Source organism: Grampus griseus (assembly GCF_964374135.1).
Source record: "Grampus griseus genome assembly, chromosome: 3".
Taxonomy (NCBI): Eukaryota; Metazoa; Chordata; class Mammalia; order Artiodactyla; family Delphinidae; genus Grampus; species Grampus griseus.
The window spans coordinates 41,428,224-41,500,312 of record NC_139019.1 but is presented as its reverse complement, the minus strand read 5'-3'; the positions used below and the strand labels follow the sequence as shown (position 1 = coordinate 41,500,312).

Below are 72,089 nucleotides of genomic sequence, written 5' to 3'. Positions count from 1 at the left end.
ATGCCCAGTAGTGGGATTGCTGGATCATATGGTAATTCTTTTTTTAGTTTTTTAAGGAACCTCCATACTTTTCTCCATAGTGGCTGTATCAATTTACATTCCCACCAACAGTGCAAGAGGGTTCCCTCTTCTCCACACCCTCTCCAGCATTTGTTGTCTGCAGATTTTCTGATGATACCCATTCTAACTGGCGTGAGGTGATACCTTATTGTAGTTTTGATTTGCATTTCTTTAATAATTAGTGATGTTGAGCAGCTTTTCATGTGCTTCTTGGCCATCTGTATGTCTTCTTTGGAGAAATGTCTATTTAGGTCTTCTGCCCACTTTTGGATTGGGTTGTTTGTTTTTTTTAATATTGAGCTGCATGAGCTGTTTATATATTTTGGAGATTGATCCTTTGTCCATTGATTCATTTACAAATATTTTCTCCCATTCTGAGGGTTGCCTTTTTGTCTTGTTTGTAGTTTCCTTTGCTTTGCAAAAGATTTGAAGTTTCATTAGGTCCCATTTGTTTATTTTTGTTTTTATTTCCATTACTCTAGGAGGTGGATCAAAAAAAATCTTGCTGTGATTTATGTCAAAGAGTGTTCTGCCTATGTTTTCCTCTAAGAGTTTTATAGTGTTCGGTCTTACATTTAGGTCTCTAATCCGTTTTGAGTTTATTTTTGTATATGGGGTTAGGGAGTGTTCTAATTTCATTCTTTTACATGTAGCTGTCCATTTTCCTAGCACCACTTATTGAAGAGACTGTCTTTTCTCCATTGTATACCCTTGCCTCCTTTGTCAATGATTAGTTGACCATAGGTACGTGGATTTATCTCTGCTTTCTATCCTGTTCCATTGATCTATATTTCTGTTTTTGTGCCAGTACCATATTGTCTTGATTATTGTAGCTTTGTAGTATAGTCTGAAGTCAGGGAGTCTGATTCCTACAGCTCTGTTTTCTTTTCCCTCAAGACTGCTTTGGCTATTCGAGGTCTTTTGTGTCAACATACAAATTTTAAGATTTTTTGTTCTAGTTCTGTAAAAAAAATGCCACTGGTAATTTGATAGGGATTGCATTGAATCTGTAGATTGCTTTGGGTAGTATAGTCATTTTCACAATATTGATTCTTCCAAACCAAGAACATGGTGGCTGGCCCATTATTAATCCTTTCAAATAACAAGGCCACAAACCCCTATGGCCAGGCTCCAGCTACACAAAGACTTGATTGAAACTGAAATCATGGCTTTTTTTACCTTAGACCAGATGAAACTTTTAGGTGAGGTATCCTCCTCTCTTAGCTCCATAAGCCATTGGGGGTTATATATGGATTGATTATTCCCCTTGATCCAGAGTAAACTCCAGCAATTAGGGGAAGTTCTATTAAAAAATTGTAACATCAGGAAACCAGAAACAGCCTCCCTCCTAGTTGAGAAGGGAGGACAGCTGCTCTGGATCGCCCAGGTTGCAATGGGTTGCCATCATCATGCTTTGGCAGCAGCATGGCTACAGATGAGGTCATCTGAAGCCTGGAACCCCAGCAAGATGAGTAGATCCAGGGCTAGCCCTTGAGACAAAGTAGGCACTTCTGTATCTCCAGGCTGGTCATTGGAAGTAGGTCCACAGGGAAGGAATAGGAGTATGAACCTTCCTAATCTGGACATGTGGGCCCTCAAGTGGCATATTCAGAGGCAGTGGGTGGAATTGCATTACCTACATACCAACTGGTAAAGTGGGACATATGGTTCTACATAATTTATTTTATTCCTGAAAAAATGTTATGAGGTGGTACTATTTTTATTCCCATTTTATACACAAGGAAAGTACAATTTAAAGTAGCTTGTCCAATGCCACACACCTAATAAGTGAGCAAAATTAGATCTGAGCCTAGGTTGCTGACTGTTCTTAACCAGTATGCCCCCCTGCCGGTCGTGGCTGTCAACAAGGAATGATTGACATCATCATGACCTACCTCCACATGTCCAGCTGGACCACACTGAGCCCGAGCTTCCCCCTGCAGTAAAGGGAAGACCCAGAGCCAGACCTGGCTCCTGAAATGAGCCCCACTTAGATGCTCAATAGTATTTTCTTTCAAAAAGTGCTGATCAAATACACTGAGTGCTGATGCACTCAGGAACTGCCCAGCTTTTAGGAAATAACAGGATCCCTGCTTTCTAAAATACCTTGCCATCTGGTTGGGGGAAACAGGAGCAGCACATATAATGGTAAATGATACAGTTTACAAGGAAGGACTAAATTGTATGGTACTGACCATAATTTTTATAGCTGTTCAGAAAAGAAAGAGGTGAATTTGGCTGTTTTAGAAAAGGCTTTATAAAGAAGAGACTTGAACCAAACTCTCAAGGACAGATGAGATTTGGAAGGATTGGAAACATAAGCACCGTTACTAACCCTCTCTCCTACAACCAGATATCATGGCTGGTTTTTTTCTTTTAAAGCCAGTGATAATAAGTTATGTATTTTGCTTTTCTTTTTTCAACTTCTAAATAGATTCTACATTTAGAACAAAATGATATAAACACAAAATTTTTAAAAAACACGTTACCATTGAAACCATATAACTTTGTGTCCTGAACTTTTCTAGTTAATGCTCACGGGATGTCTTGTGATTTCTGACCCAGTCACAAATAATTTCAATTTAAGACACAGGCAACTGCTGCCTTCTAAGAGATTTTTTAAAACATAATAAATGATACAGGATTAAGGTGTCTAGTTCCAGGGGCCTGTTCACTTTCCTAATTTTTAACAAGAAGACCAGAAGCTTTGAAAGCTTTGAAAGCAGTTTTAGCCATGACCTGAGTTTTACTCCACAAAGCTCTCTACTTCCCATTTCTATGGAGGCCCTGTGCCCAGGCCTCGGCAAACTCTCACAGGCAACCTGAACAATGTGTTGGCTTTCTTGGCTCTCAGATCCCTGAATGATGCCCTACAAAGAGCCGGAAATGGCACTGCCTTGGCAATGGCCCTGAGCTCAGTCTGGTGAGTAAGTGCTGGCTGGAGGTGATTGTGGTGGTGTCTCTGGGTTTGTCTCTTAACACAGCATGCTCTGCATCTTTAGATCCAAACAGGCATTGACAGTTGGATGTTTTGCTATGTTGGCGATAGTAACTGAACAGAGATTGGATTAAATAAAACTACCACCACCCGGGCCTTCCCTGGTGGTGCAGTGGGTAACACTCCATGCTCCCAATGCAGGGGCCCCGGGTTCAATCCCTGGTCAGGGAACTAGATCCCACATGCATGCTGCAGCTAAGAGTCTGCACGCCACAACTAAGAAGCCCACATGCCACAACTAAGACCTGGCGGAGCATAAATAAATAAATGAATATTTTAAAAATAAATAAATAAAACCACCACCACCCGCATGGAGGACTTTGATAGGGAAGATGGACAAGAGATCTGTCTGGACAAGAGATCCCCAAATGGCCAGCTGCCCACAAGTCTTGCTAGCCTTTACCAGACTGGGGATCTTTTTTTGTTGATTGTTGATTGGTGTAAGCAGGAAGCTGCCCATGCACCCCAGTCCCCTGTACAAGGGAGGGAGAAGGGAGCCCTGGGAGCAGGGGGTAAGCCCACAGCGCAGAGGAGAGCCTGGGAAGAAGCAGACGAGACATTCATCCTCATTTACACCCAAGGGGACCCAGGCCAGACCATATTCTTTAAATCTCCCCTTTCAGCATGACGTTGTTTTGGAATCTATAACCCCAGAGTGAGAAAGCAATCCCAGCCAATTTCCTAAAACACTCACTCCTTTCCTAGACAATTGCTCCTAAATGGTCCCCACCGCCCACCTCTAGTGTCTTTCTCATTCTGATCTTCCCTACACAGCGAAACCAGATTCGTCTTCCCAAATATAACTCTATTTATTCAGGGTTTATTCACATTACACCTTGGCACAGAGAGGATATAGAAGAGAACTGAAGTGGACTCTAGGCCATGGAATACAAAGAGATACCACAACCTTCATTGGCCGAACAGGCCGCTCTAATCTGGTCTCCCACAATACTCTTTAAACAACCCTCTGCTTCCTTGGGACTAAGGGGTCAGCTTTTTTGATAGGCCTTTACCCTTTCTCTCTGCTTTCCTAGCTCCAATGCTTCCTCAGCATCCTTTCTGAGTTCCACCTCCTCCATTAAGCCCCCTGCATGGCCCTTTCCTGGGGAACCACTGGCCCCAGCTTCACACCGCTTAGGACAGTCAGTACTCACTTTTGAGTAAAGTTTCCCCCAAAGCAAAAGTCAAAAGTTCTAAGCTATCTTCTACTGTGTCATGGGAAATTGGTTTTTGAATGTCCCCAAGAAACACATCATACTTCTACCTTGTCAGAATGCCCTGCTCATGAGTTCCCTGCAGTCAGAAGTGCTTGGCTCTAGGAGCTTTAAAATCATGAACATGGGGCTTCCCTGGTGGAGCAGTGGTTGAGAGTCCGCCTGCCGATGCAGGGGACGTGGATTCGTGCCCCGGTCCAGGAGGATCCCACGTGCCACGGAGTGGCTGGGCCCGTGAGCCATGGCCGCTGGGCCTGCGTGTCTGGAGCCTGTGTTCTGCAGTGGGAGAGGCTGCAGTGGTGAGAGGCCTGCGTACCACAAAAACAAAACAAAACACACAAAAAAATCATGAACATAAATCATAAATTGTAAAAGTAGGCTCCTAAGAAAAATGAGAGAGCAAGAGAGCAAGTGCAGTCCTGCTGAAAAGCCAATTAGCCCATCACTTTCTTAATCTATAAATTCAGACTTTTTTTATAAGTACCATCAAAAAAAACCCTTTTGAGACCTTCTGCTAAATGTGGCAATCCTTCAAAAATGAATATAAAATTCAAATGTAAGTCCAAGCTTAAGAAGGGGAAATGACAGAGGCTAGCATTTGTTAAAGCTGTACTTTGCAGAGCTGTTCTGTAAATGCTTTTTATTTTATTGACTAGTTTTATAATCCCCATCAGGCAAATGCCTACCTTGGAACTCTGTGTGTGTGTGGTATGTGTGTGTGTGTTTTGTGTGTATGTGTGTTCTAGCCAGTGTAACCTGAGCCAGACTGTATGAACCCGTTAAATAATTAAATGTGTCTACATGTGGACAAACAAATGCATTATTGACAGATGACTATTGAGTCCATCTGACAAATGCAAAATCATATCTTGTTCAGAAGGACAACATATTTCTTTTGTTCAACTCCTATAGTTAGAAACTACTGTTTCTTTGTTTTTCAAGAAAAATAATTTCTTGAAAGGGAGGAAAATGCACTTTGCAATACTCCTAAGGCCAGCCACACATACACCCTAGCTACACCCAGGACCTTACCAGTGAGTCCTCTTGGGAACAATCTAAGATTGTTCCCCATCTTTGATTAATTTCTCTTTCCAATCCAGAGTCCTTCTAGTTTCTCAGTATCGTTGATTTCACTCCTAAAATCCTCACATGGGTACCTTCCTCTGCATCCTACTAACTAGACCCTTATATCACCTTCCATTTGGGGAGTTGCAGGAAGCTTGAATTGGTTTAGCTTCTCCCAAGCTCTCCAACTCCAAGCCACTCAAACCAGATGGATTAAGTGAACCAGTGACTGATAAATGGATGAATGAAGGAGGGAATAAGTGAAATTTGCATTTATTAAATAACTGGATTGGCTCTGGATTCCGTAATCACTTTCTTTGCTATTTAAGCAAAAAAAAAAGTTATTATAATTATTGGCTAAAATATGTCTGATACTGTCCCAGTCACCATTAGGGGGTGGGTGCAAAAATTATATATGACATGGTTTTTGACATCAGGCCATTTTCAGTCCAGTTAGAGAGTAAAGATGAACAAACTTTGAATAATTAGTAAATAATAAACTGGTTAAATGATATTGTAAGTGAAACAGGACGGTAGATAAGTGTGGGTGTACTTATGAAGGAACAAAAGACATGGAGGTTATTTCAAAGGGATCAATTAGCTACCTTATGTTGATCATTCTTTTTTTTTTTTTTTTTTTTTGCGGTACGCGGGCCTCTCACTGTTGTGGGCTCTCCCGTTGTAGAGCACAGGCTCCGGATGCGCAGGCTCAGCAGCCATGACTCACGGGCCCAGCCACTCCGCAGCATGTGGGATCTTCCCGGACCGGGGCACGAACCCATGTCCCCTGCATCGGCAGGCGGACTCTCTTCCCTGCGCCACCAGGGAAGCCCGATGTTGATCATTCTTGACTCTCTCCAGAGAACCTGGAATTGCACACAGTAGGCATCTTAGTAAAGAAAAACATTTGGTTGCAGGAGATAGAAACCTCTCAAGCTCATAGAAATGAGGAGGAAATTATTCTAAGCGTTCAGGGACATCTTGCAGGACCAGAGCAGGAAGTACAGCAAGCCTCACGCAGACAGCAGGGAAGCATCTGCAACCAGGTAACTTCTCTCCATCACCGTCTCTCTCCCTGGGGCAGTAGCACCTCTCGCTGCTGCTGTACAACTGATTCATTCTGGTCTCTCCGGACATCAGTCAAAAATGCAGCTTCAGCTCCTTGGTCTACATGGCTTTCAGCTCACTGCTTATCGCTTCCTATTCCCAAGTACACACACAGCTGGAGAATCGGCTGGGCTCCCCAAGGGCTGACCAGCTGCTGCTTTGGAGGCAGGGTGGTCGGGGCCTTGGGGCCTCTGTTGCAGGTCCTAGGAGCAAAGAAGAAATGATTGGCATCTCCAGCACAGAAGCCAGTCAACACTCTCAGATCCTATCTTCTGTCTCCGGTTTTACAAGGGAGAATGTTTCTGTTTAGAGAAAGGCTTAATTCTCCTTTCTTCTCTGGGCTAACTCCCCTGGCACTTGGGAAGTGGAAATGTTTGTGATGTATCACTTTGCAACGGATGTGTTTGTTCCTAAAGTAAATTAAGTCATCAGACTTGATTAATGGGCTTAGGTTGAAGAGTTGAGAGGCATGGAGCTCACCTGACATCCAGAAATACCGCATTGATTTTCCACCAGCCATAGACCCAGCCCCTCCTGAAGAGCTTTAATTACAGATGGGAAGGAGGTGGGACCCAGCAAGCCTGGGAGCAAAACAGGGCATTTTGTGTAACAACTTGCAGATCTGTGGCATTCTTTCTGCTTTGTGTCAGGCTTGGATCTGACCTAGTTTACTTCACACCATGGGCTCTCAAAATTCATGGGAGTTTCAACAAGCACACGTGGTGTTGTAGCCGCTTGCTCAGTTCCTGCACACAAAACCCAGAAGGAGACGGAAGGAAACAACTATGTGTAACTCCTTCCCCTTCCTCCTAGCCTTTCCAGAACTTCAGCCACCCTGTCTCAGTTTTGCACTTGCCTTCAGGAAGGCCAAGCCCTCAGCTCTTACAGGATCCCACTTCATCCCTACATCTGCTTTAACCTCTTGCATCCCTTCTCCTGAGTTACTTTGTGCAGCTTAATGTGGCTGAAAGAACAACAAGGACTTAAATACAAATCCTAGCCCTCCCATAAATTAGCTGTGTGACTATGGGCAAGTTGCTTAATCTCTCTGGGCTCCAATTTTCTTCTCCATAAAAATGAGGCCCTACCAAAAGCAAAGTCCTAGCCCTAGGATTCTGCTCTGTCTCCCCTGAGCTAGCTTCGATTTGCCCTTTCCAGAATACATTGCCTCTTAAGTTTTCTCCTGCCATTGCTAGAGCAGTAGGAGGTGGGAGAGGGGCAGAGTCTATTTTAATATGGATTCACGAAACATCTAAATGTTCCTCATCCTCATACTAATTCTGTGCACAGGTTTTCTCATCTCCCTTCTTACAGATGGGAAACACTTTCTGAGAAGATGAATGACTTGCCAAGGTGTCCTGGCTTAGCCTTGATGGAGTTAGAGGACTGAGGTTTAAAATCAAGCTCAGAATCGAATCCTCATTTAGAACAACACAGCTATTTGCTCCACACCAAATAAACACCAGGCTCCAGGGCTGCTGTGGCCCCATTAGGAGGAAGGGGAATGATCCTTGCGTCGTTCGGCCATGGTTTGAAGTTCATGCTGCTACTCTGATGAATTAGATGCTACTCTGAGGATCAGAAAGGGAGGATGGTGCTGAAGCAGCCAAAAGTCGTCAACAAACTGTTCTGTCCTTGGTCCTCACCAGTACCATCAGGGCAAAGGCTAATGATCCCAGCGGGCTGAGGTCTGTTCTGATTGAACCCAGCCACCTAGTCCAGATGGGGAATCAGAGGCTGTGAAACTCTCCAGGGATTTCATTCCCACTGGCCACTCTGCTGAGAGGAGTCCAAACCACTACATCCCGAGGACTCCAAGCCTCAGGGATACCTGCAACCCACAGCTGCCTTGTGTTCCAGTCACTATGGTTCCATAACCCATCCCCACAAAACTTAGTTGCACGGATCAACCACTCATGAGGCCCATGGAGTCCATGGGTCAGGACTATACACGTGGGGAGGTGGCTTGTCTCTGACGTACCTTGTCTACAGCCTCGACTGGCAGACTCGAAGCAGGGGGGTGGGTGGCTGGAATCATCCTAGGACTCGTCCACTCAGACATTCAGCACCAGGACTAGGGAGACTCAGACAGCTGGGTTCACTGGGCACCCCGCTCTTTCCCCCCAGCACAGCGGCTGCAGGGTGGTTGGACCACTCACAGGACACCTCGGGACTCCAAAGGCATGTGTCCCAGGAGAACCAGAGCCAGGTGGCAGCCAGAGCACCTCTCATGACCCTGCTCCAGGAGTCACACAGGATCACGTCCACCACATTCAGTTCATCGAGCAGTGACAAAGTTGGAGGGGCGGGGGCGGTGCGGGGCTTGAGGAGCAGATAGGGCTGAAAGTCTTGCTGAGACCAGTCTTATAAACTACAACCTGCTATCCTTAAGATCAAGATTCTTCTGAACAGTTACATGGCCACCTCTACAGGAGGCTGGCAACATGAATAAATCAATCACCTAGCGCTGAACAGGTTGTCATCTCCATCCGCCCACACACACACAAATTAGGGCTCTATTAGCAAAGAAAGGAGACTAGATCTTGGGGAGGCACTTAGTGACTTCCCGCCAGCCGGCTTGGTTATCCGTTTGATCCTAGGGCGTGATACAGAGTAGGGGCCCAACAAACACTCAGCTATCATTTGCAGGGGAGTAGAAAGGGCAAGTGTGCAGCACCCAGTCTCCCTCCTCACCCTCCCACCCCACCCAAACACAGCCTCACAAGGAGGGACTTCCGGCCTGCTGGGAGCCAGCACAGTGGTGAGCCACAGGGGAGGCTCTGCCCATCCAGACACAGAACTCAGCCTCCGGGAGTAGCAAAAAGAACTCTCCATCCAGGTAGCAGATACATTTCCATTTGCCCCGAGGGAAATGGGGAGGTCTCTCTGGGGGCATTTCCTGAGGACACCACCTCCCAGATATTCAGAAAATGTGAACATTTCAACCCATTCCAATCAGGTAGCCCTCAATGAGCACCTACGTGTGCAGCACGATTTTCTTTGGATTTCCATACTGAGCTAAGGATTCGGGGCAGTTTTTGTTGCGCTCCAAACAGTTGTCCAGACCGTTGTGTTCAGAGAAGCTAAAGACTTTTGGAAAACAGCAAAAGCACTGCCAAGCATCTTAGAGTTAAAACAGGCTTTATTTTTTTTCCCTACAGGCACTTTTGGAGAAGACTCGTGGTCTATGGAAGAAAAGAAAAGAGGAGCTTGGAAGGGCATGCAGCCTCGTAATTTACAGAAATAAGCACTCCACCTGCTGCTCTGACTTGACACCGTGAGGGACAAGGAGGGTCACCGTGGTTCCCTTCCAGGTTTGCCCCGTGCCCGCCCTTCTGCGTAGAGGAAGTCACAAATGGAGCTAAGAAACAAACAGAGAACTGAACTCGAGAAGGAAAACACAGGAGGCCTCATCCAACCCAGAAGTCATAAAGAAGCAGCAGAAAAGGTCTAGAACGCACAGGGTACCTTTCTTTAGTCGCCTGCCAGGATTACATTTGAGTCATTTCTTAACACTTGGCAAAGAGGCTTAGATGTTTAAAACTCCTTTTGTGGCTGGGGAACTGGAAGGATCACATCAGTAAAGAGCAATGGGATTTAACCTTTTCGTACTACAATCACTTTCACTTCAAAATATTTGATGTTTTATAGGAGTGCTCTGTTAGGTTGAAGCTTTAACCTGTTCCTCCAGTCACCTAACCGAGCAGTTTTCCAGAAGGGACAGGACTTTCCTGAAATCCTTAATATCCTTAATATTTGGAATCCTTTAATATAATACTTGTAGGTGATCAAACTTTGTATTTTCTGGTACTCTCTTGCTGGTGATTACAAATTAATTGATATGTATTGAATGCTAGGTCCCTGTGGAGGAAACAAAGTAAGTCTGTGAGAGAGATTATGTCACCCACTTATTTGCATAGACTATAATCTCATGCTAATTATTATTATTATTTTTTAACTTCATCTTTTTTTTTTTTTTCTATTTTTATTTATTTTTGGCTGCGTTGGGTCTTTGTTGCTGCAGGCGGGCTTTCTCTAGTTGCGGCAAGCAGGGGCTACTCTTCATTGCGGTGGCTTCTCTTGTTGCAGAGCACAGGCTCCAGAGCACAGGCTCAGTAGTTGTGGCGCACGGGCTTAGTTGCTCCGCAGCATGTGGGACCTTCCCAGACCAGGGCTCAAACCTGTGTCCCCTGTACTGGCAGGCAGATTCTTAACCGCTGCGCCACCAGGGAAGCCCCATGCTAATTATTGAACGAAATTTCTTAGACCTATCAAAGATTGATTAAGTAAATGATGATTAAGCGTTCTATGGTTACTGTGCAACTATGAAATTATGATGCAGATTTATGTCGATATGGGTAACTGCGTTTTCTTCCTAGGGTTGTTGTAACAAAGTACTTGTCATAAACTTTGGTGGCTTAAAACAACAGACATTTATCCTCTTACAGCTCTAGAGGACAGAAATCCAAAATCAAGGGGTCAGCAGGAGCTTGTTCTCTCTGAAGGTTCTAGGGGACGGTCCTTCCTGGGCTCTTTCCAGCTTTGGGTGGTTGCTGGCAATCCCTGATATTCCTTGGCTAATAGATATATCACCCCCATCTTTGCCTCCATCTTAACATGGCATACTCCCCCTGTGGCTGTGTGCCTGGGTCCAAATTTCTCTCTTCTCATAAGGACATCAATCATTAGATTAGTCATTCGCTTCAACTACCCTGCATCTATCATGTTGTGAGGAAGCGCAAGCCATATGGAAAAGTCACATGCATGTACTTTTGTCAACAATTGCAGCTGAGTTCAAAATCTCACTGAGCCCAAACCAGGTGCTAGCTCTGTGAGCGAAGAAAGAAGCCTCTAGGTATTTCCAGACCCCAGATGTTCCAGTTACGCCCAGCCATTTGAGTTTTCCCAGCTGATGCCCTGGACTTCATGGAGCAGAGGCAAGATATCCCAGCTATGTCCACTCCAAACTCCTCACCTAGAGAATTCATGAGCTGTAATAAAATGGTTGCTCTTTTATACCTCTAAGTTTTAGGTTGGTTTTGTGTGGCAATAGATCAGATGGTTTACAAAACATCATGAATGGTACAGTCACATTTTTTTTTAAGTATGAATGTATGTGCATGCATAGGAAAAGCCTAGAAAGTTTGACCCCCAAACTGTTAACCAAGATTATTTGAGGGCAGGGGTGGGGATGGATACCCTCTTCTTTACACCCTTCTGTATTTTCTCAATTCTTTCTACGATGAGTTCATATTACTTAGACAATCAGGAAAAAAGAAGACACTTTTTGTTTAGAAAAAATGTACCACTTAAATATGGGGGTTGTGTTTCCAGCCACAAGTAATGAAGGTGGAGGCCTCTCTGTACCATAACCATAATCAACACCCAAATTATTTTGCAACCAAAGCTCGTTTTAGCTAAGTCACTTGGCACTCCCACGGCTAAGTCTAGTCTCTTCAGGGCTGGGTTATACGGAAGTAGCAGGAACTAAAAAAGAGGTTTGGGCACTTTCGTGGGCACTGTCCTCCTTCAGACCCACAGCTCCCCCTCCTTTGGGAATGGGGAGGGCAGTGGTTGTGCAGAAGTTTGGGGTGGAGAGAAGGTGGAAAGGACAACAAGAGAAGTGGGAGTGTCCACTGAGGGCCTGCCGATGGAGACCAGGTGATGTGGCAAGGGCACAGCTCATGCATCTCCATGGCTCGGCATGGGGTTGCCCACACATGCCACGGAACCGGGCCTGTGTACTGCTGTTATTTCTACCACCGCCAACAAAGTCTCTAACATAAAGTGTGTCACTAGAGCACATCCATTTCCTTCAGAGATGTAGTATTGAAAGGTTAACAACAAGTCCTGCCAAGAGCACAGACACAAATCTTGGCTTGACAAATGAGGCCTTGGCCCTCTTGAATGGTCACACTTTGGAGACCGAGGGAATGCGGGGAGAAGCAAAAGGCCACAATTAAAAAGAAGAGTTCTTGTGACTTCCACAAAAAATGTGTCAGGATGGGGCCAAGGGTGAGTTCAGTATTATATGCATGGTTTCTAAGGAAACTTTAAAAGCAAATAGTACATTAGGGAGGAAGGCACTCATTACACACAGGAGAAGTTCCCAAACCCAGGGACCAACATTCCCGTCTAGCAGCAACTCCCCACTTCCACAGAATATTCCACGCAGAGATCCCAGGCATAACTGGCACCCAGCGGCCTCCACAGACGTGGAGGGAGCCCCAAGACACCAGGCAAGAAGTGGGTGCCAAGGTGCTCTGAGAGGCTGGGCCAGCATGGGATACTTCCCGAGTATCCTCCAGGGTGCCACCACTCTGTTTACAGCCAATAGCCGCTTCTGCTAAATCTGTGATCTTGTCTGTACTCACTTGCCTATTAGCAGATACTCTGGTGGTTTAGAGTGAACTACTTAAGTGGCTCTGGTTTCTATAAAGAGAGTAGGACATGCAGTGCAAAGCAAAACACATCCTCCCAGCACCTTCCTTTTGTTCTTCCCTGCCTTTCCTTTTGTTCATCACATTGCCCTGACGTTTTCATAAGAACAAAGGGAAACATCCTCGTCTCCCAGCCAAGGCAGTTTAGGGCTGGGGAAAGCCCTAAATCTGCCTACTTCAAAATTTATATGATACTCTCTGCCTGCTTCAGGTCTCCCTCTGTTTGGCCTTCACTGTACATACAGCTCCGACAGGATCCTTCACACTCTACTCTTCCCCAACCTTTCCTGGGCCAGAAAAACCTCACTCTAGTTCATTTCCCAGTGACCTTTGTCCTCACACACAATTCCTGAGGACCAAAGCACACCATACACACACACACACACACACACACACACAATAAAATCCATGCTTCTGCTTAAAAAAGGCTAAGTCACCTTTGTTCCCAAGTCAGCAAAATTTGATTGTACTTGCCCAAGTTTGACAAATCTAAAGAAAGAGTGTGGGGTGGAACGGAATGTTTTGTCAAATCCTAGAGAAGAAAACTAGAGAAGCAAAATTATTTCTTTTCCCAAGAGTATAACAACATTCCAATAAATGTTCATCTTAAATGTTGATGGTTTATGTTTTGTAAATAAATCTGATCGTAAGGATTTATAATTTTTTAAGGATTATAATTTGTTTTTTTTCAAATAGGAAGCAAATTGGTCCCAATTTATTTATGAATAATGATATCTTTTCTGCAATGTTTTGAGGACCTTCTTTTGCATCTACATGTTTCCTTTAAAATTAAAATCTATTTCTAGACTTCATATTCTGTTCCATTGATCTGTTTAGTTCTGTCTCCATATCATACTATTGTAATTAGTGTAATTTTATAATAAGGCTCGATATCTAGAAGTCGAAGAAATTTCTTTTGTACTCCTCTAGGATAGCACACTTTAATTACTAGATAAAGTTTAGCATCACTTTAATAATTTTCTTCAAAAATTTACTGGAGTTTTGATTGTGTTTATATTGAATGTAGAGACCAGAGGAAAGTTGTATTATTTTTAAGAGTCTATACTTTAAAAAAAATTATATCTCTCCATTTATTCACCCTCTGTAATAGTCTCATAAAACTTCATAGCTTATTTTTATGTGTTTAATGTTTTTTCCTATGTGTTCAATTTTTGCTACTATTGTGAATGCTGTATTTTTTCTCTCTGTTTTATAACTGATTATTATTTGAATATAAGGAAGCTGTGTTGAATTTCTTTGATAATAGGTTTTTTTCCATCACAACTGTTATCTTCCAAACCACAGTTGGGGAATGCTACAGAGAGTTTCAGAAAGAGATTATTAGATGTGGTGACAGTATAATTCTTTATAAAAATATGAATTCATAGTAGAAAAATCTGCTTTATTACACATTTTGATACATTACACTATAAGTTTCTCTGAGCTTGAAACAGCTACTGTTTTCTTATTACAGAACACACCATCCATTTTCATAGTGTAAACACAACATTAAGATCTAATAATGGAGTTGCATATCTCTTTAGAGACTGAACTTCTTTCAGTATGCCTTTGCACCTACAAAAAACGGAATCCTAATGCACTCATGCTTATAAGTAAAAAAAGAGAGGGTCTCTATACGGTCCATCATTCACTAAAATAAAATAAATCTTAATTGTGGCTATTTTAGAACATATAGAACTTCTAGATCAGAGATAGTATATTTATTTACCCACACCAATCCTATTTCAAAAACCTATGAGGAGATCAGAAGAACGTGCATAGTATACTACCATTTATGTAAAAAGGAGGGACACATCTACACATGTGCTTATAAATGTATGGAATATCTCTACAATGATATATAAAAACCTGGCATCAGTGGTTGCCTCTGGAGGATACAGGTAAGCAGGAGACTTACTCTGCACTGTGTACTCTTTTGTAGCGTTTGAATTTTCTATCACATGCGGGTGTTGTATTTATTAATCTCCGATGTTGGAAAGACGTTGAGGAACAGTAATACTCCATGCTAGCAATACTGTGGTGAGAATGAGATAGGAATTTTTTAAATTTGTAAATGGGATATAAGTTGGTACAATTATATTCGACATGTCAGAAGCTTTAACATTTTCCTTTATCTGCATCTCTGCTTCTTTCTGCTGGATGGACTCCTCAAGGCAGAATTACTGCATGTGGTAGGCGGAATCATGTTTCTCCCAAATGGTCCCCGCACATCCTAATTCCTAGAACCTGTGAATATGTTATGTTACATGGCAGGGAGTCAGGCTGCAGGTGGAACTGAGGTTGCTGATCAGATGACTTGGAGACAGAGAGATTATCAAAGATTACCTAGGTAGACCCGGTGTGATCACTAGGGTCTTGTAAGTGAAAGAAGGGGACAGGAGAGTCAGTGTCAGAGTTATGCAGTGTAAGAAGGATTCAACCAGCCATTGCTGTCTTTGAAGATGGAAGGGTCCAGGAGCCAATGAATGTGGGCAGCCTCAAGAAGCTGGAAAAGGCAAAGAAGTAGATCCTCCCCTAGAACCTCCAGCATGAATGCAGTCCTGCCAACACCTAGAATTCAGCCCAGTGAGGGTCATTTTGGACTTCTGGCTTCCCAGACTTCAAGGTAAGTTTGTGTTGTGTTAAGCCATCAGGTCTATAGCCATCTGTTACACCAGCAATAGAAAACTAATGCACTATGTCAAAAAAAGTACTCATTTATAAGTGTAAAAATATGAAAAGAATCTAAATGTCCATTAATAAAGGAATAGAAGATAAATGATGCTACATTTATATGAAGGAATATCATACAACTAGTAAACACTTAATTGTAAAATTTGTTAAGAGTTATGAGAAAACAGTAAGTTGAAAAAAGCAATTTGTAAACCTGTATCTGCTTTCAAGTATAAAAATTATATATGCATATGATATGTCACATAAGTCCAGGCTTCAGCTCCAGAAAAGAGAAATTATTCAAGCTATTTCAAACAGAAAGGGAAATATAAAGAATCAGACCCATACAAAATCATGGGGGAAACTGTAGGAGTGGACTTGCAAGGGGTCTCCTAAAAGGTCAAACCAGCCCTGCCAGGGTTAGAGCTACCTCGACATGGATCACAAAGGGGGAGCGTCAGGTGGAGTCCTAGCCTGAGATCATGCAGCCAAAAGGCAGGGGAGGGACTTCCCTGGTGGTCCAGGGGTTAAGAATCTGCCTTCCAATGCAGGAGACATGAGTTCAATCCCTGGTCAGGGAACTAAGATCCCACATGCCGCGGGGCAACTAGGCCCACGTGCCACAACTAGAGAGAAGCCCACACGCCACAACTAGAGAGGAGCCCATGCACCACAACGAAAGATCCCACGTGCCACAACTAAGACCTCCTGACACAGCCAAAAATAAATAAATAAATAAATATTTTTTAAAAAGGCAGGGGAGAGGAGATGGTCCCTTTTCTTATCACTCCCTTTCTCATGACCATTCTACTCAAATGGTATAAAGAATATTTAAATCTAACGCAAAATTTTTCTGCCTTTATAATATTTTTAGAAGACAAGCCAGAAAGAAACACCAGAGACTCTATTATCATTAAGCACACAGGTTCTGGAGTTAGATGACCTGGATTTAAATCCCTCTGGCCAGTTACCTCACTCATGGTGCCTGAGCACCTTTGCCAGTAAATGGAGTAACATTAGTGCCTACCCCGCAGGGCCGTCAGGATGGAATGAGCTCATTGTTGCCAAGCACTTAGCAGGGAGCTTCATCCGTAAAGGAAAACTGCTCAATAAATGGGAGCGATTGTCTTTATAATACTTATACTTATCAGGTATTACTTATCATGTATTAATTTTATCATCAGAAAAACAAAAATCTCATTTCAGAAAAATCCAAGCTGGATGTTAAGCTTCCCCAAATAATCATGGTCTGATGAAAAAAATATATAAATTTTAAAACTTGTTGCCTTGTATCAGTTTCTTTCCTTTGTATATCTGCTTCCTGTTGATAAGGGGAATAATAAAGGCACACAAGGTCTATTTAAAAGTCAAGATTCAAAAGACCCTGAGTAATTTCATTCTCAAGGCCATTAATTCTATCCAACAAATGTCACTCTCTGTTTGTTGCATTAAAAGCAGCCTATTTCAGCATTTGACAATGAATGAATAAGTTTTGGGGGACAAAGGGAAAAGTTCTGATAATCAAAGGGGGTAAAGGAGATGATCGGTTTTCAGTGAAGGTTGATTTACTAGTTTGACTCTTGATCATAGAGCCATCTAACTACGGACATTTATAACTGATTGAATGTAAACTTCTTAGAGGCCACCCTCTTGGTAGTGGCTACTGAATAAGCAGCCTGGTCTCCTAATGAAGAGCACAAATTCGGGCACCACTACCCCTCCTTATGGGACAGGGACCCTGAAGGAAGATGCTTGATGGTTTATACTTTCACACAGAGATTTGTCACTCGGTGCCAAGGCCTCCCTTTGGGAGAGGCAGCTCCAGATTCATGAGTAAGGAATCCATGATTCTCACTGAATTTCAGCATGTCATGTTTAATGGCTTGTTCTTTTTCTACATCACACAATCTCATGGTCCCCAGGGACAAAAAAAGCATCCAAGTACATGAACTTTAAGGGACCTAAGTGTAAACTCCAATAGGAAGTGATTTTACTTTTATTCCTAAATTCCATTACACACAAGTAAAGGAAGTAAGGCTAATAATTTAGTCAGAATTAGAGATAAGGACCAAGCAGGAAATGACTTTTTATGTGATGTCATCCAGGGCCCACATTAGGGGAGGAATGGGCAGGGCAAGCCCTTTGTCCCTTACAGATCTTTCCAGCCCTCTCTGAATGAAAGAATGGTACGGGCAGGGGCAACTTTAATGATAAGTTACCTCAACATAGGTTGTACTGCTCTGTGTGACCGTGATGTAGACATTACTCTAATACTGAAACAAAAAAAGAATGAAAAGAGGGAAGGAGGGAAGAAAGGAAGGGAATTAAAATCCTAATTGTTTAGTAAGATAAACCTCAGCTGGGGAAGCCAGTGAATGTTTCTAGGAATTTTATATTCCAGTTAAGTAATTGTGTCCTTGTGTCACTTTTAATATGGGCATGTCTACCTTAGAGGATATTTGGGATGGTGTTCAGAGTGCAAAACACTTTCATCTCACTCACGCATCTTTAATTATTGGGCATGAGGGCGCAGGAGAAAGATAAATCTGGCTCAAATCCCAGCTTGTGTGACTTTGGGCAAGTTACTTAGTCTTTTCACCTATGAAATAGATCAATTAATACCTACCACAGAGGGCTGTTGGGAGGATTAAACAAGGTGATGCATGGAAGTGCCCAACAGAGTTGGCACTCAATAAATGTTTGCAGTAAATTTCTCCTATGACTGCTTAGTAGATAACTATTTTTTAGATTTTTTAAAGTTGTGGTAAAATACACATAACATAAAATTTACTGTCTCGGTAATTTTTGAGCGTACAGTTTAGTAGTATTTAGTACCTTCCCCTTGTTCTACAGCTGTTCTCCAGAACTCTATTCATCTAGCAAAACTGAAACTCTATAACCATTAAACAAGTCCTATTTCCCGCTCTCCCCAGCCCAGCAACCACCATTCTACTTTCTGTCTCTATGAATCTGACTACTCTAGGTACCTCCTATAATTTGGAATTTGTCTTTTTGTGACCGGCTTATATTAGAAAATCAAGTTTTTAGATTATTTTTTGAGACAACAAATTTTTAAGAAACAAAAGTTTTGGCAACTGCATGTAATATTGATATATTGCCTGAATATCTAACTATTTAGGTAAAATTATAAAGTTTTCCAAAATAAAGGTGATCTATTATAATGTTAAATCATATAAATTGCAATGGATGAATTTTACACAAGTACAGTCAATTCTCAAATCTCCTACCATGTACTGGCACTTGTGTCTTATCCTTTTTACTGTTTTGGAAATTCTTGGAAGTCAGGTAGTACCTGGCATGCATTAAGAGTATATTAAATACTAATGGACTAATTAATAAATTAATAAACCAATGGCTTCAGATCCTATTTTATGAATTGCTAGCAAGAAAATGTCCATCATAGGGTATTTCCCTTCCCATTGATTCTGTGCCACATCTTTACTCACTGACTGATGGTACTTAGAGAATGCAAAATTATTTAAATATTAACCTAAGCAAAACAGTTTCAAAGATGAAGTAGATGAAAAACACCTGCATTAGTCCTTTGAAATGCAAACTCAATCAACTTTTGGATCAAAAACACTTTTGTGTCGCATCAGCTTCTTTTCATTAAAAAAATTTTTTTTATTTGTTGGCTGTGTTGGGTCTTCGTTGCTGCATACAGGCTTTCTCTAGTTGCGGCGAGCAGGGGCTACTGTTCACGCAGTGCACAGGCTTCTCACTGCAGTGGCTTCTCTTGTTGCAGAGCACACGCTCTAGGTGTGCGGGCTTCAGTAGTTGTGGCATACAGGCTCAGTAGTTGTGGCTCACAGGCTCTAGAGCGCAGGCTCAGTAGTTGTGGCGCACAGGCTTAGTTGCTCAGTGGCATGTGGGATCTTCCCAGACCAGGGCTCGAACCTGTGTCCCCTGCATTGGCAGGTGGATTCTTAACCACTGCACCACCAGGGAACTCCCCATCAGCTTCTTAATGTCAATGCACATGCCAGATTTGCTCAGTTTTCAAATTCTGGAGTACTAATTGATTTTTAACAGTAGGATTGGCAAATATTTAAAACAAAATATTCAGGCCTTGGGAATTCCCTGGCGGTCCAGTGGTTAGGACTCCAGGCTTTCACTACCAAGAGCCCAGATTCAACCCCGGTCAGGGAACTAAGATCCCACAAGCCACATGGCACACAGTCAAAAAAAAAAAAAAAACCCAGTACTGGTTAAGGTGAGGGAAATAAGGGCATGCTAGGGGAAATCTAAACCTTTAAGAAGGCAATTAAAAATTTTTGTGCATTCTCCCCCCACCCTGCTCCCCCCAGCCCTGCAAGTTCATTTCTAGTTAATTTATTCCACAAAGACAGTCATACAAATGTTCAAAGATATGTAGCTGTAGTAAGGTAAACAATGGTCACCCAAAGATGCCTACAATTTAATCCCCAGAACCTGAGTACCTGTGAATAGCTCATGTTCACGGCAGGAGGTGATAAAGGCTGCACATGGAATGAAGGTTGCTAATCAGCTGACCTTAATATGATGCTCCTGGATGATACCAGACGGGCCCAATGAAATCCCAGAGGTCATTTAAATGTGGACGAGCGGCAGCAGCACAGTCAGTGTAGGAGTGATTCGATGCTGGTGTGGGAAAGACTCAATCAACATTTGCTGGTTTTGAAGAATGGAAGGGAGTCGGGAGCCAAGGAAGGAAGCAAATTTTAGAAGCTGGAAAAGGCAAGAGAAAGGATTCTCCCCTAGAGTCTCCACAGAAAAATGCAGCCCAGCTGATACCTTAATTTTAGCTCAATGAAATCTGTTTTGGGTTTCTGATCCCCAGAACTGTAAGGTAATATATTTATGTTTCAAGCCACCAAGTTTGCGATAAATTTGTTACAGCAACAATAGGAAACTAATGCAATGACTAAAGAAGCTCACTGCAGCATCATTTGTGACTACCCCCCCCCCAAATTGTAAACCACCTAAACACCCATTAATAAAAGCCTGACAAAATATTGCATCATTACCACGGATGTTGAAGACTTTAGGCTTTCCTCAAAGAGAGAGCTGCGGGAGATAACCTCTCTTTCTGCTTTCGTGAGGGCTTGCCAATCAATTTAAAGTAAAAGGGAGGGAAAATATAGCAAAGAGATTCCAGTCAATAAATTATAAATGCATAGCAAATAGAACACAACACTGAGATTATAGTACTTTGGGGTCACCCAGTCTTATTTCCTTCTCACCATCAACCTATAAATATGCCAAGCACTGTGCTAAACATTGGAAAATATAGAGAAAAGCAGCTCACTGACTAGAGAAGAAGCAGCAAGAGAAGTATACCAAGTGCAAGACATGGCAAAGCAGAGGAAAGCATGGGTACCTCGCACAGGGAGCTTCTCATGCGGGAAGTCAGGGTGGGAAGGCGGGACAGGACAGCTGCCAGGAGGAAATGCCTGAACCCGGTCTCAGGGGAGAAGCGGGATATTCAGCCAGACAAAGAAGACTTGGAAGGCCGTCCGGGGGGAGGAAACAGCGTACACAAGGCTAGTTGGTATGATGTCCAATGTGGGTGGGGTAGCATCTGAAAAAACCAGAAAACTTTAAAACCCTACACAAGGACTTTTACGTAATTAGCTTTTTTACATTCTCTGAACCTCAGTTTCCCCACCTTCATCATAGAATCATAACATCTTCTTTTCAGGAGAGAATGAAGGGATCAGCGTCTCAGGGCCAGAAAAGGAAGACCTGGCTCCTGGAAGTCCCTGCCCTGTCCTCTTCCCTCCAGGCCGAAGCCCCTCAGCCCCAGGTAGGCTGGGGCCACTTCTGGTTCTTTAAAGCCCTGATGCATTAAAGAAGGAAAACCATTTTGTGGTATATTTTAATCATTTATATTTAACAGATCGTTCCTTTTAACACATACAAAATACAATGAAATAAAATTATGTATTCATTCAAAGTTCAGGACAGAGCATGTGTTCTGGAACTGAAACAGAGATTTGAATTTATATAATGAAGGTTTTCTTCCTTCAATCCCTTCCCTGGTTATGACTCTGTAAGACCTCATGTAGAGGGAAACTTTGAGTGCCTTGGTGAATGAGAAGCTGCAACAGCCTGCCGGTGCCAGGCCCTGTTTATGTTGACGGGAAGAAAGAAAGTCAAGTTGTGCATCAAAATCATCTGGGGAGCTTTTAAAACAGGCTGAAGCCTGTGCCCCACTCTCTAGATTCTGATTCATTTGGTCTAGAGTGGGGTCCAGGCTTCTTAACACTTTTTAAAGTTCCTCAAGTGATGATAATGTAAAACCAGGGTCAAAAAATACCATAAATGAAAGTAGGAGAGACTGAGACAGGAATCCCTTCAAGTTTTATCAACTCATGTACAGATATTTATTAAAAGACAAACAATGGTAAAAAACGAAAACAAAAGACAAAGGAACAAATGGGAGCCAAAGGAAGCTTCAGTAAAAAGGCTCACCAAGGACAGACAGTGGTACTGCAGGGGCACCCTGGGCACCCGGTGGGCAGAGCACAGAGCACGGTGCAGGCCCAACCATGAAGAGCAATGCACGCAGTGTTTGCACATAGTTGCGTAGTGGGAAGGAATCCAAAAGAATTGTGAACAGTCTGTTAAAGTTTGTCAATTCAGTTTGCAAATATCACGTGACAGCATCCTGACCAGGCAGTTAGGAGGTCCCCAGGGTGGATGGAGAGGCAAGCGCTGGGTCCTCAACCCCTATGTTGGAGACACCAGCACTGGTCAGAGGTAGCCACCATGGTGACCAGGCAGACATCACGGTACCAAGAGAGAGACAAGATTCTCAGGCCGTGACCAGGATAGCCAACCTACTGCTGTAATACAGATGCATGCACCCAGAATCATGGAAGTCAATTTTCTGTGTCAGACCTCTAGTCAGGCTCTTATACCTGGAGACAGTGATGGAGGGGCCCCTAGGGACTTAAATAAGAGTGTTCTCTGAGAGCTGAGTTACAAAATCAATGCTTAATAGACGAGCCATGCTAAGGAGGATGAACGGTTCTGAAATCAGAGCAAGGCAGATGGTGAAATTATAGAGTAAGCAGTTATCTAATTAGAAGGGGTGGTCATCCGCCATATGGGGGCATAGGAAACAAGGAAGACACTGTTCCTGGGCTTGCTAAGCTCTGTACTGGGGATGTGGCGCCCTGGTCAGGAGACTCAACCCAACTGTCCTCAGCCTCCGCTGCCTCCATTTTACTGTGGCCCCCAGTGTGTCTGGATTATCACAAAGCCTCCTAACTGGCCTCTCTGCTTCTGCCTTTGCTGGCCCCAGCGAGCAGCTAAGTTACCCTGTCAAAACATGAGGCGGATCATGCTCTTTTCCCCTCAAACCCTTCATTGGCTCCCATCTCACTCAGAGTAAAAGCCAAAGTCCTCCCAACAGGGCTTCCCTGGTGGCGCAGTGGTTGGGAGTCCGCCTGCTGATGCGGGGGACGCGGGTTCGTGCCCCGGTCCGGGAAGATCCCACATGCCGCGGAGCGGCTGGGCCCGTGAGCCATGGCCGCTGAGCCTGCGCGTCCGGAGCCTGTGCTCCGCAACGGGAGAGGCCACAACAGTGAGAGGCCCTGTTGATGCTCTGGAATGTTCTTCCCCTGCGTATCCACAGGGCTCACTCTCAAGTCCTTCAGGTCTTTGCTTCAGGTTGGGAGGTCTGTCCTGACCACCCATATTTAAAATAACTAATTCTCCCACCTCTCACGACTCATTCCCAACCCCACTTTTTCTTTCTCCATGCCACTTATAATCATCTAAATATCCTATATTTCACTAATACATTTGATTATTATGTCTCCCCCACTAGAATGTAAATTCATGAGGGCAGGGATTTTGGATGGTTTTTGTTAACTGCTGTATTCCCAGTGCCTAGAACAGTGCCTGGAAAATAGGCATTCAGTAAATATTTGTTCAAACAAATGAATAAGCATCCAGGATATCTCTATTGTACCAATGGCTTCATCAAGTTTTCGAAGGTAAGTGACTCAAAGGTGTGTTGATGTTGGGGTAACTACCTTTTTCACAGCAACCTTTTGATGATGATTTGGTTTCCCACAGAGTAAAGGAGTGAGGATGTGCTGGTCAGAAGGCATGTGGTCTGGTTCCATTCAAAGTTTTCGTATTGAAGGAGTGGAAGAACCAGCATGGCAACTGGTGACTTGTTCATCTTATTTAGGGCTTCAGACTCCCAACAGCTTCCATGATGGTGAGTTCCTGGTCTTGACCTGTGAGACCCCCTTGGCCATCCACTCGGAGGCCAGCTTTCCTCTTGATTCCTGGAGCTCAGCTTGTGCCTTTCAAACTCTGCCAGTTGTGTTGAGGGAGAACACACAGCAGCAACCTGGCATATGTGGATCTGACAGTCAAAACGATGGCTGATCACAAAGGGCTGGGTAGGGAGTGACGTGCGACCGTGGGTCCTGCTGCCCAGGTGCTGATTCGAATTGGACGGGCTGCGTGGAAGCAGGCCCGCGGCTGAGCAGAGCCGGTCCTCCTGCGGCCGACACCTCTGTTCTCCTGGAACCAGAACACAGGTCTGTCTTTGTGGAAAACAGCCCTCACAAGAAGGCCCACTGCTTGTGCTGGTGGTGCGAACGCAGAGTTTTGGCCTTTCCTTTCTTTCATAAGATGCAATTTAGTGTGATTCACAAACCTGGCGAGTCCCAGAGGTCCTGTTCTCCAAGCACAGTCCTCCTGCACTTAACTTCCCAGGCCTCGATCACGGCCGGGTCCCGACGCAGTGAGGACAGGGGACAGGGCTGGTCCTCAGAAGGAATATCACCGCCACCTCCTCCTCGGCTCAAGCACTTGTGCCTCTGTTCTCAAATAGGAGTAACCCAAGCTGTGGGGTTAGTTGACCTGGGTTCAAATCCCAACTCTGCCTCTTTCTGGCTGTTGCGACCGTCACGGAATGTCTGGAAGCCTCAGTTTCCTTGTTTGTAAAATGGTTTTGTAATTGAGTTCTGTAGATAAAATAATGTACGTAACGGCCAGTTATAGTACCATACCTAGAGCAGAATACACACTTGAAATCTAAGTGGTAGGAAAAAGAAATCCATCTCAGCCCAGGATCCATGCGTGCTTAGTTGCTAAATGTCATCACAGAAGTGACAGGGGTGCAGAGAAGGGACCAGACACAGGGATCAGAGCATTGTGGAAGGTTTCACAGGGCAGGGAGGAAGACAAAAAGAGTAACCTGTACCACAGAAAACAAGATTATGGTTTGGTCATACATTTCTCAACAGTCAACTTTACCCATTCTGGTAACAGTACACTTCCTAATAATGCTGTTGGATTTCAACAAGGAATAACACAATGAAGATTGATTTGCTCACTACTGTGAGTCCACTGTTTACATGAGATCGTTCGTTCTACGTTTGGATAACCTGCTTCCGGGTCTCAGAGGCGCTGGCACAGAGCTATGGCTCTATCCTCCTTTGTATATCTTTTTTTTTTTTTTTTTTTTGGCTAGTCCGTCAATTTTAAAATTTATCCTTATTTTTAAAACAAAAAATACATTCAATCATTCAAATTCAAACATATACAAAGGCATGTAAATAAAAATCTCCCTCCCACCCCTAACCCCTTGCTGCCCAGTTCCCAGAACCCAAAGCAAACAATGTTACCTTGTTACTAATTGTTTGTCTCTACTTTTAGAAATAATCCAGGCATATATAAGCAAACATAATTGTTTTCTCTTTTATTCAAAGGGTAGCATATAAAATATGATTCTGCCCTTTTCTTTTTGTCATGTAATTTTTCTTGGGAAAATTCTATATTGGTATCTGAAGATCTTTGGGTTTTTTTTAGATGATTGACACCTACAGTTTTTAATCCTTCAGATAACTGCAATTTATCATGGGATCACCTGTCAGCATGGGTACCTAAAAAGTCAAATTTTCTTCCCATGGATTCTAGAATAGGAGCTATTACAAAGCACCACATGTTAAGAAAACTGCCTATTTCCCCAGGATTACAGGTTTCGCTTTCCTCATGGGTATTTTTGTTCAAATACAGGACAGCAGACGTCAATAAAATCATTATTAATTTGGTAAGCAAAAACAGAATTCCAAGCTGTCTTCAGATATTCTGGTAGAAAACAACTTCCTGAACATACTGGTATTTAAACTCTTTAAGAGCAAGTTGGGAGCCTTATGGAAAAGGGCTGATCTCTGGAGAGCTGAGCCCCTGCCCACCCCAGCAGGAGAAACTTGGTTGGTCTGAGCAGCAGTGAATTAGGCTTCGAGTCAGAATATGCAAGGATGCTGTGCCAGGGTTCTGGAACCAGGATGGGGGTTTGGACCTGAGGCCGGGCTGGATGGGGAGAGCTGGCCAAGACAGGTGCCAAGGTGAGAGCGCCGTGGCTGACAGTGGGACCTCCCGCCTGACGGGGACTGGAGCGTGGATTCCTTACAGCTGATGTGAAGTTCTTATTATTTAAACCCTTCATCTCATCCCTTCTCACGTAATCACAGGGGATCTTTATTGTTCTTACTCTTGCCATGCATTGGGCTCAGGGCGTTTCATATGTCATTCAATTCTTGCAGTATTTCTGAGAAGCAGATACTCTATCCCACTATGGATAGAAAACTGGCTCAGAGAGATTAAGTGACTAGCTCAAGATCACACAACGCTTGGGAACATTGCTATCATTTATTAAGTACCTACTTCTGGAATTTTTATCACTTCCTATGGTTATTCAGAGAGGGAGTACTGCCAAATAGTTAAGGACTGTACATACTAGTTAATCTAATACTCTCTAATAAAACCTAAGTAGGCCTATCATACAAATGAGGAAACTGAGGCTCAGAGATGGGTTGGTGAGTTGCCTGAGGTCATTCAGAGAGTAGACAAGCTAGAATATGACCCCTGGCTCCAATGTGTTGCCTTTCTCACTGATATGCTGGGTCAGCTTCCCCACTATGCTCACAGAGAAGTCCAGCAACTCAGCAGTTAGTTAGGTCCTGAAAGCCATTTCCTCGAGTGACTGAAAATTTAAACCACTAGAAAAATAAGATCTGATGCGTCTGACCATTTCAAACTTAGAAATCATTTCCAGATAGGCTGATGGGACCCACAGCAAAGGAATACCATACACACACCTTGTGTGTTTCTAAGCCTCTTAGAAGTTGAACTGCCTTTAATAAAAGAGGCCACTTTTGGAAGCTCCATCTCTGCCACTGGAATGATGGGATTGGGACATCCTAGGGTCAGGACCAAGTAGGAGGAACACTGATGATCCCTAGAAAGGCTTTAGCTATGATCCAATCCTAGATTAACTGCCCACCAACTCAGAGGCCTGGGATAGACGTGAATCCTCAGCTGGGTTTTTCCATGTTCCTGCCCCCAGACCCCTAGCATAGCACCCTTCTGTACTCTGCCTAGAAATCTACTCCACCCGCCTCAGACTCACCAGAGCCTATCGTGTGGAGCATTGTTAGAATTCTAACAATGCTCCACGCGGTAGGTAGAAGCAACCTGTGACCAAGGGGAACTTGTCACGGCTGATTCTGACCCTGACCAAGTGGAATTAAACCTTTGACTTGACATTAGCTCCTGTCCTGTTTCCTTTCTTCCCTCAAACACCCTCTAAGAGAACCTCTCCTTCTCATGCCCCACCCCCTAATCCCAGGCCACAGCTGATTTGTCCAGCTTGGGTCAGGTGTCCGCCACTGGCCCAAGGAAACTTATGAACTGCAAGATGGCTTGGCCGTTTTAGATGTATTAGAAGGTGCTGAGAAAGCCTAGCTACAGGAAAAGAATAAAATAGACCCATAAAGAAAAGAAATTGACAAATTAAAAAGCCCCACATAGAGGGCAAGCTTAGTTCTTGTTCTTAGTACTTAGTCCCAAAAGATGGGACTTTTGGCCCCGTGTGGGGTTCGCCAGGTTCCGGTACCCACCCGTGACCCTTTACATTCTGGATCAGGCTGGTTTGAGCTGGCAGCCAACAGCATCAGTTTCCAACGGAGACAGCGTGTGAAGTGCTTTCCTTAAGTACCTACTATGCGTCAGGTGCTGGGCTCACGACAACTATTATTTCAAAACATCTCACTCACAATTTATTGCTATAAGCTCAATAGTTACTGAAGTTACTAACATAAGCAGATACTCAGTGGGACCACCCAAATGGCTTACAGATTTAAATTAATCAAATTTACTACAGAATTTCATGAACAATTTATATGGCAACTGCAGATGGAAGCTTAAGACAGTGAACTCACTCTTCTATCTTTCTGTTTAAGTCTTTCACATTAAATAAATGCCTCCTTGACTACTGGAGAAAAAATAATTATAATATTCCATTGAAGCTGAGAAATAAAGCAACCTTTGTTTATTTTTAAAAGATAAACATGGCTGATCTGCACTAATCGTAACATTTTGAAGGAAAAAAACAATATTCAAGATTTTTAGCCTGTAAATAAATAGTATCCTGTTTTACTTGTTCTGTTAGCCAAAGATAAGGTTGGAAATGAGAAAACTGGATAATGCTTATGGATTTAAAAGTATCAGACATGGTATTCGATTCTGAGGAAATAAAGGCATAAATGGAAAAAATGGCTTAGTAAATGAATAGAAAAAATGAACTTAGGAAAGAATGACATTTAAAAGTTTATACAATAAACTTTACATGCTTGACTTGAGAGACTAAAACATTTTTTCAAGTCCTTAATGATGAGAACAGCAGCAAAATTCAAGACAATTAAAAATCGGCATTTAAGAATCTGCTGTATTGTCATGAATAAATCTAAGACAACTGTATCAGTGAAGCCTAAGAAAATCCCAATTATGACTCTATTCAAGCCAAGGAGCACCGACTTTCCGTTTCATTTTCAAATGTGTTCCCTTATTCCAGCTTTACACTGTACCTTCAGATACAAAAGCCTAGAAGAGAAACAGGGTTCCAATGCACGGCTCTAGAACCAGTCTTGCTGCATTAGACTTGCAGCATATAAACGACTCTGTCTCTAATTAAAATAGCAAAGCCAAGCTCAAGTGCATGCCCTCCTGTTCTAAATACATCATATATCTGAAGTATAAATTATAGAAATAAAGACAAATAATGGCATGAAGGGCATGATAGTTTATTTTAAAAAACTGTACCACACTGATCATAATGACCAGCATACACATTATGATGGCTTTTCTCTTGGGTATTAACATTGCAGTATTTTTGTATACTGAAATGTTTCAATAGGACCAAGAACGTTAGAGATATAAAGATCTTAGATGAAAATGAACACTAATAATTCCGGTGTCCTACCCCACAGAATTAATTTAAACCCCTTATGAATCAGTGGCATTATAATGTTATATAGTTATGAAGGATGAAAGTTCTCTTCTAAATAGGCAGCATGAACTTATACTTCCTTTTTCTTTAATCTTTAGTTTTTATAATTTAAGCTATGTCCACCCTGGCCAAAGCACAATCATACAAGACACCTCAGATAATTTCAATGCTACCATTGCAAAGTTTAGTGATTTTTACTTAAACAAACAAACAAAATCAAACCACTGCCAAAAAAGGAGGCAAGTAAAACTGATTTTCCAATCATTTGAAAAGCATAGTGCTTATTTGTCCAATACAGACTCAAACTTAAATTAAATGCTATCATTATAATCTCCAAACTTCTGCAATAAAATTAACATTTATATATATATATATATATACACACACATATATATATATATATATATACACACACATATATATATACACACACATATATATATATGGGTTTTGTTTATAGAACTGTATTTTGCAATCAACAAGAGAAAGTTATTTTTTAAAGAACAATATATTTGGTTACAGTTCCACATGTTGGTAGTAGAGACGAAGCCACATGATGTTAAATCTGGCTCTAAGTTACCTAAGGTATAAAATTTTGATCAAAATTATGATACTCTGATCTTAAAAATTCAACCCATGTGAGATTACTTTTTAGAGTAAATGTGCTGTTGAGTAATCATTTCAATAACCTTCTCTTTGTATGACTATCTGCAAATTGACCCTTTTCTTTAATCAATGTGACTCACCAGCATTTCAAACTGACCTCTTTACTTCTATGTTACCATTTTTATACCCAGGGATTTCTGAGGCAGCATAAGTTTGACTTCATTAAAAACAGTAAATACTTTAACCTTTCAGTGACAGTTTTTAAATCTGTAAACTCAAGAATCACATTATTGAGCTCAGCAACTAGAAAAACATTGAGATTTTGGCATTTCTAACCAGAATCTCTTTGTGCTTTTTAAATTAAGCTGCTTTTGAATCGTTTTGGTATTTATCAGCCATCGTATTTCCCTTATAATAATAAAAGAATATACTTAAGGTAATTTTTAAGGTTAAATGTTCTGGGGGCTTATCAATACTTAAAAACAGAAACAAAAACAAATACTTTTTTCCGTCAGCATTTGGAATAGTAGAAATTATTTCTGGTCCCTCCTTAGATCAACCAACACTACTTTTCATCACGTATAACACTGAATTTTACAGACATCCCTGAAAAGTTTTTGATAAGTAAACGAGTGAATCACAGTGGAGTCTCCATCAGTTAACAGTGTAGATCCAGTAACAAAACAAAACAAAACAAAAATTACACTGAATGTTAAAAGAAAATCTTCAAGCTAAAAAAAAGAAAAGAAAAGAAAAGAAAACCCTCCTTAGAATTAAAACCGAGTGTGTGTTGTCACTGATTCTGTGCTCGTGTCTCCAATTGATTAGACTCCTTCTCTGGGTTATAAGACATGTTCGATGAAATCTCCACACCAAGTTTCCAGGACACTTGAGTGAAGAGGCTATGCTACTGTAGCATCTAAGGGAACAGAGTGGCACCGTTTTCTTCCCTAACAGACACCACATCCAAAGATGAGCATGCGTGTCCCTCCACTGTGCTCACCAGCATGTATCAGGAGACAAAACTTGCTGGGCAAACTGATGACAGCTGATCCTCCCACCCCACCCCCAGCATCAACAGGAGGTTCCCAGCAGTTTGTCATTATGTGCACTGGCCTTTCACTCTTTCAGTCAGAAAAGTTGTGGTTACTTTAAAAAGGGGGTGGGGGGGTGGAGAAATGAAAAAACCAAGAGTCTAAAGGCACAAAGTCGCATAGCTGCTCTAGTTGGAGTTTGTAAACAGAGAATAAGTTGAATTTAGGTAATCCCAATCTGTGAGAGTAAAAAGGCATCCGCAGCAGGCTTTTATCCAGCCAGCTTCTTTGAGACCCTTCATGGGTTTTGAGGTCTACAAAGTATGCACTAAAATACCCATACTTCAAAAAGCAATAAGGCAAATAGTATAATCATTATTCCAAAAGTTACAATGGTAGTGTAGGCATACATAGTATAATTTAGTTACAATGTGTGGTACTGTTTCTATTATATAACCATATTAACTGCTTCTTTCCTACATAATTATATATTCAGCCGAGTTTCAGTTGAACACAAAACCATCCTTGTACCACTGCTGACAGTTGGCAATAGCTCTTTGATAGCAGTTTTTATTCTGCTGTAGAAATTATCCTTGAACTGAAAAAAAGTCCATAATCCAACCTCCAGTCATTAAACACTATCATATTTGTGAAGAGCCTCTTCCAACTTCTGCGTCACTTTTTGGAAAAATATTATTTGTTGTTGTAAGAAATGCTGCATCTGTGATTTAAAGTCTCTTACTCGAATTTGATGGAAGTGGTGAATTTCTGCCAAAGTGGCAAAAGAAATAGTGTTACAGCGATCCTGAATGCCATCAGCCTTTTGGATCTCCATCTTCCCTTCTTCCACGTGTCGCCTACTCTCCTTTACTTTGGTAAGAGCTCCTGTAGTTAAGACAAAAATTAATTAAAAAATATGTATGTATCCCAGTGGTTCAGCTACATAGTAAACAGAATGCTGGGCATTATAAATACTTGCCTGAACTATTTTAAAGTCCTTTGGCGTTTAAAGGGTTGGCCATGATCACTTATTAAAAAAGAAGAAATCTGGAAAAGTTCCTGAAAACACCTCCATTGCTGCAACTTCAGTTATCAAAACCAGCTTTTGCCACTGACCAAGTAGCTATAGCATGTTTCATCTCTTGCAGGCAGAGAAACTATAAATGACAGATATCAAACTCCAAGGAATTGTCCCTAAAAAGACAAACTAAGCAACTTTGCAGTTTTAACATTCTTAAGAGAAAAGGTGTGACACCATTATATATGCATATATTAAGAGAGACATTTATAAAGGGGAGAATACTGCATGCATGCCTGGTTTTGACTCCACATTCTATCAGGAGACCCGTACCTGCAGCATAATGGCCCTGTGAAGTAAAAATTTGCCTCCTTTTCTTTCTTTTCTTTTTTCTTTTTTTGGCCACGTGGCATGTGGGATCTTAGTTCTCCAACCAGGGATCAAACCTGTGCTCTGAGCTTCATTAGAAGCTCAGAGTCCTAACCACTGGACCGCCAGGGAAGTCCCTCGCCTCCTTTTCTTTAGGAGCTGTAAAGATCAGTGAGTTTTGAGTCTGCCCTAGTGATGATCTGGGAATGAAGCCAGAAGGTGTCATAGCCTCCAGTCAAGAAATGTCTCACCAGAGGGTGTGTGCAAGGAGGAGGGAAAAGCACGGTCTCTGTGGCAGGTGCCACATGAGGGCAGACCCTCCCCTAGAAGCATAGTCATATGAAAACACAAAAGGCTGAGGATGCTTAGGGGGTAGGAAAAATAGACTATTCATGGATTCGTAAAAATGATAAAGCTCAGATCACTTGGGCACAGTCAGCTCAAGAATCCAGAACACCTGACTCCACGTGGCACCCATTCTACTAAACCATGATGAAAGAGAGAAACGTCTAGGACACCTGGCTTGGAGGTCTGCGGACATGGTGATGCTACAGGGGGGGAAAGGTAGCCTGTTTAGAAGGCAGTGGGAAAGCTGAGCAACTTTGTTGTGGAAATGTTCAGTTTTAGCTGATGGTGAAATACACAGGGGAAAAGCCCTATATCTAAATTTCTTCAAATCTACAAAATAATATAGAGTAAACCTAGTATTAAATACAGCGCTTAGAGCCTAAACAGCGTCTTTTTTTTTTGGCACAGCTCAAAGACCCGAGAAATTAAAACCCACTGACAACAAATGTTATAGCTACGTATGTATGTATGTATATTTTCATTTATTTATTCTAAAGAAGATCTTTACCTGAAAAGCAGGTGAGCCCTGGAGTAGAGAAAATGCCCTGCTTCCCCTGTGACCACACAGCGGAGATGCCGTTCGTGTTAGCAGAGCTACAGGAAGACCCCTGACCCATTCCCCTAAGAAGCCATCGCCCTGAAAATACAGCGCTGTTAACATTTTCCCCATGGCGGACGGGACTCGGGAAGCAGTGAAACCTGCCTGCTTGTGGTCTCAATACTAAACAGAGAAAGGGCGCTCCCCCTCAGAGAGAGAAAATAATTTTTTGTAGCAAACTTATGTTCATTATATTTGTACAAGTGTCCTGTCCCGGTTTATGTGTAAAAATTGAAGTTGAAGAGACCAGGAAAGCATGAGACAGAAAACTAAAAAAGAAAAGAAAAATATTTCAAAAAGATGGCTGAGAATATGAAATTTATGTTTCAAATGGTTGAGAGTGAGAACAAGAAGTCAAGAGAGCCAAGTCTCAGGAGATCTGACTGTTCATGTGATTCGGGGCCGAGGTGCGGGGCCCACCGTGCGAACACAGAGGACAGGCGCCGGCGCCCTGCTCCCGCAGACCCCCGGGCAGCTGTGCAGCAGCTGTGGCCTGTCCTGCGAATATGCTGCAGGTATTACTTGTTCTAGTCACTAGAGTCCAGCACAGAGGAGCTCAGAAACCTGGCCCTGAGCTGTGCCAATGTCAATGAACCTGCAGCTTGTCAGACTCCAGATGAGATCACCATATTCTCAGAAATGACATTCTATTACACAGAACTGCAGACTGCAGACATGCATCCATGAAACCAACTTACAAATGAACAAGACTGAAGTTTTCACAACTTGAATCACATAGGCATACATTTTCAAAACTCCTGGACACGGTACGAGTGTTAAATCTCTGCAAGGTCTGAAGGCCTTTTGGCATTTGACACCTTTAAGCTTTCTGAGTGTACATACTAAAGGAGCCGAGAATTTAAGACTCACTTTTCTCCCAACTATAAGTTTATTTACTAAATAACACAGAGCCCCAAACAGTTGGGCTCTGGGGCTAGAATCTCAGCTTTACCAACATTTATGGAGGGTCTAGTGTAGAGCACAGAGCTGGCACACGGAGAAACTCACAAGAAATGTTCAAGTCCCCACCCTCCGGAAGCTCTCGAGGAAATCACCTCGCAAAGCACACTGAGGACAAGCACACAACCATGACATGAAGTGAAACAGGACCACAAAGCACAGAATTCTGCATAGGAGCTGAATATGGCTTTCTCCAAGATAACGTGATCGTGTCACAAGGGAAAATGCTCGGAGGGCCTGCTACGTGCCAGGCAGTGCTGTGGACAAAGGGGGGAGGAAGGGCGAGAGGCAGGGAACAGGCGTAGATAACAGTAAATGGTAGCAGCCAAAAATAGTCACAATATAGGCGAGGCACTTTCCGTGTACCAACTCTCACCCTGCTGCTACTTTGCAACAGACATTGCTACTATTTTATGACAAGGGAACTGAGAAAGCCACCCAACCTCTTCGAGCCTCAAAGTCAGCGGTAACCCAGTAAGAGGCAGAGGAGATGGGATCTGAGTGTACAATGACTTCAAAGCAAACACTACAAATATTCAGAAAAGAAACTGGAGCCTGAATAGGCAAAAAAGCAAGGTGGGCGCTGGTGAGCAGGGTGCAGGGGATAAGGGCTGGGCCACTGAGGATCAGCTATCTCCTCTCCTCCCCTTGACCCCAGGCCTCCCCACCCCCTGCCCCAGAGCTGGGGCTCCCGCACTGCCCTTCTCCCTTCCCACCTTCCTTGCAGGTCCCGGACTTTTATTCTGACATGCAAGTCAGAAGACCTTGTGAGTATGTAAAATAAACCATATAGGTTTTGAAAATTTCCCTCTGGAATCTTACGAACCTCATTCAATTCACTAATTGTACCTGCAAAGCCTTTTAATATTTATAAGATGTCTGATTTTAATATTTATAAGATGTCTGATTTTCTTATCTTTGTAACATATGATTAGGATGCCACAAAACATCGAAAAAGCAGTACATATTTCATTATTTTGAAAATGTAAGCTCAGACCTACATGGGGGAGGGGGGCCTCTCTTCCCCTGCCTCTCTCCCCCCCGACTTAGATCTTACTGGAAAGTTATATAAATTAAGAACTACCACCAAAAATAGTAACATACAACCCCTGGATGGGCTTTGCCTTTGTTTGCTCTAGTGCAGTTGGACATCCCAGCAAAAAATTATTTTGCAAACTAGGAAGGACAGAAAAAAATACTGAGGAGAGTAAGCACCCAAAGGCCAATTTTACTTGGAATTTTGGGTTAACGCACTTAATGCAATTCAAATCCATTAGCATAATGCATCAGGATTGCAAGTAGCAAGGAAATAGGAGGAGATATAAGATAGGTTTTTTAAGAAGAGACATACTTCCTATCTTAGGGACTATTTTTTGATGTGACAAGATTTACATGCCTGAAACCATTAAAAAGCTATACAAGGCAGCATATGTATCAAACAGCATTCTATGAATGTACAAACTCTGGTAGAAGAGTGAGTGCTAGGTGTAATCAAAGAAGATCACGTCTCCACAAAACGGGACCCACGAATTTAGAGCAAGTTTTAAAATAACAACAGCCAACAACCTCTTTTAACTAAAATGTAGCTAAACTGATATTCCCCCAGATCCACCTTCAGAACAAAAATGATTAACAATAAAACAGGCTGATAGCAGTATACTTTTTGGGCGGGGGGGGCTGCACTGGGTCTTTGTTGCTGCGCGCGGGCTTTCTCTAGTTGTGGCGAGCAGGGGCTACTCTTCATTGCGGTGCGCGGTCTTCTCATTGCGGTGGCTTCTCTTGTTGCGGGGCACGGGCTCTAGGCGCGCGGGCTCAGTAGTTGTGGTGCGTGGGCTCTAGAGCGCAGGCTCAGTAGTTGTGGCACACGGGCTTAGTTGCTCCGTGGCATGTAAGATCTTCCTAGACCAGGGCTCGAACCCGTGTCCCGTGCATTGGCAGGCAGATTCCTAACCACTGCACCACCAGGGAAGTCCCAGCAATATACTTTTTGAAAAATCATAAGAGTTCCTGAGTTGAGACAGCAGTCCAGTTCTTCTCTAAGCAGCTGGCTATTAAAGTTCAGGATGACAACCCCAAAGACCTTCAACGCCAAACCCCCCAAAAAGGAAGTTATCTTTTGTAAAATATTATTCAAAGTTTAAAAAATTATTTCCTTTAAGAAGAAAACCATTTTGCTTTTAAATATTCACCTTACAATCCTCTGGTTAGTTCTTCCTATACATTTTAACACTACACATTAACACTTCCTATACATTAAACACTAAGGGTTTAGTGTGTTTGCTTTCTTATGAGAAAGATAAAGTCAAGTCCTTCAGTAAAGCTAATTATGGAAGTTAATTAACTGGTTTACTGTCTGAGAGTGAACAGGAAAAAAAAAAAAAGTGACATCCTTTAAACAGCTCAAGCTATCCATCTGAACAAACAGCATGGGTGTTTAAACACTTGGGGATTGACAAACAGAACTATTGGGTTGGGCAAAAAGTTCACTCGGGTTTTCAGTAACATCTTAAGAAAAAACCCAAACGAACTTTTTGGCCAATCCAGTACTTTCTGGAGTTTCCCTGAAGCTTCCCTCTTACCCCCCTTCTACCCACTGCATTTCTAAATTCTGGGTTCTCTCAAGATCAAAGTGGGTACATACTTTTCCAATAGAAATTATATTACAAACATTGGTTTAGATGTAAGAAAAATAGTTTAAGTAATAGAACTAGCACTTGGGTTTTGTCACAAATGGCGTATTCTCGCAGTTTGCCGATTCTCAAACTGGGAATTATCTGTACACACTTCTACGCTTCACATATTTTCGTACTTAAAATATTAAGTATCACAAGGAAGGCAGAGATAGCCACATTTTCAATCAGGTTTAGCTTCTAAGGAGTGAGAGTTGGAGAAAGAAAACTACTGGAGCAGAGTTAGATCACTACAGACTTGCTACTTCTAAGATAGCTTAAAAAATTAATTTGTAGCTTAAGAAACAACTGCAGAGGTACAATATAACCAGCTGTAGAGTTGTAACAAAGCATTACAGCATATTTTTAAGTACTCTCTCAGCCGTACTGCATTTTTTACCAAACCCAAGAGGAGTGTAAATAAAAGCTAAAACCATGGCCCAGAATCTAAAGAGCAGAGGGAACACACATTTTTATCATGCAATTGATAAAAAAACAGGCAAGGGTTTTCAAAACCTGTACTTTTTATGTGGCTAATTTAGAAGGTATCTATCCCCTGCCAGGTCTCTCCTCTCATAAACATCACATTGCTATCTTGCTTTCATAGCAGAAAAGGAAAAACAAAGAATTAAGGGAGAGAAATGATAAAATAAAGCCTAAGATGAAAAGTAGTTGCTGTTGTATTAAACAGAAGTCCCCATAACACTCATGGGTAGGGCAGTGATTTTAAAATGAAAGAAAATTAGTGTCAAACACATAGCTAGTGGGAAGCAGCCACACAGCACAGGGAGATCAGCTCGGTGCTCTGTGACCACCTAGAGGGGTGGGATAGGGAGGGTGGGAGGGACATGCAAGAGGGAGGGGATATGGGGATATATGTATATGTATGGTTGATTCACTTTGTTATACAGCAGAAACTAACACACCATTGTAAAGCAGTTATACTCCAATAAAGATGTTAAAAAAAATGAAAGAAAATTAAAAATAGGAGAGATCAGAGGGAAACACATTTTAGAATGGGAACCTAAGTACATAACTGTAAAACTGTCTCTCGGGCTAAAAGACAGACATTATATGGAATAATATATGGGCAAAATAAGATTTTACTATGAAAAGAAAATGGTGGAGGCAAGTATTAAATTCTGACATTAAATAAGAAGGGGCTGACAACACAGAGCAGTATTATATTCTTCATTTAAAAAAAAATAACAAGACAAAATAACAAGAAGGTAACAAATGAAAAATGGTTCAGCCTCCCCAAGTTACACAACTGAAAATAAACTCTTAAAGTGTATTTGAAGTACAGGAAAAAGTATTAATGAAAGTGGGGCAATATATTTCCACCACACCCATGACTTTGCTTCCAAACAGGCAAAAGCAACCCAGCTCCCGTTCAGGACACCGGGCTGAGCTGGACACATTTCAGGTGTTTCTTCCTCAGAGGGTGGCTGAAAGGAACACAGAGACAGCCCCTCCTAAAAAGGCTTACAGGCTGAGAGGGAACCTTCAGCTGAGCACTCAATCTAATTATTAAATCAGTTGGACAAATTATTTAAATTTCTCCACAGGATAGAGTGTTCACCCAGGAACTGATCACCCTAAGCCTTTATTCCAAAGGGTGGAGCAGGAACCCTGAGGACTTCATTCTCATCCATCACTCCATCCTGGCAAGGCACCCACTGGGGAAGCCGGGAGAGCTGATTCCTCAGTGAGAAGGGCAGAGTTGGGTCCCAGATTTTCTTTTTAATGCACAATAAGGGCTTTAGATGAGTTTTTGGTACAGTTTTCTCAGTCTCTCTAACAACAGGCTAAGTGACTTGTCCAAAGTCCCACAGCTAATTCCTGGCAAAGAACCCACCCTTCCTACCTGCCTGCCAACCCTGCCACTTCCCACTTAACATACCAGGCAGGGCCTCTGCTCCACTCTGCTGAAAAGGGTCCTTCCTTTTCCATGTTTGGAGAGGTAAAAGGAAAACTAAACCAGTATTTCAACTTTGCTTTAGGACCTGCTATTAACAAAATCTCCCAGACTCCTTTGGCATTCTTAGCTGACTCTGTACATGCAAAATTCCTAACACGTTCATCTGTATACTTATCGCAATTGCCCAGTCTCAGAGAAAGGCACTTTGCCTGCTTCACCATCACCAAACCCAGCAGAACTCATGTCCTAAATTCACTCCCAGCCCTCTCCTACCATCTGCTTGGTATCTTACAGTGTGAGCACAGTTTTAAAGCACGCTCAGGCTGGAATGAGCATCCTGCCTCATAATCCGCATGCACTCAGTTTCAGAGGAATATTACACATTTGTGGTGAACATAAAAACATAAAGAAATCAATCATATGACAAAGTTCATTAATATTATAACCTTAAAAGGCTCAAACTCAAACAAACTCATTTTATAGATTAATTACAATCCAGGAAGTCAGCACCATTTTTTCTTTCTTTTTTTTTTAAATTTATTGATTGATCGATTGATTGATTGATTGGCTGCGTTGGGTCTTCATTGCTGCGCACAGGCTTTCACTACTCGCAGCGAGCGGGCGCTACTCTTCATTGTGGCGTGTGGGCTTCTCATTGCAGTGGCCTCTCTTGTGGAGCACGGACTTCAGGCGCGCAGGCTTCAGTAGTTGTGGTGCACGGACTTAGTTGCTCTGCGGCATGTGGGATCTTCCCAGACCAGGGCTCGAACCCACGTCCCCTGCATTGGCAGGCGGATTCTTAACCACTGCGCCACCAGGGAAGTCCCAGCACCATTTTCAAAAGCATCATGTTATTTACACAGCATGCCATTAAATTACGTACATCAGTAAAACTGTTTAGGAAGCATTTTATTGCCATTTTGGTTTTTCTACAATGAGAGCAGTGAAGCTCTGGTGTCATGTAGTCAATTAGCACATTTTAAGAACCCACTACCAGCTGAACTAAAGCACATTAGCAAATACAGTCATACTACATTAAACTCTGCTGTATCGTTTGCTTCTGATTTGCAGAGAGAAAGCACTTTCCTGGCAACTTCTGACCCAGCAAAACTAGACAGGGGCAAAAAACCACTGCAGTGCCTCAGGCATTTTAACCAGGGAGGCCCTAAATTCAGCTGAAGAAGTTGTCCAGCTTCCTTCCAGTTTCCCTGGTTAAGGCCTCTCCTCCACCTCCCTCAGGCCCCCCAGGGCTTGCTGGCTGCTCCAAACGCTCCCAACCCACCAGTTTCTGCACCTGAACTTTGCCTTCCTTTCTTCAACCAAATCTCTTATTCTCAGTATGCTTTGTCCCTCCTCAGACCAATTATACAAAAGGCCCAGTCACTAAGCAACAGGGATCCAAAAGCTACATTTTCTCCCTTTAAAAAAAAAAAAAAAAGCAAGCATTTTATTTAATTTTGAAATCATGACTGTGCCAGAAACATTAACTAGATTTTCTGTCTTCCCAGGGCCCTGCCCCAGAAAACCCAGACTTTGGTGTGAGGGACAGAACAGGAGACGGGCTGAAGGGCACAGGGACAGCTGCGCAGAAGTTGCCTGAGACTGGACTAGACCTGTTTTTCTTCATTCCCTCGTATGCGTAAAATGTTGAAAGAGAATGCTAATTTGGTCAATGTGGCCTACTTTGCTCTTATCCTCTCATCACTGGTACCCACCCCTCTGGGTCCCTGCTAACTCCCCATTAACTCTTTCCCCTCCCCTTTCCTTCCTCCTTTTGGTCTCCACCCACCCACTTGTTGATTCCTCCTTCCCCTCTCTGCTCCAATATTTACTTTTTGATTTTTTTTTTTTTTGAGTAAAATGGCTCAAAAAACAAAGGCTGGCATTACGTAACAGAGACAGGACGGCCGTCCATTCAGGCAAAACAGTCCCACGTGAGCACCTGCTCTATGCAAAAGCTGTGGTCTGCACCTCGCGGGGTCTCGTTTTCTTCTCTCAGAGGTGGCCAGGAAACTTAGACAAGGTAAGCAACTTTATGAGGTGTCAGCTGCACATGAACCTGGGCTGCCCAACTTCCCAGCCCAAGCAGTTCCCTGTACCTGCCCGATGGGGGCTGCCTCCTCCCTGAGATCTCAAAGCCCCATGGACCAGCCCCAGTACACAGCACGCCACGCCAAGTCCTCCAGAAGCCTCATCTCAGGGATAAGCAACCCCTGACCTGCCTCCAGGCCCTCAAAATTCTATTCCTGAATCACATCCTACTAAGTGGGCTCCAGATTTGGACCACATTAGTAAACTCTGGAGGGCACGAATAGTACTACTGAACTCAAGACAGTGACAGCAATTTTTTGAAGGGATTAAGTGTCCTTAGAGCCAAGAACTATCAAAATGCAAAGATATAATTAATTTAAGATTCACTTTCAATTCACAAAGAGAACTTCTGAGTCATTTTAAAAGGAGGGAAGAGGCTCTCGGGACAAGGATCATAAATTGCAAAAAGCAATAACAACAAAAACCTGGTTGCTTGATAATGAAAAAATTAATCATTTAAAGAACTCAAGCCTCTAGGCTTGGTTTGGTCCTGAAGGTACAAGAAGAAGTCGTTTGTTCTAGGTAAAAGCCCTATTATATCCTAATTAAGCAGCCCTTACAGCTTCATTCAGCAATCACCACAAGTGTAAGGGCAGAAGGACATTTCGTATGAATGAAAGCATTCACTTGAGTGCACCACATCTTAAAACATTTGATTACTTTTACTCACTATGTACATACATTCACACAGCTCACCTTGTTCCAAAAATGAAGAGGGAAATCACATGATTGTATCTCTTGTGGCTCATTTGGTAAAATAGGCTGTTCATCGCTAGGAAATTTTACATATAATAAACGTTCTTATGTTTCAGCTGATACTGAATATTAAATCTGTGATAAAGATACTAGGGTGATAGATTCAAGAGAATTCTGCAAAACAGTGTCTTTATTTCAGCAGCGTCTGGATACAATGGTGAAAATGTTGATTTGCCCATGGCCAAGCAAACATAGATAAAGACTTTAAAATCTGAGAATAAGAAAAGCATGTATCATTTTTTTTCTTAAAGGTTTTATACCCAGAAAATCATAATAATATAAAGTAGAAAGAATATCCTTGATAATCATGAACATACAATAAAACTTGAAAAAACAACTGATGTTGTAAAACAGAATCCATATAATGGTTTAAATTCAGAGAATACAGTTGATGACTGAGGTCCATTGTTCACAGTTCCTAATTTCCTAATTCTTTTGTTTCCTGATATACATGCATGAATATTGGTCTGTACAAATAAAGCGGCATTAGATATGTTCGCAAGCTGCCAGCACTTTGAATTGAAATGGCCTTTGACATACAACAAAACATACATGTACCTAAGAGAAAAGTGAACATTGGAAACTACCTTTAACCAAAGGTAAACCTTAGTTTCTTTCTTTCCAGAAGATAAAGGGAGGCCTAAGCTAAAATAAATCTAATAGAAGCTGCTAAACAGATAGGCCCCTCTATATGGGGCAGGAAGAGAGTGAGGTGGCACCGGCCCTTTAGAATGGAAACCAGGGAGATGTGAGCTACCCGCCCAAAGCCAGGATCCTTGATTGCCACGACTGCTTCTGAGAGGGCTGCAGTTCGTACTACAGTTAGAGTAATATTTTCAAAGAATCTTTCTTTCAAGTATTCTTCTCAAATAATGTCTAGTTTTTAACTTTAGAACTGTAATTGTAAACCCTGGTGTTAACCAACTGCTATTTAAGCTATGGTGGTACCAGTGGTGAGCAGCTAGGCCAGCATTAATCGCTTTCCTTAGTGCCGTCTGCTGTGGCCCTTATGACTGGAACTTCACATGGCTTTATAATCACTAAGCTTTGGAGACAATTTCTACATCAGCTGCTGTAAACTTAGGAACACTCTTGACCCTGGGGTTTTCCTGCTTCCTGACACTGGCAGGGACCAGGTTTCCACTGGCTCTGAGTCTTTACTCTGGCCACATCTGGACTTCCTGAACTAGTTGTAAATAACCAGCTGAAGCCAAAACAAAGCAGCTAGAAATATATCATTTTAAGACAGACATGAAATACAACTCAAAAAGCATGGAAACTTATAGATTACCCATGTTGACATTTACTAGTTTTTAAAGAGGTCTCACTGCAGGCAATAGGTGGGCTTTTGTGAAAATCACAGATGTCAATATAACTAAGTATAATTTTAAAAAAAACAGAAAATAGGATTTCTAAGACTCCCTTCAGCCCCATTCCTTCTCTTTCACTCTAATCCTTCTCCTTTTCTTAACCTGCCTCTTTCTATTCCTGGTATCACTACTTTCTGTCACCCAGACGGAAAACTTCAAAGCCCGCCTCGAGCCTGGTCTACTAATAAGCCTCTGCCCGCCTGTACTCAGCCCCCAGGAGCAGCTTCTTGGGGACCAGGCTGCACTCACTGAGGGATGCCTGCAAGAGCTCACAGTTAGGTTTCTGTGGCTCACTTCCTGTCTGCCAAGTGGGGATAAAGAGAGAATATACCTCAAAATCTCCCATGAGGTTTAAATGGATATAATGCATAGAAAATGGGAAGCATCGTGCCCGGCACACAGGAAGCCCCCAGAGTATGTTCCCTACTTCTATCACAATTCCGATGTCACTCTTCAGTTTCAAACCTTTAGTGGCTGTTGACTGCCTACAGGATAAAACTCAATTTTCTAGCAGATGTACTACTTACTGTAGCATAAAGAGTACTGACCAAGGTCAAGGCAAAAAGTGAACTCAAATGCTGGCTCCTTATTAGCTGTGTGATCCTGGAACTCACTTTACGTCCCTGAGCCTCAGCTCCCACAGGTACCCAGCGGGGGAGTTAACAGCTGTGCTGGGTTCAATAGTATCTACCCCCCCCACCCCGCTCCAACAAAATTCACATCCACTTGGAAACTGTGACTGTGATCTTATTTGGATCTATTAGTTTAGGTAAGGTTGTACTCCGTTAGGATGGGCCCTAAATCCAACGTGATTAGTTAGCATCCTTAAAAGAAAAGGAGACAAAGGGACACACAGGGAGAACGCCAGGTGAAGACGGAGGGAGACCGGAGCCAAGAACAGCAAGGAGTGCCGGCAACCACCAGAAGCTGGAGGGAGCCTCCCCTAGAGCCTTTGGAGGCAGTGTGGCCCTGCCGACACCTTCATTTTGGATTTCTAGACTCCAGAACTGTGTGTGAGAGAATAAATTTCTACTTTTTTTAAGCCACCCGGTTTGTGGTAACTTGTTTCAGCAGTCCTGGCAAACAAATACAACAGCTAATAGTTAATGCTTAAAGACATTTGCCATAGAAATGGCAAATGGTCCACCCAAAGAAACGGAGGCTGAGAGGAGCTGCTGGTGGGAACTCAGCCCCACGCAGCTGTGCGTCCAGGCGCACTACCACCCTGCTGCTATACCCACTCCTGAACAGAATGAGACACAATGGATGTGACTGCCCGCAATACCGCTGCTCACAAAGCAAACAGGCCAAACTGGCGGCCACAGCTACACATACACCAGCTACCTAACCTGCTGGACCTCCAAGTCAAGGGTCAGCAAACATTTTCTTTAAGGGTCAGATAGTAAATATTTGATGCTTTGCAAGACGAGGCAAAATCGAGGCCTATATAACCATTAAAAATGGAACCTTTAAAAAATGTAAAAAGCATCCTTCGCTCAAGTGCTATAAACAGACAGGCACCTGGGTGGGCTGGACCCGCAGGCTGTAGTCTGCAGACCCCTGCTCCATCTCCAAGCATCTCCACTGATGGCTCCACAGGCCCTAGTGTGCAGGTCATTTTACACTCCTTCCTGTCCCTTGCCCTACTCCTGTTGGCACACAGCCCCTTGTGTCTCCTCCTCCCCACTCCCACAGACACTGCCTCAGTTTAGGACTGCAACGTGTCTTGCCTGAATCACTGCAAGAACTCCCCATCTTGCCCCACCCTGAGCCACCCTTCACACCTGTCTCCAGGACCTGCGCATCTAAAGTGCCGGCCCGACCACATCAATACCCTTGTCTGATCTTCCATGATGCTCCCCCCATCAACTCCAGCAGCACATCAAAATCACGTGAGGACCTTTCTTAAGAACATCAATGTCTAGGCCACACATTCCTGACATTCAGATTCAACAGATCCAGGGTGGGACCCATGTACAGCTAGCTGCAACCACCCAAGGCTGACTGTGCGAGGCACCCAGAATTTAATCCCTGATTTTTGTACATATGGTTCCCTCTGCCCAGAATGCCCTTCCCTGCTCTGCCTACCAGGCAAACTTCCAACTGCTTTTCAAAACTCTTCTTAGACTGAGACTGGGAGAAGCCACCCCTGAACTCTCCCGTTCACTCTGCATAGTTAACCATGCCTGCCTCCTCTGTCCTACTTCACACCATGGCACGTGCCCACAACTGCATGAGTCACGCTGTACAGTGACAGCTAACTCACCCTGTCAGCCTCCCTCACTGACCTGAGCCCTGCGCTTGCAGCGTATCAGCTTTCATATGCTTATCAAAGCTAGCCTAAAGCATTCTCAAGATCAACCATGCACCTTCCATCAATGTTCCTCCAAAAGTCAAAATACAATTATCTTTCAAAGAGAAAACCAGTGCTACCACCCAAACCTCTAACACAAATAACAGCAACTCTCCATCCTCCTGACTCCCACGCACTCTTATTATACAGGCACTAAGTTAGATCTACCTCCTATTTCAATCTTCTGCACACACATCCTCCCTCCCTCATGGAACTGCATCTTCCCTGAGGGCAAGGACCTCCTGCTTAAGACGCTCAGTGCTGTGTGTATCCAAGACACTCAACAAGGTGAATGCACTCACTCTGGATCATATGCTTCGAATGAAGCAAAAGGGACCTTCAGTATTATCATGAAGGCTTACCGAAGAGGAAAGAAGTGTATGATATACAAGTTTAAACACGAGGAATCAATATAAAGTGAAACCCAAGGTACATAATATTAATTTTTCTGGCACATAAAGCATTTTCAAACTTCCTCCCCACCGTCTCAATGAATTATGGAAAGTCATTTCGTAGATACTTAAGTCTAAGACGTTTAAATCGCTCACATGTTAATGACTTCATCCATAAACCATAACCAGATCCTATCTTTATTTCCTGTACACTTTTAAACCCTGTTATCCATCATCATATAAATTGAAAAACAAAAACATTCTATGAATCACAGAAGAAATCTATTTTAAAATCAACCAGAAAATACTTACGGGAGTGACTACTTCATTAATTCAACAAGCATTCATTAAGTACTTACTACGCATGCACAAAACGGTGGAACTTCATACTAGAGGAACGTAAAAACTCCGATCCCCACACACTAACCAAGCAATGTATAGTCTCTGGCACACCAGTCAGCGTTCCATCAGCGATGGTGACTTGGAAAAGGGCTGGGATACTCCAAGGAAGAGAACTCGACCTGAGGCTTGACTGTGCACGTGTTGGGTGGGGGAGATGTGGAACAGAACACAGGAGCCTGTCAGTCTCCAAGCATTACACTCACGTCCTGACAGCCCATCCCCACCTCTGTGCCACTCACAGCCTTCCTCATCTCAGCTGACGGAAACTCCATTCTCAGTGTTGGTGAAGCCAAAAACCAGTCACCCTTGATGACTCCTCTTCCTCTCAGGTGCCACATCTGATCCCTTAGGAAAACCCGCAGATTCTACCTCCAAAACATACCTGCAGTGGGACCCCTCCTCACTGTCTCATCATCTCTCACCTGGATTATTAGATTATTGGCTCCCTGCTCCTGCCTTTGGCCCCCTCCCCCCTCCCCATCCTATTCTCAACACACCAACTGGACTAGGTCTCTTCCAAGGCCTATTGGTACATCATTCCTTCGCTCAAGACCTGCAATGGCTCCCTTCTCACTTGAGCTTTTACTCCAGATCCTGACAATGACCTCTAAAGCCCTGTAAGCCGAACCTTCCGGGACCTCATCTCCTACTCAGACCCTCTTAGCTCCAAGCACCTGGCCTCCTCCTGCCTGGCCAGCACACACCCATGCCAACACCTTTGCTCTAGCTGTTATCTTCTGCCTGAGAAGCTCTGCCCCATACCTGCTTGGCTAATGCCCTCACCTCCTGCAGGCCTCGGCTGAAATCTCTCCTTCTCAGGGAGGCCTCAACGATCACCCTTTTCATTCTGCCCCATCCCCACTTGAACCGTTCCACTTTAATTTTTCCCCCTAACACATATCATCCTTTGACGTACATTATAATTACATTGTAATTACGTACTGTGTGTTTCCCCTTGTGGCTCCACCCTGCTAGAATGTAAACGCCACAAGGGCAGTGACCTTTGTTTTGACTACTGATGCAACCCTAGCATCTTTATAGTGCCTGACCTATGATGGGCACTTCAATATCTGTTAAGTAAAATCAGGTTTATCTTTCAGAGAATCCCATGAATAAATCGAATGATGTTAAGCTCCCCTCCGTAACCACTGTCTCCGACCCGCTAAATAACACATAAAATTTCTTTATCAGAAGAGAAAAGTCACATCACAGTAAGAGATGTAAAGTTCTAAGAAAAGGAGCAGAAATGACGTGGACTAAAACTCGTCCACACTGAAGTTTAACCAAGCTACAAATCCAAGACCAACAATGCAAGACTGGTTCTACTTCCGGAGAGGAGACAGCACTTAGAACTCAAAGCGAAGTACAGTCTGTAGGAGGGAAAAAGCCCGTCACACCTTCTCTCTCTCGTGGCCCTATTAATTACAACCTCACTGGGGTCGGAGGGAAGCTGCTCCGGCACCCAGCTCGCCTCGGCTCCGGAACACCTGGGAGCTCTCGCCCGCAGGCAAGAGGCCAGGTAGTCATCACTTTCACGTCCGCAGCACCTGGCAGGGCAAGCCCTGCATGCACGTTTGCTGATCCAAACTAAACACGCATGACTCTTCTTTCACGTCAACTGATAAAGGATTTTCACACTCCTAGATTGCACAGTCTCGTAAGCAAATAGAACGCTACTGAAACTAGCCTGAAACAATGTCGAAATGTTCATCATATACTTAGGAGTATTTTATTTTCAATGCAGGAACGATGCTATTAAAGTCAACCAACAGAACGATACCTAGGAAATCGTGAACCTCACATATACAGATGAGGGAACTGAAGCTCAGAAATGCCAGTGCTTGGTGCAGGCCACAAGTAATTTGGAGGAGGAGAGGGACTGGCGACAGCAAACTGGTGACCCCACTAACACTGACGTTTATTCCTCTGTTACCATTTCTTCTGGTGTGCAATACAGAACAGCTGAGTTAAAATACAACGCTCAACTGCTATACCGATGCTCCCTTGGCGTTTCATCCTTTTGCCTGCAATTCTGGTGGTAAAAGGCCACCAGGAGGGATGATAAGATCCCTGGAACTGCCTTTTAAGGGACAGTACCTCCCATTTTAAAGGTACCATTTTACTTTGCAAAAATAAAGCATTTAAGTGAGCAGTTACTAAGAACCATAACATTTGATCCTCATGATAACCTTATGAGGAAGTGTTCCCACTTTGTCAATTCAAAACAAGGCTTACAGAGGTTAGAACAGCTTGCCCAAAGCTCCGCTCACATCACACACTGGTCGCCCAGATGCCAGGCTGGCCCACAGTGGTGAGACTGTGCCTGTGGGGCTCTAGAGCTGACTCAGCTCCCTGTCAGAACTGGGCCAGCCCCATCTCCTTTGTGTAGCCCTGAGGGCTCTCAGCAACCTGGCACACAGCTTCTCCGCCACTAGTCAAAAAACTCCATGAGGGGACTTCCTGGTGGTCCAGTGTTTAAGACTCCATGCTTCCACTGAAGGGGACACGGGTTTGATCCCTGGTCGGGGAACTAAGCTCCCACATGCTGCTTGGCGCGGCCAAGAAATAAAATTTAAAACAAACAAACAAACAAAATTCATGAGGATCAGAGTCCTGTCTGTCCCTCCTGCAGACACGAATCGAGTCTCTGTAAACGCAGGATGACAGACAGTACAGGTCTTCCGGGCACTGTCTCTCTAAACAGATCTAAGCATTATTGTGCTGTGCTGTGTGTGTGTGTGTGTGTGTGTGTGTGTGTGTGTGTGTGTGTGTGTGTGTGTGTGTGATCATCATAAATTGATGGCAAATCAAATCTAACTTGATATTACACTTTGGTTTTAAAACACTTTGAGAGACAATATAGCAGATTTTTATTCAGCCTGAAAAGAGGGAATGTAGTTTAAGAAAAATGTCATGTTTGTATCGGTTGTTTGGGTTCCACACAGTCTTTGGAAATCCAAAGATGACCAGACAGGAGCCTGTGAGGAGGATACTTCTGAATAAAGAGGAAAGTCCAGCTGAGTCCAAGAGTCCTCAGAAGACCATGGGTGGGAGTGTGGGTCCCCGCCTCCTTTGGGCTCTGTGGTGACCAGTCTAACAGACTGGGCTTCCCGGTGTGATTCTCACGAGGGCTTCGTGGCTCAAAAAAGAAGTCAGAGAAACCAATGACAGGGTGATGTGAGCAGTATCCCCATCGAGATCGTGACCAAGACTGTTGGTGGCCAGTCATGCTGACATTTTTTATTTTTTTTTTTGTGGTGCGCGGGCCTCTCACTGTTGTGGCCTCTCCCGTTGCGGAGCACAGGCTCCAGACGCGCAGGCTCAGCGGCCATGGCTCACGGGCCCAGCTGCTCCGCGGCATGTGGGATCTTCCCAGACCGGGGCATGAACCCGTGTCCCCTGCATCGGCAGGCAGACTCTCAACCACTGTGCCACCAGGGAAGCCCCATGCTGACATTTTAACCAAGGAATTCAGTCATCTATAACAAAAGCCCCAAAGGTAACCTCATCTTCACTAAGAAAATATAGTTGGACCAAAGATTAAGGCCTGGAACTGAAGTGTCCTTAAAAAGTAGCTGGGAGGGCTTCCCTGGTGGCGCAGTGGTTGAGAGTCCACCTGCCGATGCAGGGGACACAGGTTCATGCCCCGGTCCGGGAAGATCCCACATGCCATGGAGTGGCTGGGCCCGTGAGCCATGGCCGCTGAGCCTGCACGTCTGGAGCCTGTGCTCCGCAACGGGAGAGGCCACAACAGTGAGAGGCCCGCGTACCGCAAAAAAAAAAAAAAAAAAAAAAAAAGGAGCTGGGGATGGAAGGACAGGAGAGGAGAAATGGGTGCAGTTAAGACGGGGCTAAAGCAAAAAAGATGAATGACCTCGGTTTCTAGCCGAGGTTTCAAAATAAGGATGAGCTTGTAAACAGCCCGCCTATTAGACCTTTTCTCTGTATTCCTGGCACCACCCTCTCAGGGCTATTTTTAGCTACAGGAGAAAGGGGAGCAGAGAGGGAAGGGCTCACGGTGGCCCAGCCTCACCTCGTGTGCCCTGCCGGGACTCCGGCTATCTTTAATTAATGTCTGAGGGACATAAGACCGACCCTCCCTGTGCTGAAAGGAAGCACAATGGTGAAATTCTACCCCACAAGACTGATAGGCCCACTACTGGTGTACCATTCCTGAGGTCCCGGGGCTGTTTTCTGTTCAAAAGAAGGCTCCATCTGGAACGTTTACAGAGGGCAGTGAAGTAGACCCTGCCTGCATGTTTAATTTACAAGTACAGAAAACAGCACTGCCTTGTTTATATATCTAGTTCTGCATCCTCACTTCACACACTAAGACTACATTTTACCAACCAATCACTTTTACATGATTTTATACCTTTTCTCTGGAATACAATTTCATAAATGCCTCCCTCTGGCTATCTAGTCCAGATTCATAAACAAAGATGAAACCAACATTTCTCATCATCTAACATTACAGCCTTTCCCTTTCGCAATATTCCCCAAGAGATAAGCCTAAAGCTTTTAAACCACCACAACTCACTGCCATTCAGATTAAGCTTCATTAAATATTAGAGGTTAATTGTATCTTTGGAAACAGAACTGAATATGCTAGGAAACTGATAGTGAAATATATTCTATGTACCATCCCAAACTCAGCAAGGCCGGCATTATAAAGACATACTGCAGGCAGGGGCGATAAAGAGGGAAAGGATAAAAGGCTGCCATTTCAAGAAAAGACAATCAAGACCACAGGGTTACAAAGCTCAGTGATAAGACCTGTGTAGACTGCTTAGTCAGCGAACAATGAACTGCCCATGAACAAAGAATTTAAGGGACTCCTGTGAAGACAAAGCAAAATATGAAGAAAATTCAAACAGGTTCTGAATTCCACCTACTGTACTTCAAACTACAGCAAACTGCCTTCTTCCCACACTCAACTCCATTAACAGAAATAGGTCTGTTTATTTAAGACTTCATCAGTTGATGAAAAAAATCAGAATTCTAACCATTCCCTTTTCGCTGAAGGAAACACAAGGCTCTTTTCACTTTTGCAGAAAGTACTTATACTAAAACCATTATTAAGTTTAAGCGATGGTTTCGGTACTAAGTAGAGTCAGAAAATCCCAGTCCACCACATTTGAGAGTATCTGAGTTTTCGACCCTCTTTCTGGAGCTGGTTCCTCACCAGCCTCAGATGTCCATCCTGAGACCAGTTGCATTTTCTTAATGGGACATGAAGGCAGGCTGCAAAGCAGGTGGACATCCTCACACTGCAGAAATATTACTCACTGGTTGAGTGCCTGGGAAGTTCTGTAGAGAGGGATCTAGCAGGACCTGTTTCCCCTCCCATTTTTTATCACCTAAGTCTATATGGAGAGGAGATGCCAGGCGATGACCAAGAAAAAAGCAAACTATCTGGAAAGTATGTGAAAAGATCATCAATTTGCCGGGCAAACTTATGACAGGACTGACAGTTAAACTATGGCCAACGGTCCAGCTCGACACTCTCCAATTAGAACCTGCAGTGGGGATGGAAATATTCCTCACCTCTGTTGTCCAATATGGTAGCCGCTAGCTATAAAACACTTGAAATATAGCTAGTGTGACTAAGGAACTGAACTTTATTTTAACTAACTTAAACAGTCCCACATGGCTTGCAGACCCAGCATGGAACAGCACAGGTTCAGGACGCTAGGAAAGCTGGCTGATGGCAGCAGTCTCCTGGATAAGAAAAGGGCTCAGAGGAGCCTACTGTTCCTGTCCTTTCCCCCAGAATTAAGGGGGGAAAAAACTAATTAACTCTCCTTCTTAACTGCTTTAGTAATTAAAAAGCACTTTCTAATCATTTTCTGACTCAACTGAATGTGGGTCTCTTAATATATGATTAGAACATGTAAAATGTAAAAGTGGTGAAACTGTTTTTCTCTTACTGTAAACAATGAAGACTTCAGACTTGAAATAACTATTTTGAATTTTTAAATTTCTCCCAAGTTGAAATATAAACTTTGGACCAAATACTTACAACAAAAGATTGTATACGCTGCTTAAAGATTTTCACTTTTTTTTTTTTTTTTTTTGGCTCTCCTCTCAAAAGTCACAGTAAGGCCTCTGATATGATTACACTTTGAGGCCTTGGAGGAAAAAACAACTTGCAAACAAAATCCCCAAGTGCTCAGACTAAGAACGATTCATTCCAACAGCAACTGTGTACGGGGCTGTGGGGGGAGGTGTCTGAGCTGCTCTTTACAACCACGTGAACATCCAGAACATGTTCAAAAAGCTTTAGCCTGGCTAAAGCTCATCTGCATTCCTAAAAATGCCAGCACTAGCATCCTTGATAAACGCTGGCTGTAAACAAATGCTTTTAGCCTTATGTACTGCACACTATAGCTTTAAATGGCAGTACATTCTAAAGACACGTCATCTAGGGACACAGGTTCCCTGTACGTTACACACCAAGGATACCCCAGAAACAAACTACGTTGAACATCAACTGGTGTTCTTTTCCGAAGTTCCTAAAGGTTATGTTTAGTGCCCTTGAATTGTTTAAACAACGTAAAAATGGTACTGGTTTTAATGAAGGAAGTTTCTCAAATCCCAGCAGCAAACAATTTTAGTTCTAGAGTTAAAAAAATAAACTATGTATATGGTTTAACAGGCTACATATAAACTCAAAATAGACCTTAGAGCAAACATCACACCTTTTCTAATAAATAATTTCAACGGCAGAACACCTGACAAGACTGAGTGTGTGGTCTGATGACAGTAAAACCAGTGAATGGATGGATGAAACCCTGTAGTAGCCAGTCACCCATGTGTGGCTGCAGGAGTCTGTCCTGGCTCCACCCTTTCAACTACTTACCAACAATTTGCATAAACTTACAGAAACAGTTAAAAAGGCAGCCAGCACTGATGTAACACAATGGAATTTAAATGTAAGGTCCTGCATTAAAGGCTCAAAGAGCCAGTTGCACCAGCACCATCCAAAATGTCAAGGGTTCACAGCAATTTATGCAAAAAAGCATAAGGAATGTAGATGCAGCTTCAATGCAGGTCCAAAGCGATATGGCTGCTCAAATAGCTAATTCAGCCTTACACTGCACTTACAAAATGTAAATTGCCAAGAAAGTTACTGTTCTCTACTAAAACTAGTACTGCAGATGTTTGGGGTGCATTTTATCAGAGGCAAAGCCAAGATCAACGTGTCTGAAGGACACCCCCTTTGGTAAGTTAGAAGACTGTCACATACTTGGAAGGGGAAGGACTGCTGCAGAGGGGAAGGAAGCTGCTGTCCCCAAAGGTCTGAAGGGCTGACATGTTGGTAAGGAACAGACTTATTTTGTGTGGTTCCAGGGAACAGAAAGAGAATCAAGAGAGGCAAGTTTTAGTTCAATACCAGGAAGAATAGGTCAAAGATCAGGGCTGTTGGTAAAGGGACTGGCCCACATGGCAGGGCAGTGAGCATCTCATTACTGAAGGCGAGACCTGGTGGCCCAAGGTTTCCACCACCTCAGGAAGGTAGTTAGGTGACTCCCTCTTCCCTCTCCACACTGAACAGAAGACATTCACAGGCAAGGCTGCCTCCCTAACTCCACCCCCTCCCCATTCTCCCTCACTCGAGGCATGCTATCAGAAGTTAGTGACTAATGTTAAGACAGGAATTACTAATTTATTTATTGCAGATTGTAAAAAAAACAATCTGCAAACTTCAGTGCTTTAACAATAGTTGGGGACTCTAACAGCTACTAACAAAACAAGCTCTGACAGGCAGCTAGGCAGCTAACTCACTGGGATACCAGAAACTGCTCTCAGACACAATACTCAGAGATTCTATACGTTCTACATAGCTTCCCTGCATCATTCTCCTAAATAATGTTCTTAATTTCAGTCTGTTAATAGACTCCAAACTCAAAATGACCGAACCTAAAGAGATTAATTTTCTTAAAACTTCCTGAAATTAGAGTGGGTCTTTTACCTCATCTCACAAAGGTTGCAAGCAAGAAGCCTGTGCAGACAATTCCTAAGCTGCCCCAGCCAGTACCTCAGAGAACTGACCCTAACGTCTACCAACGCAGTGACTGAGTGGTGTGCAGGGCGAAAGCAGAACTTACCTTTATTTGCAGATATCCATTCCCCCCCCTTATTTCCACACTTCCGGAAACCCACGACTAAGTGACACTACCAGTGTCCAAATGGATGCCTAACATGGTTTGGGTCCCCTTCTAATTCTACCCTAGACACAAGATTACAGATTCCAGAAGCTCATTGCCCGACTATTCAAACTCTAAAATGACAGCATTGTCATCAAAAGTACTCTCAGAAACTCCTCTGAAGAGTACCCGCGCCCTGTCCGCAAATATTTTAAGGAGGAAGCTACCGGCCCCCAATCCGCCCTATGCTCAGGGCACCGCTTGGCTGTCCACATCCCTGCTGTATTCCCGACCTGTGGGATATTAATCTGAAACAGACGATGGTAGTTCTGTCAAAGTCACCCTTTCAGCCTGAACAACACATTCCACACCACCTGCTCTAAAGGCCAGGCTTTACCTTTCTGAACGTGGATGATGTCGGGGAAGTTGGCCAGGTGCCCCTGATACAGCGCTAACAGGTCCATGACGGGGTCCAGGTCCTGCCTGGGCTGGTCGGCGAAGAGCTCGCCGATGGCGTCGTAGGCATCTCCGGTGAAGGCGATGGCCTGGTTCAGGCCGGCCGAGAAGGCCTGCTGGTCCAGCTCAAAGGCCTGGCTGAGGCCGCGGAAGGACTGGCCCACCTTCTGATACTCCTTCTTGAAGCCCGTCACCTGCTTGCGCGCGAATTCATTGGCCGTGTGGTTGAGCTGCAGCGCGCTGTCGTCCATCTTCTTGGTGAAGCACTTGAAGCCGTCGATCTTGCTCTCCACCTCCTGCAGGTCGAGGGCGGCGGCGGGGGGTGTGCTCAGGGTCAGGAAGAAGTTGGCGCCCACCATCTCATCCTTCTCGGCCTTCCTCTTGCCCTGTTTCCAGGCCTTCTCGTCGGTGCTGCTGGGGCAGGTCAGGAAGTGCTGGAAGACGTCGCACTGCGCCAGCACCGGGTGGCTGGCCATGTGGTTCATCCACCAGATCAGGCCCTTCCTGCGCTTGGAGATGAAGTCCTCCTCGAAGCGGCCGGTGGCCTGCTTCTCGGGCAGGTGGGGCACCGAGATGACGGGGAACTTCTCGGCTAGGCGCGCATACAGCCAGTCAAAGTGCTTGTAGCGCCGGTGCACTGGCACCTGCGTGTGCGTGGGCACCAGCTTGTAGGAGATGTAGCTCTTCATGCCCTTGAACTTGGTCTGCTTGGTGGGGTCGTCGATGGTGCACTGGAAGGGGTAGGGGTTCTCCTGCCACTCGGGGCCGTAGGGCCCCAGCACCACGCACAGCTTGTCCCCGTCCTTCACGAAGCCCGACGCCTCGCCCAGCACGAAGGCCTCCCCACCCGACTTGACGAAGGTGGAGAAGCGATTGAGGTTGCGGCTCACGGTGGCCGAGCTCTTGGCCCCCGACGGGTGGTGCTGCGGGGGCGCCGAGCCGCCGCGGGAGCCCAGCGACAAGTCGGTGCGTGTGGACAGACGGTAGCGGCCCGCAGCGCCGACGCCCCCCGACGACGAGCCGTCGAGGTCCGGGTACGCGCCGCTGCCCAGCACGCCCGGCTCGTCAGCCACCGTGGAGCTGTCGTCCCACTCGTCGTCCCAGTCATCGTCGCTGCCCTGGCTGGCCTGGTAGCCGCCGCCGTAGAGCTGCTGCGGCGACGGCTGCAGGGCACCCCCGCCATACGAGAAGCCAGCGCCCGGCGGCTGGAAGGTGCTCGGCGGCGGCGCCTGCTGCGGTTGCAGCAGCGGCTGGAAGGCGTCGGGCGGCGGCTTGAAGGAGGCGGGCGGCGCGGCGGGCAGGGGCTCGAAACCGCCGGGTGGCACGTTGGCGTAGCGAGCCGGGGCGCCCGGGCCGCCGTCGCCCGCCGGGCCGGGCTCGGGGGCTCGGATCACCTGCACGTACGAGGCCGGGAAAAGGCCGCGGTCCCCGCGGCTGTTGATCCCCTCGAGCCAGCCCTCGATGTCCTGCTCGCTGCACAGGCTCAGCACCTCGTGCTCCCGCAGCGAGATCTCGCCCGGGTTCTCCGACCTGAAGTCGTACAGCGCCCGGGCGCGCAGCGCCATGGTCCCGGCGCCCCGGAGGGCTGCCCCCGACTCCTGGCGCCCCGAGCCTGCTGCCGGCCCGAGGGGGCCGCGGTGGTGCCCGCGCCCTGGCGCGCGGAGAGAAGCCCCGAAGGCGGCGCACACTCCTGTGCCCCTGCCCGCCGGTCGCACCCTCCGCGCCCTCCGCGCCGCTCGGCTTGTAGCGCTGACTGCCGCGCTGGGCGGCCGCCGCGGCCGGTTGGGGGCGGGGCCCGCGGCCTCCCACGTCCCCAGCTACGCTAATCCACGGCCGAGAGCCGCGCGCCAGGCGAGAGCAAGCGATGGCCGAGCCGCCGCGCCCGCCCCCGGGTCTGACTCCGTAGCTGCCACTGCCGCCTTGTGGCCTGTGACGCGCAGTGAGGCTCAGGGGTGAGAGCTGCGGGTGAAGGTTTCTATTCAGAAGTAAATTGTCTGAGACTTTTTTAGGCTTTTAAGTTAAAAAACGTATCCTAGAAAGTAAGTAATTGTTTGCATTGCTGATAAGCGTTCCCACTCTGAGCGCTCATTGAATACTCCTACAATGACTTAACCCATGCCTCTGTTAAAGGATTTTCAATGAATATTAGCGTTGCGCTAAGAAGAGAGAAGGATGCCTGTGTCGGGGCTGTAGACGGACGGAGAAGCTCCCTTTCATCTTCTCCCCACTGGAGGCTTTTGGTCAAAAAAGGGAGAATGACAAGGGCAAAGTAAGGAAAGGCGCTGTGTTTGACCAATTAAGAGGCTAAGGGTGGTGTGGGGAAGGAGGCACTGGAGAGTTTACACTAAAAGAAGTGTGCAGAGAGAGCTAGCATTTTGCATGTGTCCCTTCCCCTCCCTAAGACACATGAATGAGACCTTAAGCTTCCGCGCCAGGCTGCTGGGTTCAATCAGCCTCCTGTTAATAGCTATCTGTAAGACCTTGAGCAAGTTACTTACTGGACTCCTAGGTTTGCTGTGGGGATTTGATAATCACGTAATCCCTATTTATAGATGAGGAAAATGAAACAGAGCTTAATATATGACTAGCTTTATTCGTGGTAAGCACAGTTTAAGTGTTTGCTGCTGCTGTTGCAGTTGTTATTGTTATTTTGGAAAGCAAAACCTCTGTCCTCCTTCATAAAGATAATGGGCGTCCTAAATTACAATCTTGGGGTATATGCCCCAGGAAGGGTACCAGTGTTCACACCCCTGCTCCTAGTCTGAGATCAGTGACCATCCCCCTCCATTCATCTCTGTCTCACTATATTTATATTATTTTTAAGTAGATAAAAAAATCACTTCCTGAAATATTAATCAACTCCAGTCTCCTAGAGTTGCCTTGTTTCACATCTTCTTTTCCTTCAGTGTATAATTTGCCTAAAGCTTTTTCTTCTCAGAACCCCCTCTTATTGTCTAACCTAATTATTCTTTTGAAGACACCTCTGATTGGGTGTTAGCATTCATATGTCATTAATTTCATCCTGTCCTCTGACCTTTTTCAAGCAAATCTGGGAAACAAGCCAGAAGAGTATACAATTATTGTAAGAGCTGTGGTATTCTAAGCATTCTGTACAAAACCACCAACCCAGTATACCAGAATCACTCCCATAGTGTTTATCCCTAATGCAAAACCTTAATTCAATGCAGTAAGCAAATTCTGAATTACACCATTTGTAGCTGAAAATTCTGGGTTAGGACAATTCTCACAGTAAGTAACAGAGTTCATTGAATTTCGGCATCAACGATTTATGTGGTCAGAAACATGAAGGCAACATTTGTGAAACATCTAGAATACAATTTATTTTACTTAGTAACTTCTGAGAAGCTAATCTAGAATATTTAAGATAAATACATTTAGTTTCATCCTTACTATTCATCTGGTAGTTACTCCTTAGGTTAAAGAGTTAAAGTAGCAGGAAACTTGCAACGTTTCAGGCTTTCAAATAGAGAGGGAGACTGAAAATCTATTTTGGGTGTGAAACTTCCAGGAGTTTGAGAGTATGGCATTTACAGACAGGTTGGACTGCTCTGTAGAGCAGTGGTTGAGGAACCGTTGGGATTCGGAGGTTGTTTGCAGCGCCAGTGCACGAGCAAATGCTCGGAGTTCATGAAGAACAGGGACGTGGTACCTGGCCCTGCGGCACCCTAATGGCAGGAAAGACCCTACCACTTAAAGGTCTTAGATATCTAGAAAATATACTCCAGTATTAGAAACTTAAAACTGTTCACTCACAGAAGTAGATACAGTAATAACATTTTAAAAAGATTTCTCTAGAAAATGGAGCATATTATTCATAATTCAATTTACAGAATCATCATTATAGCCATCAACTATTTCTATTTCATTACGCTTTTATAAAGACAAGTCATTAAGGGACACTAAATGGCTCCAAACAACTGCATTTTCACACTTCTTCCCTTGGCCTGAGAGGTGGCCAGGCCCCTGCCTCTCTTTCCATCCCTCTCTTCCACTAGAGAGAAACCACAGTGGTTTCTTTGCTATTTCTGGAACAAGCCAAGCGTGCCTTTCATTTTTTTTTTCTTTTTTTTAGTAGACTTTTTTTTTAGAGCAGTATTAGGTTCATAGCAAACTGAGGAGAAAGTACAGAGATTTTCCATATGCTCCCTCCCCGCCACACACACAGCCTCCCCATGGACACATCATTATCATCCGAAGTCCATAGCTTATGTCAGGATTCACTCAGTGTTGTACGTTCTATGGGTTTGGACAAATGTATAATGACATGTATCTACCATTATATTATCATACAGAATAGTTTCACTGCCCTGAAACTCCTCTGTCTATTAATCCCTCCCTCCTTCCCTCCTAACCCCTGGCAAACACTGATATCTTTTCTATCTCCAAAGTTTTGCCTTTTCCAGAATGTCATGTAGTTGGAAGCATACTGTGTAGCCTTTTCATATTGGCTTCTTTCATTCGGTAATATGCATTTAAGGTTCCTCCATATCTTTTCAATGGCCTGATAGCTCACTTCTTTCTAGCGCTGAATAATATTTCATTGCCTGGGTATGTCACAGTTTATCCACTTACCTACTGAAGGACATTTTGGTTGTTTCCAAGTTTTGCCGATTATGAATAAAGCTGCTGTAAACATCCCTGTGTGGGTTTTTGTGTGGCTATAAGTTAGCCACTCCTTTGGGTGAATATCAAGTAGCACAATTACCGGATTGTATAGTAAGAGTATGTTTAGTTTTGTAAGAAAATGCCCGTGGTCTTCTGCGGTGACTGCACGACTTTGCACTCCCACCAGCAATGAATGTGAGTCCCTCTCGTTCCACGTTCTCACCATCATTTGGTGTTGTCAGTGTTCCGGATTATGGCCATTCTAATAAGTGTGTAGTGGTATGTCACTGTTGTTTTAATTTGCATTTCCCTGATGACATACGATGTAGAGCATCTTTTCATGCTCTTATTTGCCATCTGTATATCTTCTTCAGTGAGGCGTCTATTAAGGTCTTTGGCCCATTTTTAAATTGGGTTGTTTGTTTTCTTATTTTTGATTTTTAAGAATGTTTTTGTATATTTTGGATAAGAGTCCTTTATCAAATGTGTCTTTTGCAAATATTGCTGCCAGTCTGTGGCTTGTCTTCTCATTCTCTTGACATCATCTTTCACAGAGCAGAAGTTTTTTGTTTTTCAGGGTTTTTTTGTGTGTGTGGTATGCGGGCCTCTCACTGTTGTGGCCTCTCCCGTTGCGGAGCACAGGCTCCGGATGCGCAGGCTCAGCGGCCATGGCTCACAGGCCCAGCCGCTCTGTGGCATGTGGGATCTTCCCGGACCGGGACACGAACCCATGTCCCCTGCATTGGCAGGTGGACTCTCAACCACTGCGCCACCAGGGAAGCCCAGAGCAGAAGTTTTTGATTTTAATGAAGTCCAGCTTACCAATTATTTCTTTCATGGAGAGTGCCTTTGAAGTTATATCTAAAAAGTCATTGCATACCCAAGGTCATCTAGGTTTTCTCCTATGTTATCTTCTAGGAGTTTTATAGTTTTGCATTTTTACATTTAGGTCTCTGATCCATTTTGAGTTAATTTTTGTGAAAGGTGTGGGGTCTGTGTCTAGAATCATTTTTTTGCATGTGGATGTCTAGTTGTTCCAGCACCATTTGTTGAAAAACCTATCTTTGCTCTTTTGTCAAAGATCAGGTGACTCTGTGAGTCTGTTACTGGGCTCTCTATTCTGTTCCATTGATTTATCTGTCTCTTCTTTCACCAATACCACACTGTCTTGATTACTGCAGCTTTAGAGTAAGGCTTGAAGTTGAGTACTGTCAGTCCTCTAACTTTGTTCTTGTTCGTCAATATTGTGTTGACTATTCTTGTTTTTTACCTCTCTGTATAAACTTGAGAATCAGTTTGTCGATATCTATAAAACAACTTGCTGGGATTTTGATTGGAAGTGCATTGAATCTATAGATCAAGTTGGGAAGAATTGACATCTTAGCAATATTGAGTATTCCTATTCATGAACATTGAATATCTATTTGTGTAGTTGTTCTTTAATTTCTTTCCTCAGTTTTGTTGTTTCCTCATGTAGATCTTACACATATTTTGTTAGATTTATGCCTAAGTATTTCATTTTGGGGGGTGCTAATGTAAGTAGTGTTGTGTTTTTAATTTCAGTTCCACTTGTTCATTGCTGCTGGAAAACAGTTGGCTTTTGTATATTAACCTTGCATCCTGCAACCCTGCTATAATGTATTATGAATTTCAGGAGGGAGTTGTTGTTGACTCTTCCAGATTTTCTGCATAAACAATTATATCATCTGCAAACAAAGACAGTTTTATTTCTTCCTTCCCAATCTGTATAACTTTTATACCCTATTCTTCATTGCCTTAGCTAGGACTTCCAGTATGATGCTGAAAAGCAGTCATAAGAGGGGGAAGGACAGGGACAAGCTGTGTGGTACTGGGGGTCTACAGCCACAAGTGGAAGGAGAACCCCTTTTTCCAGTGTACCATAGATGACCCCACCAAGCAGACCAAGTTCAAGGGCATGAAGAACTACATCTCCTATAAGCTGGTGCCCACACACCCTTTCCTCAGTCATGTGCAATCTACTATAAATTCATCAAAGGCATTCTTCATTTCTCTTACAGTGTTTTTGATCTCCAGCATTTCGTTTGGTTCTTTCTTAGAATTTCCTCCTCTCTGCTTACACTGCCCATCAGTACTTGCATGTTGTCTCCTTCATCCATTACAGCCCTTAGCCTATTAACCATAGTTGTTTTAAATTCCTGATCTGATCATTCCAGCATCCTGGCCATCCATGAATCTGGTTCTGTGGCTTGCTCTTTCTCTCTTCCAACTATGTTTTTTTGCCTTTCAGTATGCCTTGTAATACTTTCTTGATAGCCAGGCATGATGCACTGGGTAAAAGGAGCTGCTGTAATTAGGCCTTTAGCAATAGACGGTAAGGTGTAGGAGGTTGGGAAGCTTTAATATATGCTACGTTTAGGTTTCATGAGCTTGTACGTCTGCATTGTAAACGTCACATGTTCTTCTCTTAGGTGGGACTGGATGGCTAGAGGGGACTGGAGTTGAGCCAGTTCCCTTCCCCTAGGTCAGCTGGGCTCTGTTAAAGCCCAAACAGGTTAGGCTTTGGTTAAATAGTTTCTCCTGAGGGCGGGCCTTGTTAAGAAGAACAGAATACTCTGGCATATTTCAAAGTGGTTCCTTTTTCCCTGCCAGAATATTTCTCCAGCATGCGCTGTGAGAACCTGGTAGAGATCCAAGAGGCAAAACGCACACAGGTGTGGGACCCCCGGATGACTGGGTCTCCCTGGAGTTTGTAACTCTCGGAGTTGTCCACGCTAAGCCTCCAGCAATTCCTGAATTACAGTTCAGGTTTTCCTACCCCGGCACCGGTTCCTGTGGAGGTTTCTCCTCTTGTAAGTTGTGATCCTCTATATTCTCCTGTGGGTCTCTCCAGTTTTGGAGGGTTTGTCCTGTGACCTCACTTCTTTTATGGATCTAAGAAGAGTTGTTGATTTTCCACGTTGCCCAGCTTTGCTGTCTTTGCTGTTTTCTCTTTCTGGATTCCTCTTCCCCCAGAGATCCACCGTGCTGCACCTTCCCTTCAGAGTCTCTGTGGCTCCTCCATCTCTCCCTTCTTCTCCTGCCTGGGAGAGCCCGGAAGTAAGATGGAGGGAGCCTGGGCCCCTGAGTCACCAACCCCACTTGGATTTTGTGAGAGAAAAAGCCTTTGTTTGGTAAGCCATGGTTTGTTTACTGAGACAGCGGGCTTTAATTACTCTGATAAATACCATCTCCCTTTTCCTCATCTCCTTCCATCATCCAGTGCCACTTTCCTTCATAGCACTTACTACCTAATATAAACACATCGATATATTCACAGTCTCTCCCTATTAGAATGTAAACCTTTTTCAGGGCAGCAAGTCTGGGGGAGTGAGAATACAGCAATGAACAGAACAGACATGGTAGGAAACCCACAAATATTTGTTCCGTGCATGAATGAGGGAATGCCCACTTATTATCTCCCTGGAGGTCAGCTCTTCTTAGTAGCTCTTGCTGTGTCTGGCTCTATTTGCCTCAGCCTCTCGGCTGCCAGTTATAACTAACTATTTCTAAGGACAGATAAATGACACTTCTCTAAACCAACAACCTTGGGCTTCCCTGGTGGCGCAGTGGTTGAAAGTCCGCCTGCCGATGCAGGGGACACGGGTTCGTTCCCCGGTCCGCGAAGATCTCACATGCCACGGAGCGGCTGGACCCGTGAGCCATGGCCGCTGAGCCTGCGTGTCCGGAGCCTGTGCTTCGCAACGGGAGAGGCCACAACAGTGAGAGGCCCGCGTACCGCAAAAAAAAAAAAAAAAAAATCAACGACCTTAAAGCTAACTCAACCACCCGGAACACCACTCGATATTTTCTGAGATTACTGGAAATTTCACAGTTGGCTAATTTATATTTGGCTCTTTGTATACTAACTATTATAAATAGCACTATATTTACAATTTACTTGAAAGCTCTTTGTTTACTGTATCAAGAATTACACAAATATATACATAGGATTTTACAAGCACTTCCATCTTTTAAAATCTTATTTGCTGCTGTATTTTCACAGCAGCTCTTCCACGGGCAGAGCAGTGTCACAGAGAGCGGAGAGGGTTCTCTGCTGAGGTCGCGAGGCTGGGGAGAGGGCCAGCGGCTACTCAGTTGTCCTGAGAACTTCCACTGTCTGGGGCGCAGGTCTTCCCCCTGCTGGCGCCTCAAAACTGCTGTTATGAAACAATAGTGACCACTTGCTAGAAGTTTTGTAGCTGAGATTTAATAGGAGGAATGGGTGCAAGGGCAGCTTTGTGTCTGAAAGGAAGGCTATTTACTGTGTCTCTGTGTCTACCTGGTTTCACCAGGACTAGTAGCTCCATGAGGGCAGGGATTTTTGTCTGCTTTGTTCACCACTGTATGCCCAGCATATTAAATCAAATAAATATTTGTCAAATGAATGAATGAATCAATGAATGAATGAAGCTTTCTGAACACTAGTTTCTTAGTCTGCAAAATGGGAATAAAAATAACTCACTTCATGGGTTTACAATAGTATTTAATGAAGTACTGAGTTTGTGTAGTATTTTATAATGCTCAAAGTGTAAAAGTAATTTTAATATAATTTAAAACATAGTCCAATTTAAAAAAAAATTTTATTTTATTTATTTTTTTATACAGCAGGTTCTTATTAGTCATCCATTTTATACATATCAGTGTATACATGTCAATCCCAATCTCCCAATTCATCACACCACCACCACCCCTCGCCGCTTTCCCCCCTTGGTGTCCGAACATTTGTTCTCTACATCTGCGTCTCTATTTCTGCCCTGCAAACTGGTTCATCTGTACCACTTTTCTAAATACCTCATATATGCGTTAATATACAATATTTGTTTTTCTCTTTCTGTCTTACTTCACTCTGTATGACAGTCTTTAGACCCATCCACGTCTCTACAAATGACCCAATTTTGTTCCTTTTTATGGCTGAGTAATATTCCATTGTATATACGTACCACAACTTCTTTATCCATTCGTCTGTCAATGGGCATTTAGGTTGCTTCCATGACCTGGCTATTATAAATAGTGCTGCAATGAGCATTGGGGTGCATGTGTCTTTTTGAATTATGGTTTTCTCTGGGTATATGCCCAGTAGTGGGATTACTGGGTCATATGGGAATTCTATTTTTAGTTTTTTAAGGAACCTCCATACTATTCTCCATAATGGCTGTATCAGTTTACATTCCCAGGAACGGCACAAGACGGTTCCCTTTTCTCCAAACCCTCTCCAGCATTTGTTGTTTGTAGATTTCCTGATGATGCCCATTCTAACTGGTGTGAGGTGATACCTCATTGTAGTTTTGATTTGCATTTCTCTAATAATTAGTGATGTTGAGCAGCTTTTCATGTGCTTCTTGGCCATCTGTATGTCTTCTTTGGAGAAATGTCTATTTAGATCTTCTGCCCATTTTTTGATTGGGTTGTTTGTTTTTTTAATATTGAGCTGCATGAGCTGTTTATATATTTTGGAGATTAATCCTTGTTCCGTTGATTCATTTGCAAATATTTTCTCCCATTCTGAGGGTTGTCTTTGTGTCTTGTTTATGGTTTTCTTTGCTGTGCAAATGCTTTGAAGTTTCATTAGGTCCCATTTCTTTATTTTTGGTTTTATTTCCATTACTCTAGGAGGTGGATCAAAAAAGATCTTGCTGTGATTTATGTCAAAGAGTGTCCTTCCTAAGTTTTCCTCTGAGAGTTTTATAGTGTCCAGTCTTACATTTAGGTCTCTAATCCATTTTGAGTTTATTTCTGTGTATGATGTTAGGGAGTGTTCTAATTTCATTCTTTGACATGTAGCTATCCAGTTTTCCCAGCACCACTTATTGAAGAGACAGTCTTTTCTCCATTGTATATCTTTGCCTCCTTTGTCATAGATTAGTTGACCATAGGTGCATGGATTTATCTCTGGGCTTTCTATCTTGTTCCATTGATCTATGTTTCTGTTTTTGTGCCAGTACCATATTGTCTTGATGACTGTATCTTTGTAGTATAGTCTGAAGTCAGGGAGTCTGATTCCTCCAGCTCCAGTTTTTTCCCCTCAGGACTGCTTTGGCTATATGAGGTCTTTTGTATCTCCATACAAATTTTAAGATTTTTTGTTATGGTTCCATAAAAAATGCCATTGGTAATTTGATAGGGATTGCATTGAAGCCGTAGATTGTTTTGGGTAGTATAGTCATTTTCACAATATTGATTCTTCCAATCCAAGAACATGGTATATCTCTCCATCTGTTGGTATCATCTTTAATTTCTTTCATCAGTGTCTTATAGTTTTCTGCATACAGGTCTTTTGTCTCCCACGGTAGGTTTATTCCTAGGTATTTTATTCTTTTTGTTGCAGTGGTAAATTGGAGTGTTTCCTTAATTTCTCTTTCAGATTTTTCATCATTAGTGTATAGGAATGCAAGAAATTTCTGTGCATTAATTTTGTATCCTGCAACCCTACCAAATTCATTCATTAGCTCTAGTAGTTTTCTGGTGGCATCTTTAGGATTCTCTATGTATAGTATCATATCATCTGCAAACAGTGACGGTTTTACTTCCTCTTTTCCAATTTTTATTCCATTTTTTTTTCCTTTTCTTCTCTGATTGCCGTGGCTAAGACTTCCAAAGCTATGTTGAATAATAGTGGTGAGAGTGGACATCCTTGTCTTGTTCCTGATCTTAGAGGAAATGCTTTCAGTTTTTCACCACTGAGAATGATGTTTGCTGTGTTTGTCATATATGGCCTTTATTATGTTGAGGTAGGTTCCCTCTATGCCCACTTTCTGGAGGGTTTTTATCATAAATGGGTGTTGAATTTTGTCAAAAGCTTTTTCTGCATCTACTGAGATGATCATATGGTTTTTATTCTTCAATTTGTTAATATGGTGTATCACATTGATTGATTTGTGTATATTGAAGAATCCTTGCATCCCTGGGATAAATCCCACCTGATCATGGTGTATGATCCTTTTAATGTGTTGTTGGATTCTGTTTGCTAGTATTTTGTTGAGGATTTTTGCATCTATATTTATTAGTGATATTGGGCTGTAATTTTCATTTTTTGTAGTATCTTTTTCTGGTTTTGGTATCAGGGTGATGTTGGCCTCATAGAATGAGTTTGGGAGTGTTCCTTCCTCTGCAATCTTTTGGAAGAGTTTGAGAAGGATGGGTGTTAGCTCTTCTCTAAATGTTTGCTAGAATTCACCTGTGAAGCCATCTGGTCCTGGACTTTTGTTTGTTGAAGATTTTTAATCACAGTTTCAATTTCAATGCTTGTGATTGGTCTGTTCATATTTTCTCTTTCTTCCTGGTTCAGTCTTGGAAGGTTATACCTTTCTAAGAATTTGTCCATTTTTTCCAGGTTGTCCATTTTATTGGCATAGAGTTGCTTGTAGTAGTCACTTAGGATGCTTTGTATTTCTGTGGTGTCTGTTGTAACTTCTCCTTTTTCATTTCTAATTTTATTGATTTGAGTGCTCTCCCTCTTTTTCTTGATGAATCTGGCTAATGGTTTATCAATCTTGTTTATCTTCTCAAAGAACCAGCTTTTAGTTTTATTGATCTTTGCTATTGTTTTCTTTGTTTCTATTTCATTTATTTCTGCTCTGATCTTTATGATTTCTTTCCTTCTGCTAACTTTGGGTTTTGTTTGTTCTTCTTTCTCTAGTTCCTTTAGGTCTAAGATTAGATTGTTTATTTGAGATTTTTCTTGTTTCTTGAGGTAGGCTTGGATAGCTATAAACCTCCCTCTTAGAACTGCTTTTGCTGCATCCCATAGGTTTTGGATTGTCGTGTTTTCATTGTCACGTGTCTCTAGGTATTTTTTTATTTCCTCTTTGATTTCTTAAGTGATCTCTTGGTTATTTAGTAACGTATTGTTTAGCCTCCATGTGTTTGTGCTTTTTAAGTTGTTTTCCCTGTAGTTGATTTCTAATCTCATAGCGTTATTGTCAGAAAAGATGCTTGGTATGATTTCAATTTTCTTAAATTTACTGAGGCTTGATTTGTGAACCAAGATGTGATCTATCCTGGAGAATGTTCCATGTGCACTTGAGAAGGAAGTGTAATCTGCTGTTTTTGGATGGAATATCCTATAAATATCAATTAATCTATCTGGTCTATTGTATCATTTAAAGCTTGTGTTTCCTTATTAATTTTCTGTTTGGATGATCTGTCTATTGGTGTAAGTGAGGTGTTAAAATCCCCCACTATTATTGTGTTACTGTCAATTTCCTCTTTTATAGCTGTTAGCATTTGCCTTATGTATTGAGGTGCTCCTATGTTGGGTGCACATATATTTACAATTGTTATATCTTCTTCTTGGATTGATCCCTTGATCATTATATAGTGTCCTTCCTTGTCTCTTGTAACATTCTTTATTTTAAAGTCTATTTTATCTGATATGAGTATTGCTACTCCAGCTTTCTTTTGATTTCCATTTGCATGGAATATCTTCTTCCATCCCCTCACTTTCAGTCTGTATGTGTCCCTAGGTCTGAAGTGGGTCCCTTGTAGACAGCATATATATGGGTCTTGTTTTTGTATCCATTCAGCAAGCCTGTGTCTTTTGGCTGGAGCATTTAATCCATTCATGTTTAAGGTAATTATCAATATGTATGTTCCTATTATCATTTTCTTAATTATTTTAGGTTTGTTTTTGTAGGTCCTTTTCTTCTCTTGTGTTTCCCACTTAGAGAAGTTCCTTTAGCATTTGTTGTAAAGCTGGTTTGGTGGTGCTGAATTCTCTCAGCTTCTGCTTCTCTGTAAAGCTTTTGATTTCTCCATCGAATCTGAATGAGATCCTCTCAGGGTAGAGTAATCTTGGTTGTAGGTTCTTCCCTTTCATCACTTTAATTATATCATGCCACTCCCTTCTGGCTTGTAGAGTTTCTGCTGAGAAATCAGCTGTTAACCTTATGGGAGTTCCCTTGTATGTTATTTGTTGTTTTTCCCTTGCTGCTTTCAATAATTTTTCTTTGTCTTTAATTTTTGCTGGTTTGATTACTATGTGTTTCAGCATGTTTCTCCTTGGGTTTATCCTATATGGGACTCTCTGCACTTCCTGGACTTGGGTGGCTATTTCCTTTCCCATGTTAGGGAAGTTTTCGACTATAATCTCTTCAAATATTTTCTCAGGTCCTTTCTCTCTTCTCCCTCTGAGAGCCCTATAATGTGAATGTTGTTGCATTTAATGTTGTCCCAGAGGTCTCTTAGGCTGTCTTCATTTCTTTTCATTCTTTTTTCTTTACTCTGTTCTGCAGCAATGAAGTCCACCAATCTGTCTTCCAGGTCACTTATCCGTTCTTCTGCCTCAGTTATTCTGCTACTGATTCCTTCTGATGTATTTTTCATTTCAGTTATCGTATTGTTCATCCTGTTTGTTTGTTCTTTAATTCTTCTAGATCTTTGTTGAACATTTCTTGCGTCTTCTCAATCTTTGCCTCCATTCTTTTTCTAAGGTCCTGGATCATCTTCACTATCATTATTCTGAATTCTTTTTTCTGGGAGGTTGCCTATCTCCACTTCGTTTAGTTGTTTTTCTGGGGTTTTATCTTGTTCCTTCATCTGGTACATAGCCCTCTACCTTTTCATCTTGTCTATCTTTCTGTGAATGTGGTTTTTCTTCCACAGGCTGCAGGATTATAGTTCTTTTTGCTTCTGCTGTCTGTCCTCTGGTGGATGAGGCTATCTAAGAGGCTTGTGGAAGTTTCCTGATGGGAGGGACTGGTGGGGGGTAGAGCTGGATGTTGCTCTGGTGGGCAGAGCTCAGTAAAACTTTAATCTGCTTGTCTGCTAATGGGTGGGACTGGGTCCCCTCCCTGTTAGTTGTTTGGCCTGAGGTGACCCAACACTGGAGCCTACCCAGGCTCTTTGGTGGGGCTAATGGCGGACTCTGGGAGGGCTCACGCCAAGGAGTACTTCCCAGAACTTCTGCTGCCAGTGTCTTTGTCCTCACAGTGAGACAGAGCCACTCCCCATCTCTGCAGGATACCCTCCAACACTAGCAGGTAGGTCTGGTTCAGTCTCTCCAAGAGTGGAGTCTCTGTTTCCCCCAGTCCTCTCAAAGTCCTGCAATCAAATCCCGCTAACCTTCAAAGTCTGATTCTCTAGGAATTCCTCCTCCCGTTGCCAGACCCCCAGGTTTGGAAGCCTGACATGGGGCTCAGAACCTTCACTCCAGTGGGTGGACTTCTATGGTATAAGTGTTCTCCAGTCTGTGAGTCACCCACCCAGCAGTTATGGGATTTGATTTTACTGTGATTGCGCCTCTCCTACTGTCTCATTGTGGCTTCTCCTTTGTCTTTGGATGTAGGGTATCTTTTTTGGTGAGTTCCAGTGTCTTCCTGTCAATGATTGTTCAGCAGTTAGTTGTGATTCCGGTGTTCTCGCAAGAGGGAGTGAGAGCACCTCCTTCTACTCCTCCATCTTGAACAAAATCCAGTCCAATTCTTAATTAAAATCAATTTCCCAAATTGTGCATTTCATCCCTGAAATGAGCAGAGAGCTCATCGACTTAGACACATTTTCATATTTGGCTTCTATGATGTTTGCTTCTTCTGCATGGTATTTATAGCTGAGAATATACCACAAGGACCCAAAATACTGTCTGCCACTATTGGACAAATCCCTTGTTTTTTAGTACTGGACCCCTTTCACACACAGGTGATTCCTACTCCAAAATCAAATCAAGAACCTGATTCAATATTCTTTACCTGATGGCTCCCTTTATAAAATTTCCACTTTCTTCAAACATGTGTTTCCTAAGTTAACTCAGCTATTGATTGATGAGGGCGTTCTTATAGATACATTTCCTCATTTGATTTTTTACTGTCCTCTTTCGAATTGTGACCGCTGTTTCATTGTCAATATATACACAATTTGATAGTTTAGAAGTCAACATTCCTCAGTGTTTTGTACCAAAGGTCACAGTTTGTCAAGCCAAGGCCTGAATCTGGCCTAATGTTTAGTTTGACCAACATTTAAAATGTAGGAGATTTTTCATTCATCCAAAAATATAGATTTCTGACTTCTTTTGGAAAAATATCAGAAGATCTGACTACACGGGGCCAGCACTTCCACATAGCAATTATTGGCTTTTCCCCTTTAGATAAGGACATTCATGTGAGTCCTTGTTACTCTTTGGTACCTTATACCAGAGACCAACTTCCATCTCAGCTCCTATAGACATAGGAGAGTTCGTCCCTCACACATCTTCCAGGGCAAAAGCAATCACCCCAGTGGCATCACCATAGATAATTCACATCCCTGTCTGTCACAGATTTCTTCCAAGCCCCACACTCATTTTAAAATATGTTTTGGATGTCTCTCACAGAATTCCTATCAGTTTGTCTTTCCTTCTTTGCTTCCTTCCATCAAGCAAGTAGGCACTATGGTATTACGAAGATACCTGCTTCATCCTTTAGCGAGCTGGTGGATGAACTTGGCATGGAAGCCATATGCTATGAACTATGGTTAGGATGTATGCAGGAAATTATGGAACTTAGCAGATCTTGGAGGGATGTGGGGTGGTAGTTAGGGAAGTCTTTCTGAAGCAAATGGTGCTTGCTTTGATTAATTCAGACCAAAGTGGGTTGGGAGGAGGGTAGAGAATGACTTTTATTCCAGGAGGATTGACAAAACTCAGAAACCTAAGGAGCCAATCTGCCTCCTTCATTTGTTATACCAATACATGTCTGCTATGTGTGGGCCACTCACTATGTTAGTGGTAACCAAGATGGACGTGGTCCAGTGGAACTTAGAATTGAGAGGAGCCTGGGTAACCAAGTGGATAGAGGGGTCATTTGCTGAGATGAGACATACATGAGAGCAGGTTTGGCTTGGGAAGATGAGAGTGTAGTTTCAGACACTGAGTTTGAGGTGCCTACAGGACACCCAGGTGGAAATGTTCAGTAGGCAGTTGCACAAAAAGGTCTGGAACCCAGAGAGAGATGAAGGATGCAGACTTGGAGTTAGAAGTCACCAGTTCATAGGTAGTAATTGAGGAGCTGTGAAATGGGAAATTACCATAGTGAGAGAGTGTGGACAAGAGATAGGAACAGTAGCCAACCACAGATAACCTCCTTCAAACACCCCTTTTCTTCTGCATGCCTGAGAAGGAGGGATCAGATAGGTAAGAGGAAATTCAGGAGAGTGATGTCTTAGGAAATAGAAAAAAATTCACAGAAGAGAGGGAAAAAGTCACATTGGCAAACGAAAATGAAGAACATCCATTTGGATTTAGCCACAGAGGTCATTCAACGGGGTCACGGTATCCAAACCCTGCTGGCTGACCCCAGACCTGCCCACTCCTGGGTTTTCCTCCTCTGGTGATGGTGTTAGAGTACAGAGATACTCCCAAGATGGAAACTTCAGTTACCCTTAACTCCTGTTGCCCCTTCCTCTCTTACCTGTATCCTGAGGTTAGCCCCTCTCCTCCATCCATTCCACCACCACCTGAGTTTAGGCTCATTTCTTACTATAATGGACTGTTGCAAATGCCCTGGTATTAATTTACTTTCCACTTTAGCCATACTAGCTTTCCCACTGTTTCCTCAACAGGCTATGTGCCTGTCAAGACTTGGGACTTTTACATGGGCTCTTTCCTCTGCCTGGAGTACCCACCTCTCTTAATCTGTTTGGCGAAACTGTTGGTCATACTTTGAAATCCTGTTAACCTTCCCCCAAGAAGCTTCTCTTGGCAAACCTGGCAGAATAATTTATTCCTTCCCTTGTGTTCTCACAGTATTCTGTTCATATCTGTTTCATGGCATCTGTCCCATTGTGTTGTGGATTTGTTACCAATCTGCCCCCTTTACATGGATTTCAGAGTGAAAATTCCAAGAGTTTGAGGTGATGGTTCTTACAGATGGACATTATCCTTGGTTCACACATATATTCTCTGTTGCTATCCTAATGGCAGGAATACAGGAGGTACTGAAGTAGTTCATGTTGGAAGTCAACAAATATGTAGCAGCTATAGGAAATATAAGCATGTTACAAAGTGGTCATTAGCCCACGTTGGGAGAAGAATAAAAGGAGATGTTTGGGATAAATACGGTGCGTTTCAGTTCTTGGATATGGAAGTAGGAAGAGTCTTCCATT

General features: G+C 43.4%; 1 protein-coding gene across 1 annotated transcript; it reads right to left on the bottom strand.

Annotated features, from left to right (window-relative positions):
* Positions 1-28,658: 28,658 nt before the first annotated feature.
* Positions 28,659-55,936, bottom strand: SNX18 (sorting nexin 18; the record flags this gene model as incomplete). Its single annotated transcript, XM_082652508.1, has 2 exons — positions 28,659-31,403; positions 54,313-55,936. 2 exons carry the CDS (start codon positions 55,934-55,936, stop codon positions 31,150-31,152), a joined length of 1,878 nt encoding a protein of 625 aa, XP_082508634.1. The 3' UTR covers positions 28,659-31,149.
* Between the last annotated feature and the right edge of the window lie 16,153 nt (positions 55,937-72,089).